The 72089-nt window shown below is 38.0% G+C and overlaps 1 pseudogene; it reads left to right on the top strand.

Annotated features, from left to right (window-relative positions):
- The first annotated feature begins 51005 nt into the window (after positions 1 to 51005).
- Positions 51006 to 54029, top strand: LOC147625260 (uncharacterized; annotated as a pseudogene).
- Positions 54030 to 72089: the final 18060 nt, after the last annotated feature.

The raw sequence follows: 72089 nt of genomic DNA, 5'->3' as shown, positions 1-72089 counted from the left end.
ACTCGGTAACAACAACTAGATCCACTACAGTCCATCAGTGTCAAATGTGCCACAAGACACTAGATGATAAAAAGGATAGTGAGGAATGTGCACCTCTTCTGAAGCCAGAAGACTTTGAGAAATGGATGCATATCCTTGCCACCCTGGACATACTTACTAGACGCACAAGAACAAGGTCTCCCTATGGTACATGGGTAGGAGATCACATAGCTATACATGCTTAGCACCACATACCTGCCTAATGTTGCCACTCAAGAACTTGAATAGGCCATTAAAATGAAACCATCAAGGGAAACACGCTCCCACAGGACTCGCAAGCCGGATGGATTCCCTGGGCCAGAATGATATATAAACCATAAAAATTATACTGAGACAATAGTGAGCATGTAAAAACCTTGGGAAGCCCATTGACCATGTATAGAGACCACATGGACCATGAAATAGAGAACATCATGATAAGGCCAACCATATAGCCACCCATTTTGACCATATGCAGATCACATGGACTATATAGAGCATATCAAGAGAAGACCAAGAATGTAAAGGTAAATACAACCCATTACACATATGTATGGACCATCCAAGGCCATGATCTATGGATGACACAACCTATCTCACACATATAAAGACCATGTACATGTCATATCTACTATACAAGCCACATTAAGGCAACACCGACCATGTACAGATCTTGGAAACTTGTTCCAAATATATGCAGATCACATAGAGCCCATTCCTTTATTGTTACAAGGGCACTTGGATGGTACAGACCACACAAAGATGACATCGAGCATGTAAAGATCTCAGATATCCCATTTTGACTATGTACAGAGACCACGTGGACCATGGAGAGCACACCTTGAGAAGACCAAGCATATAGAGCTCACATAGAGTCCATTCCAACCATATGTGGGATGACATGAACTACAGAGCACACAAAGATATATAGAGCTCACATAGAGACCATATGCAAATCAAATGGGCTGTATAAAGCACACCAAGACAACACTAAGTATGTAAATATGCTGGGTATTCCCTTTTGACCATACGATATACATACCATATGGACCGCCATCATGCAGGGCACATCATGAGAAGATCGAGCATATAGAGATCACATACAACCCATTCTAACTATGTACGAGATATATAGAGTATATAGACCACACCGAGACAACATCGAGTATGTAAAGACCTTTGTAACTTGTTTTGATCATGTAAAGACCTTTGAAACTTGTTTTGATCATGTAAAAAGACCACATGGACCATGAAACAAAGGACACCATGGGAAGAAGCATATAGAAACCCATTTTGACCATATGTAAATCACATGGACTATACAAACACACCACAGAGAAGACCATATGTATAGACCATATCAAGGACATCATGTGGATGATGCATGTATATCCATGTTGCACATGATAGCATGTATGTCCATGCCATGTTATATACTAACATAAACTCATTACATGTTAACATGGGACATATCAAACTGCCATATCATCAAATTAGTCCACATAGGCAAAATCCATGGAGCCAAAGCTCACAAAAAAAGGCTCGCTAAAAAAGGTCCTTAGACAAAACGAAGCATGTAAAGATCTCTTGCAACATGCTTTGGCTAAGTACACAATCCATATAAACCATACAAACCACATCAAATGCACTAAGTATGTAAAGACCTCAATAATTTTGTTTTGACCATGTATGGGGCATACGGACCATATAGACTACACCAACAGGACAACGAGCATGTAAATATCTTAATCATCCCATTCTGACCATATGTAGACCACATGGAACATGCAGAGCACACCATGAGAAGACCAAGCACACAATGATTACATAGACACCATTAAAACCTATATAGACCACATGGACTATACAAAGCACACCTAGAGATGACCAAATATTTGGATATCACATATACAGTCTTGATCATATACTTGTTTTATGGACCATGTAGACCACATGAGGACAACCTTGACCACATAAAGATTGTGTGTAGCCCATCGCCAGAGTGCACTATTTAGAAAACCATAGATACCAGACATGGGCTATACAAAACACACACACCAAGTATATGAAGATGACATGGAGGCCCATTCTGAATATGTACAAGACATATAACCAGTCTAAGCATACAAATATCACATAGATCCCATTCCAATTTTATGTAGAGCACAAGGATTGTATAGAGCACATTGAGATGACACTGACCATGTAAAGATCTTGGGCAGTCTATTCCGACTATATACATACCACATTGACCGCCATGTAGGGTACACTGTGAGAAGACTGAGCATATAGAGATCACAATTTTGACCATGTACGAGACATATAGACCATACAAAACACAACATGTAAAGACCTCAGGCAGCCTGTGTTGACCATGTATAGTGACCACATGGACCATGCAGTAAAGAAGATCATGGTAAGAAGCATATAGAAGCCTATTCCGACCATATGTGCATCACATGGACTATATAGAGCACAATGAGGGAAGAAGCATATAGAAACTTGTTCTGACCATATGTGCATCACATGGACTATATAGAGCACATTGAGGGAAGACCATATGTATGGCCGTATGGACCATCCACCTTCTTATTCTATGACATCATGCATCACCATCATGTGGATGATACATGTATGTCCATGGTGCACATGATAGCATGTATGTCCATGCCATGTTACATGCATGTTACATGGTGCACATGATAGCATGTATGTCCATGGTGCACATGATAGAGTGTATGTCCATGATGCACATGCATGTCTATGCCATATTACATGCTACACGATGAGGGTGGTATTTATAAGAATGCGGTAGTCGTTTGGGATTCTACCATAGCTACTAGATTCCCCACACAAGAGGGCCTTTTGCACAACAACAAACAATAAGGTTTGTTGGGCTATGCATCATCTTGTTACTCACAATAAGAGTAGTTTAGCCTTTAACATTGCACAACTCTGTCTCTATATACTCACTAGCACATGACTCTATCTCTACACATCTAACACACAAGCACAATAGGGCTATGTTAGTTCATAAATTGCACCAAAGCCGTAGCGTTTAAATCATCATCATTGCTTAGAGAGAGAGAAAGAGAGCAGCACAGCCTTAACATATGTGAGACAAAGGAGACATAGAGCCTTACCATCATGGAGCGTATGCCGTGGTTGCAAAGCTACCCGCTAGTAGAATTTATGGCCATCGCTTAGCGTGTGATGAAAAAAATGAACAAGATAACATGTTTGTTTTAACCTTAACCTTAGGGATTTTGATCCTTTCACACCCTTTCTTTTCACACCTTCTGCCCTTTTGTCCATAATTTTGGCCATTTTTCATTTTTGTTTGCTCGTACATGTATGTTGATGTGGCATCGATTTCCATCATTAGGGATTTTAATAGTGTGTTGAGATATTTGACTGAGACCAATGCTTTTGGTGCACCATGGAGACGTTTTAGGATGTGGATGACATTGCCACATGTTTACGGGCATGAGCTATTAGGAGTTCCGAGATGGTTGGACGATGCATGGTCATGATGTTGGGACAATGTCATAATTATTTGAGAGGGAGAGGGCGAGAGCCATAGGGAGTGAATACAGAAAAACATGACAACATCATATCCTCTACATGGAGGTTATTGCTTCAAACTGAAAATAAAACCAAGTTCATTCACGTACACCTTCCAAATATAGAAATGTCAAAACCATCAACGTTACTACTATGGGCCCTGCTTGTCCTTCGGGGTAAAGGCACAAAGTAAGCGAATGACATTCGTACCCTTCCGCACTTCCTCTAGCAAGACATGCTCAAACGATTCATGAATAAAACCATGGGCTTGCCATATCGCAATTAAGCCCACCACTTTGGCCTTCACTTGAGAAATAGCATCATCATTACCAAAAAGTGGAAAAGGATGTGAGACCTTTCCATGCTTGTGCACCGTCTATGGTCTTCTGCTTGACCTCCACATTGATGGCCTCCCTTTGGACACGCGTAGCAACAACCTCAATGCTAATATTTGATGAGGCCATCAGAAACAATACAAAGGAGGGTTTAGGGTGGTGTACTCTACTAACAAGGCTTTGCGGCAATGGTGATTAACAAAGTTCTTTGGAGCTTTTCTCTATATTTATAGTAGTGGGAGAGGTGTACTCTACTTTTGCAACAAACAAAATAGAAAACACATTTTGTCTTTTTTAACATCAATAATAAAGGCATCTTTCCTCGAATTTCTACACCACAATAATAAAGGCATCTTTCCTCGAATTTCTACACCACAATAATAAAGGCATCTTCTATACTTTTTTTGGGAAGAGCAAGTACGTATTGTATTTTTATTAATACATGCAATTTTAGATAAGGGGTTGTGTGTTTTGTGGAGCACCTTGACCCTATCTCTTCTCTCTCTAGCTTGCCATTCCCCTCTCATTTTTGTAAGATTTCAAACCGTTGAATGCTCATAACGTGAATACCATTTCATCAATACATGACCATGTTCTACAATACCATACCTGCTTGAAAATGCACAACCCATAGCAAGAGGGGGAAGAGGGAGGGAGGGGGGAAAAAGATATTGTACAATCAAACCCTCTACAATGAGGTTGCTTCCACAGAGGTTACAAAAGTCCCAAAATACTACATGTCAACTGATAATCCATGCATTCAATTGTCTAAATTAGGGTAGGTAATCCTAGGAGACAAGGCATTGTAAAGCTCAAGGTCCGATAGGATAGGTTGGTGGATGAACATATTCTCGCTTTGGCTCAAACCTAGCACACATAAATAAATGAAGTAGAAGTGCTTGCATTATGCAAGATACGGCTTCTTCTTGGATTCTCTATCAACAAAACCTGGACAAGTATAACATAGTTCGTCTTTCACATGCACATCATATCTTCCCACGTGTGCCATCATCCCCGTGTGATTCGATCTTGAAAACTTCATACTTGTGCTCCAATCTATGCACTTCTCTACCATCGTAGCTTTCATTTTCAAAGCTTCCTTTATTTTTTGTCGCTTCCTCTGATATCGACATGCAGTACTTGGCTCTTATGCCATTTTGTATGCCTGAGCCACCAGCCTCTCTGTTAGTAGTGGACCCAAGCAAGGTCACATGCAACGGAACGCCTCATGGGGGTAAGAGGTGTGGGAAACACATAGCCAGATTTGCAAAGGGTGTGCATGCACCATCTTTTAAAGGCTATCACAAGCACCCTAATGGTCTCATTAGACAATGGATGTGGTTTTGCCCTGACCACGTGCTTCATTGCTATATTGTGGACATCAACATAGACCCAAAGCCCAAACCACCACCACCCAAGATATGGCCAGCTGCTATAGGAACTAACTTCATAGACGAGGAGGTATATTCATTATGGGAAGGCGGATACTGGTGGGGCTACAAGGTACTTTAAAACTACAACTTCCAAAGAACCACCATAGCCAATGCATATCTTTCGGATTGGCCACATTGCTTCATTCACCTTGCACTCAATGACATTGCACTTTGTGACTTTCGCTGTACTTTCTGGAGTACTGCTTGTATCATGCTCCTTAAAAATATTCTTCCATGGCCTCCAAGCATACTTGTGATCTCGCACATGTGAGTTATAATCTGGTCGATGCATGGCCTCATCATCATCAATATTAATGATCATAATGGTCTCTTATGACGTGCACTTTCTTTGTCACCAAGTGAGAGGGGTAGGTGCCTTATGCATGGGTGTTTCTTCAGTTTCCTGATTAACTCTTTGGACCACTTGCGTTGGGCTTATAGAAAACCGTTCTTTTAGTTTCTCCAAGCTTGGTTCTCTCCCTATGTGCTTGCCTTGAGAGTAAGAGACTGCCTTAGTGCTTTGCGAAATTGCATTTGCCAGATCAATGCATCATAGAGAAATCTTGCGTCGTTATCCTTCGCATGTATGCTAACTTCCATTCTTGCTTTTTTGTTAGGTTTGTTCTTGGGGTATTTGGATAATCATTACTTCTCTCTATTGTTATCATGTGACTGAATCCCAATGTGCTATGCGCACCTCCCACTAGCTCAACCATGAGTCCATTACTAACATATTCCTATCCATCACATGTCCATTATGCCACCATTGACGTATTAGTTGAGCTTCCACTGCACCTTCACTATTAGGAGCCATGCACCACTTCTCGCACATTACTTTGTGCTCTCCTTGAGATGTAACACACACATACTTTGTTGTGTGGGAAACCATGCTCTGCTCCTAACGAAATAGGCAAGACCTCTCCTTATCTGTAAGGATGTTATTTTTCCTACCATTGAACACATGTCGAATTGCATTCCAGTTAGCCTAAGCCTTGGTTGTCTACCATGAAACCAAAGAAATCTACCTTTTCACAACCATGGTTTGCTATCAATTCATTAATGCATTCCCAAAACAGACATTGGGCCTCCATATCCTCCTCTTTTATTTCACATGTCGCAATTGTTAGAAGATCTTGCATGCTGTATGAAAACTCTAGTCATTTATGATGTAACACACTTGACCAGCTCTGACTACTTTTATACTCTACATTCGTAATATGCTACCTTGGATCATACACACGACAAGCCATGGTCACCCAATTTGATGTTCGTTGGGGTTGTGGTCGAATTGTACCCATGCAAGTCGTTAGAGCCGGTTCATCACATTCGATTCACCAAATCCAACGTTGAAGTGGGTCCAATGGTGGACATCTTAAAAACAAAGCACTTCTCACCTGAGGACCCTTGTCATTTATGATGTACACACTTGACCAGATCTGACTACTTTTATACTCTACATTCATAATATGCTACCTTGGATCATACATATGACAAGCCATGGTCACCCAATTTGATGTTCATCTGCATGTTGCAAGTTGCTAGAGCCAGTCCGTCGCATTTGATTCACCAAATCCAACCCTGAAGTGGGTCCAATGGTGGACATCTTGAAAACAAAGCACTTCTCACCTGAGGACCCTTGTTTCGGGAACCTGGTTCCATGGAAGTCGTAATTGCATTCTCGTTTCAGCTTTAGAAGTGCATCCAAGCCCAAAGCTCTCCTTTGAAGGCTCGTGCCGGGCTGTAGTGTGATGGAACTCCAAAACCTAAAAATCAAATTGTTCAAATTTCACACTTTACTTATCAAGATTTTAATAACTCTTTTATAAAAACATAATTGCCTAACCAAATTAGCCAGCCAGCTGTCTTCCACCAGTGGTCTCATGAATCTCCTCTACACTGTTAATGAACTCTTGTTCCCTAATGAAATGTGAGGAACCACCTTCTTACACTAGCACTACCATTACGATTTCTTTGGCCACACACATTCGTACCTTTCTTACCCCAACATTGTGATCTACTCTTAACACCCCGGAGACCATTCGCTTTTTCTTATTAGTTAGTGCCGTTGATGTGCCTACTCACGCCTGTACATTATGTTAATGGAAACCAATGTGTATCATTAATTGACTCATCGTCTCGTTCAGAGGGCATCACATAATAGATGTAGCAACACACATCGTCAATACTGAGCAGTAATGGCAAAGGAGCTTTCCAGATGATGCATTGTTGCACTCCTCTGCAGTTGGTCGGTGCCTTTAGCATGCTTCCAGTAAAATGTGATGTATTTGACATCCTGTGGTTCTTTAAATTGGGCAAAGTTCATTCACACACTTCAAACTACCTAGGCAATGGCTTCTATGACGACACACTCCAGGGAAGGCAATTGCGGCTTTGACCACCAATGGGGGATCATACTTGTGCTCCATGGAGTCCATTCTTGAACATGTTTCCATGGTTGGTGGGAACTCAAATGCAATATCACTGTAAGGTTCCCCCCCTTCCAAAATAGGGGAAACACTTAAGATAGTCCACTAAGTCTTAACTTGGAGAAAAATTTCTACTCATCGACACCTTGACCATGCAGAGATTCAAGGATACGATTCATAGGTAAGACCTAATTCTATCCCGCAGGGGGAGCGTGGTCTTCTAAAAATCAAATCACCCATAGGGTAATTGATCATAAATTTGGCAACTACTAGACTTGATTTCTAGAGGCAATGATTTTTTTTCTCATCTATGCAAGGCACAGCCCACTGGCCTAGTTTTCTAGAATAGAGTTGCCTAAGAACCTATTTATCTAGTGTAGGGCTTTCACTTAATCTGTTGGAAAGCTACCCGACTAATCGGGTCCACCCCATAGGATGGTGCCGTCGGGGCATTCCATCCTCCCACTTTCCACCCTACTCACGCATCCATTTGTTTTCTAATTAATCCTACCACACTGTTTAACATAAATAAACATGTTCCTTAATTAAGGCCCTTTTCACGAGGTTTGTTCAAACAGCCTTTTTTACCCAATATAATCATGCCAAAGACAAGATATATATATAAAAAGATTATACATGAATCAATTCCATACAAGCCAAACCAGCTCTCTTATTCTTATACTGTCGATGATTTAGAATTCGGCCTTCCAGCCTCTACATGTTGGGCAAAACCCTACGGGACCATACACCTCATCGTCGACCACCGCTGGGGCGGAGGACTCAAGCCAGCCTGTCGTCCTCTCAGGCATCATCGCTCGATCCTCCCACCCCTCTCAGAGAGATGTCTGTGCACTAGGGTGGTCTAATTCACCGCACTAGCCTGGGCCCTCAGAACTAGGCAGCATCACAATCACTCGCCTTAATCGGCAAACACCTTATAGAAATTTATCGTTTATCGTTGCCTTTGCTCGTTAACAAGAGCTTTAGAACTTGACATATGAGAATAGAGTCTTCTAATACCTTGTCTTATGATTAAAATCATCGAATCATCCCCAAGCTTTATCTCCTCTTACTCGTACTGTGACTCTTCTCTCTTTCTAAGGTCTATGGCAAAATAACCTTCTCTTACAGGGCTACGACATACTATTCTTTCTCTAAAAGAAAAGCTATGGAGTTTTGGTCTCTTCCTTCGAAAGATCATAGCAATCTAAGCTTCTTTTCTAAGATATTAGATAAGAATAAAGGGATATATACATCTCAAACTCTAGGATTACCTTGAGACTACTTGCTGCCTTCTCACAGTTTTCTCTGTGTAGAGACCCTGACAGAAACAGCAAATTGTTTCGGCCAAAACTCTCTGATAAAAACTCAGAATATGGTTGTATAACCAATCAAAAGAATGGGAAGGTATCTGGTCTACAAGCTAACGCGGGTAGAATAGGCAAAAACGTTTGTATATAGCCACAAACGCACCATCTTTAGAAACGCGTTGTTTTTCCATATTTTTAGTATGCATGGACTCTAAATATGTAAAATTACTCTAAATATGACCTCTTATCACCTAAATTTGAATTTCTATGTTTGGAGATACTTATCTCTTAATAGAACTATTCTTGTCTTCTTAATTCTTTTAGGATTTTTAGAGCTAATATTTTTATTCTAACCCTTTCCTAATGTTTCTAGCCTTATTGTCTCACTCTTCTCTAAGTACACTCTCTTTCCTTATTGAAATCTATATTAAAAGAGACACATACATACATGGCTTGGGAGGGACCTTACAATCTCCTCCACTTAAAAGATTCGAGATGTCCTCATCTCGCGAGCTGGGATAGTATCTAAGTAAATCCTCCTGTCTCTTTCAAAGTGGTGTCCCCACTAGAAATCTTCTTTTATCTAAACATTGTTTCGAGTCCCTTATTTCATGTGTTTGGCTTGTTTTGTTGTGCCTCCAAAACGTCTATTATTCTAAAGTTAATTAGCCTTATTATCCTAAGTTCATGCATCCATATACCTCTCATATCGAATTCCTTATTCTATACCCCCATGTAATATGGTACTTAACAAATTATCATGGAAAAATGTAAGGGAATCAATTCTTTACGCAATCTAACCTATGATAGCAATTTCATAATCTTAGTATCGTCTTTTAGAATACCTCTATTCATCATGCACATTACTTCACATGAATATTGTACCAATCATCTTCTATTTACTTATAGAAATACTTGTTGAATTCGATTATCTTTAACCCTGCTGTCCCTATTTCTTGACCTAATTTTTGCTCTAGCTCATGATTCCTTGAAGCCAGGGGTGGGCTTGACGTTCCTCTTGAATTAGGAGACCTCTTCTTGATTAACATGAAAGGACTCATGTCCTCTCGACACTTTCTATATAAAAAAACTTTATCACAGTCTCTGGCTATAATTATGGCTTCTGAAATAGAGGATAGGTTTACATTCTTGATGAGGTTATTCAAAGGTAGATTAAGCTTCCAAATGAATCGATGGAGAAGAGTTACCTCATCCATCTTTAGAGCAAATCGAAGAAGTTTAACAAAAGTTTGGTGGTATTCTTTTAGGGTCTTTCTTTCTTGGGTTAGCTCCAAAAATTCATTCATTTTATCCTCTCGAAATTCTGGAGGACAAAACCTTTCACGAAGGTATAATTTCATAGCATCTCATAAACTGATTCTAGTTCCAGTGGTGGTTAGATTGACAACAGTGCTTCCAACTAATTCGGCATTTCTTACGATTTTTAGACGAGCAAGGGTGAACTTGCTTCTTTCATTGTATCCACCATGAAAAGATCAAAACTATCAAATACTTATCATAGCGCCACATCTAAAGGCACTCTGGATTAATATATGTGAGATCTTCATTTTTTTGAGAATCACACATCTGGTGCCTTGGGATTGACACATCCAAAGATTATCAGGATTGACACATCTAAGATGATTAGTTTTCTGAAAATTACACATTTAGTATCTTGGGATTAACACATCTAAGAGCATGATCTGCTAGGAATTACACATCCGAGACCCATGTTTGTCTGAGATGGGTTTAAAATCTTGGATGATTGTCCTAGTGTAAAGCATCCAATGGATGGCATTCACACGTCAACTATTCAAACCTTAATGGAGTTATAATCTTAATAATTTATAATATGTGAACTAATGAGATATATCTTGAAAATTTCTCTAAACAAAGTTTCGGTCTATCCTTCTATTCAGTCTCTCACTAGTTTCTTAATTTGATCACCTTATAATTTTCCTCACAAAAGGTTTTCTCCCCAATCTTATTTCTCAAATTTATTGTACAAATATCTTGCGTGTGCACCCCCAAGATATAAGCACAATTTCATAGGATGATTATCTCAACATGTGAGGATATTCAAATCACTTCTATGGCTAGTAGAGATGATTAATTTGTCCTCATATGATAAACAATCACTTGTTTTAATCCCTTGACAGTTAACCTTTGAAAAACAAATCCTAGGAACTAAGATCGACTCTGATACCACTTGTAAGGTTTCCCCCCTTCCAAAATAGGGAAAACACTTAAGATAGTCCACTAAGTCTTAACTTGGAGAAAATTTCTTACTCATCGACACCTTGACCATGCAGAGATTCAAGGATACGATTCATAGGTAAGACCTAATTCTATCCCGCAGGGGGAGCGTGGTCTTCTAAAAATCAAATCACCCATAAGGTACTTGATCATAAATTTGGCAACTACTAGACTTGATTTCTAGAGGCAACGCTTTTTTTTCTCATCTATGTAAGGCACAGCCCCACTGGCCTAGTTTTCTAGAATAGAGTTGCCCAAGAACCTATTTATCTAGCGTAGGGTTTTCACTTAATCTGTTGGAAAGCTACCCGACTAATCGGGTCTACCCATCCATAGGATGGTGCTGTCGGGGCATTCCATCCTCCCACTTTCCACCCTACTCATGCATCAATTTGTTTTCTAATTAATCCTACCACATTGTTTAACATAAATAAACATGTTCCTTAATTAAGGCCCTTTTCACGAGGTTTGTTAAAACAGCCTTTTTTACCCAATACAATCATGCAAAAGACAAGATATATACATAAAAAGTTTATACATGAATCAATTCCATATAAGCCAAACCGGCTCTCTTATTCTTATACTACCGATGATCTAGAATTTGGCCTTCCAACCTCTACATGCTGGGCAAAACCCTACGGGACCATACACCTCATCGTCAGGCCGCTGGCGAGGACTCAAACTGGCCTGTCGCCCTCTCAGGCTCTATCGCTCGATCCTCTCGCCCCTCTCAGAGGGATGTCTGCGCACTAGGGTGGGCTAATTCACCGCACTAGCCTGGGCCCTCAGAACTAGGCAGCATCACAATCACTCACCTCAATTGACGAACCTCATTCTCCCAATGGTATGAGGGATACCATGGGCCAACTTTGGGCCTTACTAACATCTCTGCCGTCCGGCTATACAAGCACAAGAACGGAGCAGTGTCAAGGCAGGGAGAGTTGTACCTGTACCTTAATTTAACCAAGATAACAATCCATTTACTCACTAAACCATAGGACTAGAATCCATGTTACCTTCTTAAGAAAACAATCCTTTTCACAAAGATTTTTGCATTTCAACTTGAGATTACGATAAGACATTCTTTATTTAAGGCATATGCTATTGTTTAAAAGAATACAAACTTTAACTAGTAAATCAATCAAATAGATCACTATTAACAATTAATAGAGAAGCCGGGGCCATACCTCAACCCCTAAGAATGATATATAATTGAAAAACAAAATATGTATATACCTTATAGAAATTTGTCGTTTATCGTTGCCTTTGCTCGTTAACAAGAGCTTTAGAACTTGACATATGAGAATAGAGTCTTCTAATACCTTGTCTTACGATTGAAATCATCCAATCATCCCCAAGCTTTATCTCCTCTTACTCGTACTGTGACTCTTCTCTCTTTCTAAGGTCTATGGCAAAATAGCCTTCTCTTACAGGGCTACGGCATACTATTCTTTCTCTAAAAGAAAAGCTATGGAGTTTTGGTCTCTTCCTTCGAAAGACCATAGCAATCTAAGCTTCTTTTCTAAGATATTAGATAAGAATGAAGAGATATATACATCTCAAACTCTAGGATTACCTTGAGACTACTTGCTGCCTTCTCACAGTTTTCTCTGTGTAGAGACCCTGATAGAAACAACAAATTGTTTCGGCTAAAACTCTCTGATAAAAACTCAAAATATGGTTGTATAACCAGTCAAAAGAACAGGAAGGCATCTGGTCTACAAGCTAACGCGGGTAGAATAGGCAAAAACATTTGTATATAGCCACAAACGCACCATCTTTAGAAACGCGTTGTTTTTCCATATTTTTAGTATGCATGGACTCTAAATATGTAAAAGTACTCTAAATATGACCTCTTATCACCTAAATTCGAATTTCTATTTTTGGAGATACTTATCTCTTAATAGAACTATTCTTGTCTTCTTAATTCTTTTAGGATTTTTAGAGCTAATATTTTTATTCTAACACTTTCCTAATTTTTCTAGCCTTATTGTCTCACTCTTCTCTAAGTACACTCTCTTTCCTTATTGAAATCTATATTAAAAGAGACACATACATACATGGCTTAGGAGGGACCTTACAATCACCATTATATTGCCTAGGAATCTCCACAGCCTTGATAACCTCTTTGACATTCAAAAAAATCTTTGTTAATGTGTTTCCCTTCTTCATGCTCCAAAGGTATTCCAAAATGCGCTTACCATCTCCTCTTGCACAGTGGATGAGGTTGATGCACCGGTTTTGTTGTTATCTTGTAAGGGACTGCATAAATCTACCACATTAGACTTTGGGCATGCTATCTAAGATGGCTATTGTTTGTCGGTTTGAGTTTAATGAAGCATCAACTATTGCCGTGTAATTGGGTGAAAGAGAGTCCTCAAGGATATAGAACTCCTCCCCCTCATGATTAGAGGTTGCCTCTAGAGGGACATGCAACTCTCAGAACCCAATATTTAGTATTGCTTGTAATCCATTGAATGAGTAGGGAGCTACTTGTTCTTGTAAAAGAACTTTGCACTCACGAGAACTCGACCATTGCTGTGAGTCCCCCGCTCCCTTCGTGGTGCCCCCTCCGAGGGCGCTGGCGGCGGAAGCACCGTGAGCCTCTCGCGCAAGGACAAGGATCCACACCGAGGCCTCGCCCACGGACAAGAGACTAGTTCGGCAGTTCCTCCAAAACCGAACCTGAAAAAACTTCCCTTGCCTGGAAGGCACAGGCGATTCCGCCAGGAAAAATTATCTAACGGGAGAATTGATCTAGTCAAAGTCTTAGCTAATCAACTGATCCGATCGAACTCGAAAGTCACATGGTCAGATCAAGGAAGAGACTTGCACTTGGTCCATAGAATCATCGCTTTTTTTTCCTTTTTTGTGAGGCACAGCGCCGCTGATTCCCTCCCACAAAATAAGGTCTTCCTAGGACTTAATCTAATTAATGTAACTTAATCGTAACTATTTGTATCGCAGGAATCCCCTGATCTAGCCTATGGGTTAGCCAACCGCCCAATCACTGTATTGGTGGGATTCCTTTATAAAACTTTGGTTATGTTTTGCCCGGGTACCAAGAAAAAGAGTTCCTAGGTCCCCTAGCCAGTGCTTCAAGCAAAATTCAAGTAGTCACACTACTTACACACCCAATATGAAATTGCCATTTTGACAGATTCGACTGTCATTAAAACAATCTTTCAATGAAACATAGTATTACTGATCATAATCCTCCAAAATATCCAGTCCATTCTTTTACAAAAATTATCGTCAGGACTCTCCGTTGAAGACCAACTGGTCAACCAACGAGATCCAATATCAAAATCTAGTTCACAAAAATAATTTCCTTCTAGTTCATCCATATCTTCCTCGACGTACGCATGGGTGTCTTAGCAACCGCGAGCTCATGCATCACCTAGTCAGAACCCTCTAGGATCCTACTTAGGTGTCCTAGCACTTCACTCACTCAGGGACCGCTTCATCGGTCCTCGCCCATCATACCAGAAGCGCACCATTTTAACCATACCAAGGCTGGTCAAGATCTCGATAGGCTTTGCAGTGAGCGACATCCCTCGACAACTCCCCGCTAGTTATTGCAAATGAGTCTCTCCTTAGTTAATCACAAACCAAATGCTTCCTCTAGCATTCTGACGTAAAACAATCCTTTAAAAAAACAGATGTTCTATGCAAGTAGAATTCTCGGTTTGAGTTTGATTCACAAAACCCCTTTTTCCACAATCTGGATTTTCTTAATGAGAATCATTGATCTCTCATCAGGGTAATCTACCCGTCATTTGACTGAATTTCCAACTAGATTCTTGGTGATTTTGGTTAAGGGAAAACTACGCTAATTCAACGGTAGTCTATTCTTTGTGTCAAGATTTGGAATTGGTACGAGGTTTTTACTTGATTCAGATTCGAGAGATGGACAAGTAGTTTACTGGCCGCCATTCTCACAGTCGTGGTCTAACCAAAATTATTTGGTTTACTTCTAACTTTGATTCCTAAGGATTTTCTTCAGATAAAAATCTAATGAACTTCTAACCGTAAGGAAAGTTCTAACTTTATGAATTTCATTCCTTCCTAACCACAATAGATTAAGAAATAGTTCTATACGAGAATATCGGGATTTTATAAAAATACTCTTCTTCCACTAATCCAATTTTGGGCATATAACAATTTGTTGATTTGTCCACATAAATGTCAAAGAATATTCTTTCCACCAATTTAATTATTAACTTTAATATACCCTAATTTTCTAGGTGAAATTATGGTGAAAATTTCTCTTTTGTTATCAAAATTAATTTAAACCTTTTTCTACTTAAAATACCATGAAAATTCCTCTTTTTAATTAAATACAATATCCATTTTTTTGAATATGCCAAAAATTTATCTTTTTGCATTTAAATGATTGAATTTTGAATGTCATGGGAATTCCTCTTTTATCATTAAAAAATTCTTATGCATAAAATAAATTTATAAAAAATTTCTCTTTTTAAATTAAATAAAAATATCCATTATTTTGAATATGCCAAAAAATCCTCTTTTTGCATTTAAATGATTGAATTCTGAATGTCATGGGAGTTTCTCTTTTATCATTTAAAAATTCTTATTTAAATAATTATGCATAAATACAAAAAGTATTCTTTCATGAATATGGTCAAAATCATTCTTTTTACTTAAAATTTCTAAACCTAAAATATGGTAGGAGTTCCTCTTTTAGTATTATGCATAAAAATAAGATATGTATTTTTTTTTCTGAAAAATTTACCATAGCTTCGCTGCTATCACTGATAATTTTTAAATTTCTTAAAAGAATAAAAGCTTGTAATGAAAATATGATAGAAGTTATACTTTTAAGCTTAAATTTAAACTATGAATTTAAATCATAATTTTAACCATAACTATATACATAATTATGATTATCCCACTCGATTAAGCTAATTTCAACATTCCTCTTTTTCCAATTTGTTGGAATAATCTATTTCTCGTTTAAAATGAGTTAAAGTAGTTTTTAAACTACCATAAACAATCTAAAAGAAATAACCATTATTTTAATAGCATAAAATCATGAAAATATCATTTTCTTAATCTCTAGCTCATCAAGCCTAGAGTTTAGTTTTGAAATAAGAGATTACATTCTTTTGTTAAAGAATTAGCCATAGCGATGACTATTCTTTTTGATAGAGAGATTAACTTAAAGAAAGCATTACAAATAAGCATAAAGATTAACTTTCTCTTAATTAAACATTAAGACTCTTAGAAAAAGCTTGATTTGAATTAAAACAATCATTTAGAAAGCTTCTCAAGCTTGAGAGGGGTTGAGAAGAAGAAAGTCATTGAGGAAATTGAAAAAAAAACCATAAAATTTATCTTACCTCTAAGATTGGCTTGATTCTTTCTTTAGTAGTGAAGCCCCCAACCAATCAAGTGGTTAGCAAGAGAAGAGAACTCCAAGAGTTGTTGAAGAGAGAGAGAAGCTCCAAGCTCCCCACAAGAAGAGAAAAATTAAGGGATAATAGAAAATATGATGATTTTAATATAATACTGGCATGGTATAGCTCTCACAGATAAGAATACAAAGGAATGAGGGTTTATGTATAAGTGAGGGAGGCCTCTAACTAAGTCCAACTGGGTTCTAGAGCTTTCCAACTTCAGTTTGACTCAATTTGAACAAGATTTGGACCAGTTTGGCTCCCTTTTTGATCTAGTTTGTTCTTCCAGGAGAGAGGAGAGAGAAGAATATCACATTTTTTTGGATTAAAAAACTCAAGTAATCATGAAGAAAAAGGCATCTCCTTGATGTGGCATTCTCTCCTTTACTGAGGTGTCAAAAATGCATCATTTCCTCTAAATATCTCATTTTAACTAATATCTCTTAATTTTTAACTAATAAACCTTGTACTCAGTCTCAACTCTTCATCTTATGTGAGCATTTACTCATTTTTATGTATTTTCTTTTATTCTTTGGATTTATCTCATCCTAACACTTGGATTAATCTTATTGGCCATAGGAACCTTAATTGGACCATAATCCAAAAATTTCTGAAAATCTGGACCCTTAGGCTAAGGTCTTTACTACATATTTTTAATTGATTCCTAATGCACACTAGAGAATTTATTTTTAATTTATGTTTCAAGGAATTATATTTAGACATTAGGAGAATTTTTATATCTAAAAATATCTCAATATTGAATTATCTCTCTCTAGAATTTTTCTTCTCTCTAGGTAAAAACAAGGAAAAATAATATTTTCTTACATTCAGAAATAGGGAATGATTACATGGGATTGAGGTAAAAGCTTATTCATTATTTAGGCTGAGGAGGAATCTTACAATTGCTGAAACATAGATTCTTCTTAGAAGATGGGAAGGTGATTGTACAGCTCATTTTAAAGAAGAACAAAAAATAAGTACACAAGAACAAGAAAGAATGATAGAACAGGTACCAAGTACACATGAAATGAATGGTGATTAACACCCTTAAATAAGTTGATCGTTTCTATTTTAATCATTTTCAAGTAATTATTATTATTTTTAAAAAATATTAATTCAAAAAAATAAATTATGTGATTTATATATATGTATATTAAAAAATTAGCATCCCTACATTTGATGCCCCTAGTGTTCTTACTAAATCTGGTGAGTCAAATCAGAGTGAAACCATGTTAGCTTCATGTTAACTTTAAAATCTTTTCCATATCAATAACATCTCCACAAATGATCGCATCCATATAAATTTTGTGCACATTTTTGGTGCTACATTGACAAAATTTTAGCATTTTGGCTACAAATATACTCATTGTTATATGCTTTATTGTAAAATTCAATTGTAAAATGGCATGGGTGTTCCTCTCTCTTCCCTCTTCTCTCTTCTCTCTCTCTCTCTCTCTCTCTCTCTCTCTCTCTCTCTCTCTCGGCGCTACTTCCCATGAACGCGTAAAGGCTTTTCTCGTACCTGGAGGTAGGCCTTGATCCCAACATGGAGGATGACTCTCCCTCTTCCTCCCCCCCCCCCCCTCTCTCTCTCTCTCTCTCTCTTCCTCTCTCTCTCCCTCCCTCTCTCTCTCTCTCTCTCTCTCTCTCTCTCCCTCTCTCCCTCCTCTCCTCTCTCTCTCTCTCTCTCTCTCTCTCTCTCTCTCTCTCTCTCTCTCTCTCTCTCTCTCTCTCTCTCTCTCTCTCTCTCTCTCTCTCTCTCTCTCCATTGCTTACGTGGATAGCACATTACACGTGGTGCCAAATCATGGCAATCACGTGTAATGCCCGAGCTTGGGCACTACACGTGGCTACATCGCATGGCATGTGCATGCCACGCATGCGGCACATGCCATGCTGCACTTCCTATCGTTGTCTAATGGCTTTTAAAACCGTTAGACAATGATAGGAAGGGCACAATAGCCCTCCCCTTTAATGTGACCCCCTTCAATGTGCACTCGGCCTCATGCACCCCCCCTTTAACGCACCCTCTCCTTCACGCACCCCCCCTCCTCAATGCGCCCTCTTCCTCCACACGCTTGCAACCTTCAACACGGTGTTATTCCTAACATACTACCTTGCACACAAGAGAGAGGGAGAGAAGAAGAGAAACATGTAAGGGTCGAGTTCGGAGATGTGCACTTAGCCAACCCTAATAAGGGTTAACTCCTTGATGATGTGAAGCTGCTAGGGGCTCATTCCACCTCTACTTGTGTCACCTAAGTAGAGATTCAAGAGTTAGGTAGAGAGCAAGAAGGATGGAGCTACGGAAAGCTCAACATTCACTCCATGCTACATGTATGCAAGAGAGACCTTGGTAGAGAGCAAAGAGAGGGGAGAGGAGAGGAGAAGTTAGATCATCACCATCCCTACAAGCATACACAACAACAATTAAGTATGCAAGCATACATCCACAAGCTCATAAGAGAGAGAGAGAGAGAGAGAGAGAGAGAGAGAGAGAGAGAGAGAGGCAAAACTCAAATGAGACTAATGGGATTATCTCTTTTCATATTTCATAAAATGTCTTATCTATAAGAGCTCTTAGTTTACAATGGTCGGCTGCCCATTTACAATTGGGGGCCCAAAACTAGTCTTCCTAGCTCTATGTACATCTCTTTCCTATGACCAACATTACACAAGCCGTAAGCTCTGTCTCATAACCCATGTCTCTTTTATCATTAAGCACTTTGTGCGGTTACAAAAGATAAGTTACAATGAGTGTAGCCACACTTGAAAAGTAATGTTAACCAGAGTGGTTAACATACCTCCCTCCCTAATTCAAGTCCATCCTCGGAGCTGCGGATCTAGCGGTAGTAGATCGAATAGGTGCGGTAAAGTTGTGGCGTGACGTAGGAGTAGGGGGTGCTCGATGGAAGGCTCCATAGCTTATCCAGAATAATGTAGTCTCCATCATGTCCTCGAATGTCTAGAGACACCAAGCAGGCATTAGCATGATGCACTCGTAGTAGCCTAAAATTTGGTGTAGCGTTGGCCCTTTTTTGATGTCAAAGGTCAATCCGTGTCATGTGAATCAGATAGATGTGAATGAATGGATGGATGGGATGTGAAGCAGATAGATGTGATGAGATGTGAATAGATGTGATGAGATGTGATGTGAATAGACGTGATGAGATATCATGTGAAGCAGATAGATGTGAATGAATGGATGGATGGGATGTGATGTGAATAGATGTGATGAGATGTGAAGTGAATAGATGTGATGTGAATCAGATAGATGTGAATGAATGGATGAGATGTAATGTGATGTGAATCGGGATGTAAATGAATGATATGGGATGTGAATGGTTGATATGTGATGAAAATGGATGTGAATGTGTATGTGAAGAATGGATGTGAATGTGTATGTGAAGAATGGATGTGGATGTGTATGTGAAGAATGGATGTGGATGTATGTGAAAGAATGGATGTGGATGTGTATGTGAAGAATGGTAGTCGTACATGTGAACGATTGGATGGATGTGGATGAATGAGATGAGATGTGTATGAATGAGATATGATGTGGATAGATGTGATGTGATGTTATGTGGATAGAATGTATGTGATGGGATGGTGATGAGAATGAATGTGATGGATATGAATGAATGTGATGTGATGGATGTGAATGGATGGAGGTGATGTGGTGAAATGGATAGATGTGATGTGAATTGGGATGTGAATAAATGAGATGTGATGTCATGTTAATTGGGATGTGAATGAATTATAATGGGATGTGAATGGATGAGATGTGATGTGATGTGAATCGGGATGTGAATGAATGAGATGTGATGTGAAATGGATGTGATGTAAATTGGGATAGATGTGAATGGATGATATGTGATGTGAATGGATGTGATGTAAAATTGGGATAGATGTGAATGGATGATATGTGATGTGAATGAATGTGATGTGAAATGAAGATAGATGTCAATGAATGAGATGTGAGGTGAAATGGATGTGATGTGAAGTGATGTGGATCGGGGTAGATATGAATGGATGAGATGTGAATGAATGCAATGTGATGAGATGTGGATATGGGTAGATGCGAGTGGATGAGGATAAATGAGGAAAGATGTGATGAGATGAAAATGATGTGATTGGATGAGAATGGGAATACATATGAAATGGATGTGGATTAAATAATGTGGATTGATGTGGAACAATGTGGAAAGACAAGAGTTTGTTATAGAAACTCTATTTATGACCTGTTTTTAAATGACTGTTTTATGTCAAGAATGTTGGGAAGCATTTTGATCATCTTGTGAATGAGGTGTGGTGGAGACCCTAACCGATAAAGTTGCAACAGCTGACGGAGAGTCAATGGAAGACGTCTCGCGTAGCAAGGACGGCCGAGGTCTTGACCAACCTTGGTTCGATTTAAATGGTGAGCTTCCGGTAGTACGGTGGATGAGGGACCAAGGAAGCGGCCTATGAGTGAAGCGCTAGGTGACCCTACGAAGGATCCTAGAGGGTGCTGACCATACGGTGCTCGAGCTCTAAGTCGCCAAAGATACCCACACGTGCGTCGGGGAAGATATTTGGACAAGGAGTAAGAGTTGTTTTCTGAATTCGGGCATGGATCTGGTTGATTGACCTTGCTGGTCCTCAAACGGATGGAGTCCATGGCTCTTTTATATGGATCTGTTGGTTGATCTTGCTGATCTTTAACGGAGATTCCATTTTGATTTTTATAAGTGAAAATATTATCGGTTACTATGAGCTAGGAACTATCGAAAAGGCCCCTGAGTGGACAGGTGGTGAGCGTTTTGGTTGCCAATGATGCCATAGGTACACTGATGAAGGAAAAATTGAAAATTAGAATTCAACCAAATTTTTTGGAGGATTATGATCAGTGATACTATAGTTTCATCATAAGATTGTTTTAAAGACAGCTGAATCTGTGAAAAAGGCAATTTCATATTGGGTGTGTAAGTGGTGTGACTAGTTTTAAGTTTGCATGAATATCCAGCTAGGGGGCTTGGGAACTCTTTTCCATGGTACCCGGGATAAAACCTAACCAAATTCTTAAATGGGATCGCATCACTACAGTGGTTGTGGTTGGCTAACCCACGGGATGGTGGATGGGGTTAGGCTGGACTGATGGATCCCTAAAATGAGACTCAATTCTGTTATGGTACGATAGATGAAGTAAATCTCGGATAAAAATTGTTCTATGGAAAGAATCAACGGCTGTGCCTCTCAATGAGGAAAAAAGCGTTGGTCTCTATGATCCAAGTGCAAATCTTTTCCTTGATCTGACTATGTTACTTAGGGGTTCGGTCAGATCAATTTAGTTAGTTAAGGCTCTTGACTACGTTAGAGTAAATATATCGGAGGAATCGCCTGTGCTTTTTGGGTGAGGGAAGTTTTTTCGGGTTCGGTTTTGGAAGAACCAAGGGATTAGTCTCTTGTCCGGATATACGTGGGTGAGGCCCCGAGTGAGGGACCCTGCCTCACGCAAGAAGTGCTACTTCCGCTGGTAGCACCCCAGAATTTGTTGCGCTAAGGGGACAGGGATCTTTCTGGTATTAGAGTGAATTGGCTTAAGTGGATCAATCGAGAAGCCAAAAATGTCAAAAATTTATGAAGTAACAGTAAAAAGTTAGAAATGTGTGATGAAATTCATACAAATTGATATTCAGACTGAAATTCATAAATTAGTAATTGGGTCTTCAGATGGAAGTACCGCAATTGCATGGAATCCCTGACTTGCTTGAGGCCTAGACATGATGGTATTTACCTTATAATTCCAAGGACCGTGACTACTTGTATATACCGACGGTATAACTGCAGCTCTTTACTGGTAGTATATACGAGTAAATCTAAGACCTTGAAATTATAAGCAAAAATGCTATCCAGATGATGAATTCAAATGTGGTTGATATGATTTTAAAACTCTGGTTGAGAACTGATGAGTTGATTTGGATTCTAATTGAAAAATGATGATTCCTGAATTTTGGTTGAAAAGCGATAAGCTGAGAAAAACCACAATGAGGATGAATGGGACGAGTCCCTGTGATGATGTTCATAATTGGAATGACGATAAAGACTTCAACAAATCACTATGAGATTAGTGGATTGTGCTGACAGATTGCTACTATTAACACTTGACCCAGTGGATCAAGTTAAGGGATGACAAATTAAAAATCTATATAATTGAAATTCCCATGGAGGACTGTTTAGATGAAAATTTCTGTCTAATGGACCATTATTGTGTTAAAGATATGAATGATATGATCTGAATAAATTGTTATCTGCTGATGATGAGTTCTATATAAGGGATCTTTATCCCAGGATTCTGTTGGGTTGACGAGACTATAAGGAACCCCAGAATCAATTGGATCTTAAGGGAAAGAGTTGTCCTCTAGTTTGCGAGATGAGGACATCTCGCATTTTTTAAGTGGGGTAGGATGTAAGATTTCTCCCTCCAGCTTTTGAGGTGTATAGGTGTAAGAACCTTCCCTTCTGATCTTATAATTATTCCCCTCTCTGAAATAAAAGAAAGGTCCTGTTTTACCCTGTTTTTTGGCCTAGAGAGAGAAAATGTCTAGAGGGAGGTAATTCAAAATTGAGATATTTTTGGATATAAAAATTCTCCTAGTGTCTGAAATAGTTTCCCCTGAAACAGAAATTCAAAAAGAACTTTCCAATGTGCAAGTAGAATTAATTGAAAATAGGTATAAAGGGCCTTAGCCTAAGGGTCCAGATTTTTAAATTTTTTTTAGATTATGGTCCAATTAAGGTTCCTATGGGCCAATAGGATCAATCCAAGTGTAGGGAGGAGATAAATTGAAGAATAAAAGAAAAAACCCCCAAAATTAGTAAATGCTCACATAAGATGAAGAGTGGACTAAGGACCAAAGAAAAGAATTAAAAAACTGAATTTTGACACCTCAGTGTGGGAATCTCCCCTCATGAAGTAGGCACCTTTTTCTCATCATTACCCCTAATTTTTAATCAATAAAATGAGATATTTTCATCTCTCCTCTCTCCTATTTCAAAACTAGATCCAAAAAGTAAGCTGAACTGACCCAAAAATAGTCAAAAATTAACCAAACTGATTTGGAAAATTCTAGAATCAGTTTGCTTGGTTAGAGGCTCACTTTTTCCTATAAATAGAAGCCTCCCCCTTTATAAAAGCTTAATGGTGTTTATGCACTGTTACTCTACTCTTGTCCTGAGCCATCTACATTGAATTTTTTAATAATTCAATTGTTTTTGGCCTAATCCTCTCCAAAAAGAATTGGTGGCCACTATTGCTTCGAAGAACAATAGTAGAACCCTGAATCCCTCAAGCCAAAGGAGAGCTTACAAGCTCCAGGTAAGCTAATTTTCTTACTTTGTTTACGAATTTAAATGAAAAATCTATGGTTTTCTTGATTTTTATGTTTTGCAAATGATTGAATTAAATTCAAATGCTATGTCTTTGATAAAAAGGCCACCCCCTTCTCTTCTTTACATTCTAACCTTTCTCAATCCTAGAAAGATTAACTAAGTGATTAATTAAACTCTTCTTATTGTTTACTCTCTTGAATTTAGAAAATTGTGTAGATTAGAGTTCTATAATTCTAAATTGGGTAAATTAAGTTAAATAAAGAAAGATAAAAATGAGAAATGGTCAGCCATACAAAGGAAGTTATGGCAAAATTTTCCATAATTTTGTGAAAAAGAAAGTTTATTTTTATGTTATTCCAAAAGTGTAATTCCCACCATTTTTGTATCTAAAAGAAATATTCTAATTACTCCATGTACATATTCACCTATGAATATGCATGGATATCACTGATATTAATTATTAAATTTGATTTCTATGCATGGAAAGATGCGTAAAGGAATTTTTTTTAATTATAAAAGTGTTATTCTTATTAAATTTGATTTCTATGCATAGAAAGATGCATAAAGGAAATTTTTTAATTATAAAAGTGTTATTCTTATTAAATTTGATTTCTATGCATAGAAAGATGCATAAAGGAAATTTTTTTATTATAAAAGTGTTATTCTTATTAAATTTGATTTCTATGCATAGAAAGATGCATAAAGGAAATTTTTTTATTATAAAAGTGTTATTCTTATTAAATTTGATTTCTATGCATAGAAAGATGCATAAAGGAATTTTTATTATTATAAAAGTGTTATTCTTATTAAATTTGATTTCTATGCATAGAAAGATGCCTAAAGAAAATTTTTTATTATAAAAGTGTTATTCTTATTAAAATTGATTTCTATGCATAGAAAGATGCATAAAGGAAAATTTTTTATTATAAAAGTGTTATTCTTATTAAAATTGATTTCTATGCATAAAGGAATTTTTTTAATTATGAAAGTGTTATTCGTATTAAATTTGATTTTTATGCATAGAAAGATGCTTAAAGGAAATTTTTTATTATAAAAGCATTATTCTTATAAAAATTAATTTTTATGCATAGATGCATAAAGAAATTCTTTTTATTTTATGTTATTTCTATTAAATTTGATTCTATGCATAAATAGATGCATAAAAGGATTTTTATTTTATATAAAAGTGTTATTCCCATTGAAGTTGATTTTTATGCATAAATAGATGCATAAAGAATTATTATTACAAAATTAAAAATCTCTTAAATTCTATGTTTAAATTCTATGAGTATTTGATAAATGAATAATTAAATACTCTAAGAGAGAAATTTCTATCGTTTTATATTCACACGGATTGTAAGAAGAAAATTCAAGAAATCTATCGAGATCAAAATATTCAAATAAATGATTAATTTATTCCTCATTGGAATTCGTATCTAATTTAGAAATCAGTTAAGTGAATATTCAAAGAAAGAAATTCAGTAAAATAGTAACTGAATCATTAAACCTTTTCGAGAAAGATAGTTGAGGAAAAATCTTATCCGACTCGAACCTGGAATCAGATTATGACCAAGACCAAACTCTTTCGTCAGTTTCGAGGAAAGAAGGTGGACAGTTTAGAAAAATACACTCAAAACTCTGTCAAATCTGAAACTAAGTTTGAGACCCTTCGAATTGATCTGTGGATCAAGGTTATAGAATTAGAGGAATTCTGGTATGAAATTCAGAATTCCGATCAAGAAGTTTTGGGGATACTGATTCAAGAAATACTCCTTGTATTCAAAAGAAAATCAAACTGAAAACTTGTATAGAAACCCTATTTTCTTAAAGGACTATCCTACGCCAGAATGGATGGATGGGATGTGATGTGAATAGATGTGATGAGATGCACATGATGTGAATAGATGTGATAAGATGTCATGTGAATCAGATAGATGTGAATGAATGGATGGATGGGATGTGATGTGAATAGATGTGATCAGATGTCATGTGAATCAGATAGATGTGAATGAATGGATGGATGGGATGTGATGTGAATAGATGTGATGAGATGTCATGTGAAGCAGATAGATGTGAATGAATGGATGGATGGGATGTGATGTGAATAGATGTGATGAGATGTGATGTGAATAGATGTGATGAGATGTGATGTGAATCAGATAGATGTGAATGAATGGATGAGATGTAATGTGATGTGAATCGGGATGTAAATGAATGATATGGGATGTGAATGGATGATATGTGATGAAAATGGATGTGAATGTGTATGTGAAGAATGGATGTGAATGTGTATGTGAAAGAATGGATGTGAATGTGTATGTGAAGAATGGATGTGGATATGTATGTGAAAGAATGGATGTGGATGTATGTGAAAGAATGGATGTGGATGTGTATGTGAAGAATGGATGTGGATGTGTATGTCAAGAATGGATGTGGATGTATGTGAAAGAATGGATGTGGATGTGTAGAATGGATGTGGATGTGTATGTGAAGAATGGATATGAATGTGTAGGTGAAGAATCGATGTGGATGTGTATGTGAAGAATGGATGTGGATGTGTATGTGAAAGAATGGATGTGGATGTGTATGTGAAAGAATGTGATGTGATGTGACATGAATATATGTGGATGTGAAGTGATTGATATGAATGTATGGATAAATGTGGGTAGTCGTACTACATGTGAACGATTGGATGGATGTGGATGAATGAGATGAGATGTGTATGAATGAGATATGATGTGGATAAATGTGATGTGATGTTATGTGGATAGAATGTATGTGATGGGATGGTGATGAGAATGAATGTGATGGATATGAATGAATGTGATGTGATGGATGTGAATGGATGGAGGTGATGTGATGTGAAATGGATAGATGTGAGTGAATGAGATGGGATGTGAATCGGGATGTGAATGAATGAGATGTGATGTCATGTGAATCGGGATGTGAATGAATGATATGGGATGTGAATGGATGAGATGTGAATCGGGATGTGAATGAATGATATGGGATGTGAATGGATGAGATGTGATGTGATGTGAATCGGGATGTGAATGAATGAGATGTGATGTGAAATGGATGTGAATGGATGATATGTGAAATGGATGTGATGTAAATTGGGATAGATGTGAATGGATGATATGTGATGTGAATGAATGTGATGTGATGTGATGTGAAACGGGATAGATGTCAATGAATGAGATGTGAGGTGAAATGGATGTGATGTGGATCGAGGTAGATATGAATGGATGAGATGTGAATGAATGTGATGTGATGATGTGGATATGGGTAGATGCGAGTGGATGAGATCTGATGAGGATAAATGAGGAAAGATCTGATGAGGATAAATGAGGAAAGATGTGATGAGATGAAAATGATGTGATTGGATGAGAATGGGAATACATATGAAATGGATGGGGATTGATTTGGAACAATGTGGAAAGACGAGAGTTCGTTATAGAAACTGTATTTATGACCTGTTTTTAAATGACTGTTTTATGTCAAGAATGCTGGGGAAGCATTTTGATTGTCTTGTGAATGAGGTCATGGAGACCTAATTGATAAAGTTGCAACAATTGACGGAGGACGTCTCGCGTAGCAAGGTCGCGGGCCGAGGTCTTGACGAGCCTCGGTTCGATTTAAATGGTGAGCTTCTGGTTTGGTGGATGAGGGACCAAGGAAGCAGCCTATGAGTGAAGCGCTAGGTGACCTACAAAGGATCCTAGAGGGTGTTGACCATACGGTGCTCGGGCTCCGGGTCACCGAAAATACCCACATGTGCATCGGGGAAGATATTTGGATCAAGGAGTAAGAGTTGTTTTCTGAATTCGGGCATAGATCTGGTTGATTGACCTTGCTGGTCCTCAACGGATGAGTCCATGGCTCTTTTATATGGATCTGTTGGTTGTGGTTGATCTTGCTGATCTTCAATGGAGATTCCATTTTGATTTTTATAAGTGAAAATATTGCTGGTTACTATGAGCTAGGAACTATTGAAAAGGCCCCTGAGTGGACAGGTGTGAGCGTTTTGGTTGCCAATGATGCCATAGGTACACCGATGAAGGAAAAATTGGAAATTAGGATTCAATCGGATTTTTTGGAGGATTATGATCAGTGATACTATAGTTTCATTATAAGATTGTTTTAAGGAAAGCTGAATCTGTGAAAAAGGCAATTTCATATTGGGTGTGTAAGTGGTGTGACTAGTTTTAAGTTTGCATGAATATGCGCGGCTAGGGGGCCTGGGAACTCTTTTCCCTGGTACCCGGGATAAAACCTAACCAAATTCTTAAATGGATCCCATCACTACAGTGGCAGGGGACTGGATGGGGTTAGGTTAGACTGATGGATCCCTAAAATGAGACTCAATTTTGTTATGGTACGATAGATGAAGTAAATCCCGGATAAAAATTGTTCTATGGAAAAGAATCAACAGTTGTGCCTCTCAATGAGGAAAAAAGCGTTGGTCTCTATGATCCAAGTGCAAGTCTTTTCCTTGATCTAACTATGGGACTTACGGGTTCGGTCAGATCAGTTCAATTAGTTAAGGCTCTTGACTACGTTAGAGTATATATATCGAAGGAATCGCCCGTGCTTTTCGGGCGAGGGAAGTTTTTTCGGGTTCGGTTTTGGAAGAACCGAGGGATTAGTCTCTTCTCCGGATATATGTGGGTGAGGCCCCGAGTGAGGGACCCTGCCCCGTGCAAGAAGTGCTACTTCCGCTACTAGCACTCCCCAGAATTTGTTACGCTGAGGGGACAGGGATCTTGGTACATAACCCAAGAGACCTGTCTAGTCTCTTTGGACTAGACCTCACTCTTCTTGTAAAATCCTTGGCTAATAACTTTGGATTAGAAATCCTTTCTCACAGGGAAGGCAATGGCTACTGAAAGATGGATCATGCTCACACAAACCACTTAGTGGATCCAGAAACTTGTTCTTGAATATGGTAAAGTTCAACTTGTTCACCATTGGTGTGCAAATTAGTGCATCTACTACTACATTAAATTTACCTCTTTGGTAACGAAGTTAAAGGTCAAACTCTTGTAGGATCTCCACCCACCTAGCTTTTCTACCTTTTAAATCATTTTGACTTAAAATCCATTTCAAGCTTTCATGGTCCGTACGGACCTCAAAAGTAGCACCATATAAATAATGTCACCACTTTTTAAGAGCATGAACTACTACAAGTAACTCTCGCTCATAGGTTGAGTAGTTACGATGGGCACGGTCAAGCTTTTTACTTTCAAATGCAATTGGGAATCCCCCTTGCATTAAACTGCCCTAATGGTTCCCCACTAGCGTTTGTTTCTTCTATGTCTACGACAAATAGCTCATTAGGATCCACTATACTCAAGGTAGGTGCAGATGTGTGATTGCAACCTTGAGTTTCTAAAAAATACTTCGTTGTGGATCCTTGACATCAAATAGTTTTCCCTTAGGTCTCAGTTGATCATCTGAGACTACTTTGTTTGCAAATTCTCCCAACGGATAGTTTTTCCTTAGGTCTCAACTAATTTGTCAACGAGATTGTGATCTTCATGTAGTTCTTTATATACTATTGGTAAAACCCCAACAAACTTCAAAAAATTCATAGTTTTTCTAAATTTTTTTTGGCTATGGCCATTTGAGAATAGCATCCACTTTCTCAGGATCCATTTACTTTCCCTCACTGGGATATTATATGGCCTAGATAACGAATTTCCTTATCAACAAAGAATTTGCATTTACTTTCCTTTGCAAATAACCTATTCTTTCTAAGTAATTTGTGTTGAGATTCAAGCTCGATGTCAGTGTGAGCCAGCTATGCTATGTGCTGGCATGTTAGGTAGGAACATGTGTGAGACATAAATGACCGCGTGTCCAGCTGGTCATAGTGTATGGACATTAGCTAGGGTTAGTAGAGTGTGGACACAACTCATAGTGTGTTGTGTGGATTATGGATTATGGCATTGTGCATTGTGTGATAGTGGAGCTGGCTTCCCTCTATGGTTAGGGTTTGTAATATACATTAAGGAGATCAATTACTCATTGGTTGCTTGTTATATTTCACAATTACTTTAGCAATTGGTTGCTATACACTTTGGAGAAGAGGGCTATGTGATTGGATTGATGAATTATGCTTAATTGAGCTGGGAATGAGCTGATGTTTAAACAGGCTGTCCACTGGTTGCAGAGAAACAGAGCAATTTTAATTGAGCAATTAATCTTTGGTCTTAAACAATTGGACAAATTCCTCTTACATGGATGGACACTATTGCTAAGCTAATGAATGCCTGGTTGCTCAATTTGGACAAATATTGAAGAAATTAGAGCCATTTTACTACTGGTTTTTCTAGTTTTTCCCAAAACAGAGAAAGGGGTTTTCAAAAATTGATATGTACACATGTCAGATGGTGTTGATACTCTACATTGAGGTTGTTTAGGTGTCAATGCAAGTTGTCCATACTTGATTGCACCACTACATTGTAATTTGGAGCCGTGGAAGCGCATCAAAACAGGGTATCTCAGACTGCGTGAGCCAGTTCATCTTGGATGCATACAGGTTGATTTTCTACATCAAATTTGAAGATTTGTGGCTACATTGGAGTATCTGGAACACTCATTGGAGTGTGGTTGAGCTGAGGAAGGCTCATTTATAGATTTGGAAGTGTACGCAAGGTGTTTTTCATTGAGCAACATGTCGGATAATCCAGTACAGATTGTTGGTGAAAAGCTAGATAGGAAGAACTTCCAGGCCTGGAAGTACAGGATAAAAAGTTTCTTGAAAGGAAAAGGATTTTAGAATCTCATTACAGGTGCTGAGCCCGAGCCTGAGCTATCTCGACAATCTACACAGCACAGCAGCTTATTGCTCATAAGCAATGGTCAGAGAGAGCATTCAAAGTGCTGCATTATCTGTCTATATGTATTTCTGATGCTATGCTCATACACATACAGGATGCTGAGAATCCCAAAGATGCATGGGATACTTTGGTTAAGATGTTTGATATAGACACGAGTGCTCGCAAGTCTTAGTTGCGACAGCAGATACACAATGTGAAAAGGAATAAAAGGAGCATACATGATTATGTGCAAGAAATCAAGAAGTTTGTAGATGCATTGGCCAAATAAATGCCCCCATGCCTGATGATGATTTGGTGGATATTACCTTGCGTGTTCTTGGCAAGGAATATAAATCTTTTGATACATCTATCTCAGTGAGGAGTACAGGTTTACCAGACTTTGATGAGTTGGTTTCACTCTTGCTGGTTGAGGAAATCAAACTCAATGATTCATTTCTGGATGTATCTACTAGCCATGATGATAATGGCAGAAATTAGGCTTTCTATTCTCAGAGAGGCTTTAGAGGTAGGGGGAGATTCACATCACGTGGACGTGGTGGTAATGGTCGTGGATGGCAAGACAGGTCATCACAACAGAATTTTCAGCCTTCGTATGGTGCTAGAGGTGGTCGTGGATATGCACCTCCAAGAGGCAGAGGTAACCCCCGTGGTAGAGGACGTTGGCAAGGCCAACAGACATCTATGCAAGATGTAGAATGCCATTATTGTGGGAAGTTTGGACATATGGCGAGAGATTGTTTCCGCAAACAGAATGATTTGAGAGGGGGTAGAGCCCAACGTGGTGGTCATTATGGTGGAAATTATGCACAACATGGTGGTGGAAATTATGCATCAAGTAGCAATGATGGCACTGCAAATCATTTGTTTGCCATGAAGCATGTTGTGGGATCAATGATGACAAATGATGAGAATGATGATACTTGGATTCTGGAGCATCAAACCATATGACATGTCATGGTGAATGGTTTGAGCATATGAAGCCTATGGATGTGAAAGGCTATGTGGAAACAGGTGATGATATCCAGCATGTCATTACACATGTTGGAAGTGTACCATTGGTCATGCACAATGGTCAAACAAAGTCTATGTCTGATGTATTGTATGTGCCTTCTATCACAAAGAGCTTGGCCTCAGTTGGTCAAATGGTGGAACAGGGATTACAGGTTCGTTTCAACGAGCATGGTTGCTTCGTTGTTTGAGGACTTCAAACATGGATGTAGAGTCATTGCTAAAGGAAAGAAAGAAGGCAGATTGTTTAAGCTGGATGCTGGAATTCCTGAGCTAAAATCAGCCATGTTCTCTAAGAGTAGAAATGTGGTACAAGACATTGATATGTGGCATAAGAGGATTGGACATGTCAATATACAGAGATTAAAGAACATGCAGACAAGAGGCATTGTCAGTGGATTGCCTAGATTCAAATATGATGGGAATATGTATGTTTGTGAAGCCTGTCAGTTTGGAAAGCAAGCAAGGTTGAGGTTTCCTAGAGAAGGAAATATGAGTAGCAGGCCACTTGAGATCGTACATAGTGATGTATGGGGTCCTGCACAAAACCCATCTATCAAAGGCAGTTTATACTATGTGACATTTATAGATGATTTCAGCAGGATGACATGGATATACTTTCTCAGAGAGAAGAGTGAAGTGTTGGAAAAGTTCATGGATTTCAAAGCTTTTGCAGAAAAGCAATATGGCTGTTGGATTAAATGTTTGAGAACAGATGGAGGTGGTGAATACACCTCAAAAGCTTTTGAGCATTTCTTGAGGAAGCATGGAATGAGAAGACACTTGACTTGCAGGTATACACCTCAGCAGAATGGTGTGGCTGAGAGAAAGAATAGAGTCATATGTGAAGTGGCAAGGGCAATGCTCAATGAAAAGAGCATGCCAGATTACTATTGGGCAGAAGCATGTGCTACTGCAGTGTATATACTGAACAAAACACCTACAGCAGCAGCCATTCATGGAAGCACACCAGAGATGCGACTTACAGGTTACAGGCCAGACATTGGACATCTCAAAGTTTTTGGATGCATAGCTTATGTACATGTGCCTGATGAAAGAAGAAGGAAGTTGGATCCTAAGGTAGAAAATTGTGTATTTGTTGGATATGCACAGGATCGAAAGGCATACAAATGTTATAATCCACAAACTAGACAAGTTGTCATCTCACGAGATGTGGTGTTTGATGAGCTTGCTAGTTGATACAAAGCAAAAGATGAGGGAGTCATTGAGTCACTTGAGGCTGATGTGCCTGTGAACTTGCCACAAGCAGGTTCTAGTTCTACTACTATGTCTGGGCCAGCACAGCAGCAGCAGAGGCTGAGAGTAGCAGTGTACGTCCATGGTCAGGACGTTTGAGACATGAGAGTGTGAGCACTGGGAGTAGTGCTATGGATAAAGGCAAAAAGAAAGTCGAAGGAATTGGAATCTCACAGGTTATGAGTCATCTAGTTCAGAGAGTTTGGATGAGGAGCTTGGCATACCTGTTTTACGCACACCTGGTGCTAGGCAGGATAGATATGTGCCACCACATGCTAGAGTTACAGGTGTACAGAGTGACCTGCATGCATTGCGGAGATCCCAGAGAGTCAGATATCCAGTTGACAGATTGACATATCGAGATTTTGCTATGCACTATGCATATATGACATCTATGGTGAAGCATGTGGAACCTACATGCTATACAGAAGCTGTTGGAAAGCATGTATGGGAGAAAGCAATGGATGTTGAGATGGACGCATTGGTTCATAATGACACATGGGACTTGGTTGCATTACCAAAGGACAAGAATGTTATTGGATGTAAATGGGTTTACAAAGTGAAGTGCAAATCTGATGGTTCTATTGAAAGACATAAAGCAAGATTGGTAGCAAAGGGTTATGCACAAACCCAAGGTTTGGACTATGATGAAACCTTTAGTCCAGTGGCTAAGATGGGCACAGTGAGAGCAGTCATTGCTATGGCTGCAGCTAATGGCTGGGAAATGCATCAAATGGATGTCAAGAATGCATTTCTAAATGGCGATCTACAAGAGGAAGTGTATATGGCACAGCCAGAAGGGTATGTACACCCAAGATATCCCACTCACGTATGCAGATTGAAAAAGGCATTGTATGGTTTGAAGCAAGCACCTCGTGCTTGGAGTGATAAGATGTCCAGATATCTTATCTCTCTTGGTTTTCAGATTTCTACAGCAGATTCTTCACTCTATGTAAAGAAGGCAGAGCATGGGATTGTTTTACTCGTCATCTATGTGGATGACTTGATTATCACAGGTGGTCATGGTGCAGATGTGATGCATGTCAAGAAAGCTTTGAGTGGGCAATTAACCACATTTGAATGCAGTGAGACACATTATGAGATATTAGGTGTTGCACAGTGCGAGGGTACCGATTTAGGTGTCGCACGGATGGTGGATTGAGTCATGGTGTGTGGACAGATCTCACAATATTTTGTGGCTGTATTATGGCGATTGATATTATTTTGACATCAGTGTGATGTGTGTGTGTGTACGTGTCAATTTATTATACAGTGTGCGTACGAGCACTAGCTGATTTATTTTGTAATGTGCATATGTGCACAAGTTAGATTATTATATTAGAAAAATAGTGCAAATCTTAGAAGGTTTGAGGACAAAGGCTAATTGAGGACAAAGGCTAATTAAATGGCAAAGTCCAAATATGGATGTATACTTTATTTTTGGCTGAAAGCCTACTTTTGGAATATATATCAAATACCCATGCGAGAAGAAGCCACTCACGTTGGGGGGGGAAGATTGCACCCAGTCTTGTGTTGCCTTGTGTTGATGGTGATGTATTTCTTTCTCTTACTCTATGTTTTGATATGTGCTTTAATTTTTAATTTAATTCAAGTAGTTGTTTTGATATTTGATATAATTTTTATGAGTCTTTTGATTATTCTCTTCAAGAAAATTAAAGGTCCGGTTGCAGTGGTATTAGAGCTTTGGTGTAATTTAATTTTCTTGAAGGCGGTCAAAAGAGGTGAAAGAGACAAAAACAGAGGTGATTTTGGTAATTTTCTTGAATTTTAATTGAAGAAGAACACGTTTAAGGATTTTAGTTTATGTATGGATGAAATTAAGCTTGTTTTTGACCATTGGGTAATCAATCTCCATCAATCTATTGCCCAAAAGGTAAAACTAGGTGGAAAACCATTAGTGGGTTTCCCAAAACCATGAAACCACCTTCCTCTTCACTAATCCTCTTCCTAATCTATCTGTACGGATTGAAAGAGCAAGCAGAGGAGCATGGAGAGCCATAATCAGAATTGCTAAACCTTCCCTTTGCTCAGTTTCTACAATAGAGGGCTGAGAATTGTTCAAGTTGTTTTCACAAAAATTACTTTGGTTTTTATTTTCTTTTTCCTCCTCTGCGTTGCGCTGGGCGCAAGCTTTTATATATATATATATATATATATATATATATATATATATATATATAAATTCCAATTAATCTTTTCCAATCTCTCTCTCTCTCCCTCCTCCGTGCCCGGCGGGCGGCAGCGGCAGCGCGGCAGTGGGCAGCGGCTTCCCTCTCTCCATCACTCCGACGGCCAGCATGCGAATTCAGGGATGAGCTGATTTTTCTTTCTTTCTTTCTCCATCCGGTCGGCGGCGCCCATGGCTACGAATTCAGGGATGAGCTGATTTTTCTTTCTTTCTTTCTCCATCCAGTCGACGGCGCCCATGGCTACGAATTCAGGTTGGAAGGAGGAGTTTTCAGACCTCAAATTAGCTAATTAGCTTTGATTATTTCAAAGCTTAAATTAGCTAAAAGCTTTATGAGCTTAAAACGTTTACTTTTATTTTTATATTTTGATGCGGTGGGCGACTTTTTCTCCAACTTTTGGCATTGGCCAAAGTTACAAGTTTTATAATAAAGCTTTCATAAGCTTTTTAATAAGCTTAATAAGTTTAATATTAAAAGCTTTATGAAATAAAGCTTAGTATAAAGTTTTGATTTTTTTAAAAGGAGACCATATCTATAAATATATGACCTTTTCTCTAAATTTGGGTTAGTTGAGTTGACAGTTTCGAGAAATGCTTGAAAAAGCTTTTATTATAAAGCTTTGTAAAGTTTTTCAAATAAGCTTTCAAATAAGCTTAAAGCTTTACAAATGAAATTAGTAAAATATTTTACAAAAGAAAAATATTTTTTGACTATTCCCATCATATTTTATGGAAAAAAATCTCATGTACATATAGTTAGTTTGGGATTTCTTCTACAGATTTTTAGAATTTGCCTCAAGAGAAATTTTGAGAGTTGTCAAATTCTTGTGAATAATGTTGTTTTCTAAATTCTCATGAAGTGCGAATAATATAAACAGCTTCTTAGTGAAGATATCATTAAAAGGTTGCTTTAACTTACGGCTAGTTTTCTAATTTTAAAGAGTACATGGATTATTTCTTGAAAAATTATGCATTTGTGTATTGAGCTAACTTGGCAGGATTCACATCTAGTTCGACGTTCCATATGAGATAAGAAATCCTATCTTTTCTCTTGTTTTTAATTTTTCCTATTCCTTTTAATTGTCAAGAAATGGGTGAATATCCGCACCATCGTACTATTCAGGAACAGCTTGACGCCAAAGAGGTTAACGCACTCGACACACTAACCAAAGGTGGAGGTATGTGTTAAAAATTATTTATTGTACACAATTTCTTGTTTGCTTTTTTATCTGTTTTCTGAATATTCTTTATTTCTAGACCTAGTTAGAAAACTTTAGCTCCTGAAAAGAATTTTAGATATCGTGACCTAACTAGAGAGATCAAGTATAAGATTAAGACCAATTTGAAGATTCAAGAACCAAGCAAGTTTCTCCAGTCTTTGATTCAAGTTATCAATTGCTTTACCATCGAATTTAGTGATGATCAGAAAAGAAAAGAAGTAGCTCTCAAGTAACTAGAAACCAAGTTTAAATTGTATACCAATCACAATTACGAAGTTTATAACAATTCAAGTAAAGTTTTATCTAAATTTTCTAGTTTAAGATCTATCCAAGTACAAGATTCTTTCTAGACCAAGAATTGCTCTAAGTCAAAGATATATTCACCCATAAGATTTAAACCCCTTAAGAACAAGATTTATTCAAGAATTATAATTATGATTAATTAAAGACTGATCTCTCAATTTTCGTCTATTCAAGTATTTTTAATCTAAGCCAAGAATTCATTACTAGTATATCAAGTTCTTGCTATCAACTAGGGTGGAAGATATCTATCTTTCTTCAAGTTCTGATTTCAAGTTTAAGATTAAGCTTAAGATCAAGATCCCCTTTACATTTCATTGTTTACAAGTATCATTTACAAATTCAAGAATTATATACCTATTCAAAGATTATAATTTTTGAATTTAGTTAGACAAGTACAAGATTAAGATCAAAGACAAATCTCAAGAATTCATCAAGATTAAGATCAAAAACAAATCCCGAGAATTTAGTGAGACAATTACAAGAATAAGATCAAGAACAAATTCCCAGAATTCATCAAGATATTGACAGTAATGTAAGTGATTATTTTTCAATCTTAAGTTGATAAGAATTTTCATTATTTATTTTTGGAATAAGACTTGTAGACTAATTTTGAGGATAGAGAAAAGTTATGTCGGAATGAAAGTTTCAGAGGAAATTAGCTACTCCGTCTCAAATTTCTGTTCTTAAGGTAGTGTCGTGTGGAATTAATCTATGGTTTGGGACATTAGATTGGTTTTACATACCTACCTCAGACGTATCTATGTCTTCTATCTTTCACCAACGCGAGTGTTTGTATGTGGAAGGTACCTATGTGGTATGGGACACTTAGATCCTTTTCACATGCGTTCACTTGTTTGGTTTTATTTTCAAAAATTGTTTGATGTGATGATCTTGTCCTCCACTTGTACCATGAAGCCATCCACTCATTGATTGCGCAACTAAGGACAGTTGATTCCCACAATAGGGAGGACTGTTATGACCCATGTTATTTGAATAATAATCATGGTCATTTAAATTTGTATATATTTTTTATGATGCCTATTTCTCATCATGAACACGTTAGGATTGATTGATGTGATGTCAATTGATTGTTACTACTGACGTGGTTTATGTTTATGAGTTTAGGTGATGAGGTGTGCAAGGGTACCGATTTAGGTGTTGCACAATACGAGGGTACCGATTTAGGTGTCGCACGGATGGTGGATTGAGTCATGGTGTGTGGATAGATCTCACAATATTTTGTGGCTGTATTATGGCGATTGATATTATTTTGACATCAATGTGATGTGTGTGTGTGTACGTGTCAATTTATTGTACAGTGTGCGTACGAGCACTAGTTGATTTATTTTGTAATGTGCATATGTGCACAAGTTAGATTATTATATTAGAAAAATAGTGCAAATCTTAGAAGGTTTGAGGACAAAGGCTAATTGAGGACAAAGGCTAATTAAATGGCAAAGTCCAAATATGAATGTATACTTTATTTTTGGCTGAAAGCCTACTTTTGGAATATATTACAAATACCCACGCGAGAAGAAGCCACTCACGTTGGGGGGGGAAGATTGCACCCAGTCTTGTGTTGCCTTGTGTTGATGGTGATGTATTTCTTTCTCTTACTCTATGTTTTGATATGTGCTTTAATTTTTAATTTAATTCAAGTAGTTGTTTTGATATTTGATATAATTTTTATGAGTCTTTTGATTATTCTCTTCAAGAAAATTAAAGGTCCGGTTGCATGCACACATCCAAGATAAAATTGTTGTTCAGATTCAGATCGAAGGTCACTTCTTTAGCACAATGCTTGAGCACATGTCAGTGAACTATGTGTTTAGGCTCACCAATGAGTTCAAGGATATTGTTATTCAATTGTTGCTTTGCTTTTTTGACACTATAAGGGCCGACAGTGGAATTACCCTTTTGTTTTGCAACACGGACTTAAAACTTGCATCCATTTGTTTGTAGATCATTGCATAGGATCCTCTACTTGAACCAAATTTGTCACAAATACCTTATAATAAATGCATTCTTCACATCTGGCAACAATCATACATGCATGAGATCATCACTAATTGTTCTGAACTTTGAATGAGAAAGTGTGGACTTCACCATCTGTCTTGAGAAGACTTTTGAGAGTGCTCCATTATCTTGTTTATGGTTCTTCAGCTTATTAGTCTCCGCATATACACGACATTTGTAGTTTCCACTATTTTTTGACAATTCCATAAGTGGTCTTTGTTCTCTTACTCATTCACGTGCATCCAAATTAGAGGTGGGCCCATGTTTTATTGTCTTCTCTAATACTCCTTCTAATTTGTTATTCTTGGCCTCTAGATCCTTTGATTTTTGATCCAATTCATGGTTTTGCAAATGTTGAGCATGAATAACTTCTACCAACTCATTGTATTCATTCTCTGTGTTAGATAGTCAAGCATTTAACTGCTTGATCTGAGCTTCCTTCATCATCAGCATCCTTTGTGATGATATCCAAATGCTTTGCACCTGACTAGCAAGCCTTGTTGTGTAACCAAGCAAGCCAGGATTGCCCTCACAAACATATATGATCGAATAATTTAGGCCTAAAAATTTAGGTGGTTGTTGGGTCAAGGGATCAGGTGGGTAAATTGATCCTTCCACCCATATATCAATATGCTTTCTCCCTAATTTCTTGGCTTGTTACATTACATAAGGGTTGACCTTAGAAGCCTCTGTTCTCTTATAGAGAGGAGCATACTCCTCATCCAGGTCCACATGTATACATCGCTTCTTACAATTATCTATGATGTTCTACAGACCACAAAACAATACTAAAATTGCAACTAACTCCTTTCTTTTGCAAAAATATACGGTGCAGTAAAACATTATCATTAATTTCAGATACTTGCATTTCAAATAACATAAAAATTAATGCAATACCTCTATTCAGCATTGTAGCAACACTTCTTGATGCCCTTCTTGATGCAATAACACTTCTTGTACCAAAATAATCGAGTATAAAAAATCATTGAAGGCAAATATGACTTTTTGGTTCCACTTGAAGGCACCAGAAAGCCAAATCTCTCTCCATTGTTGTCCATGCATAAATAGTATGTGAGGAAAGAGGAGATTCAGGTGAAAGCTTAGAGGCTTCCTTGAGAGATTGAAGATTTGAATGGAGAAAAATTCAAATGGAGAAGAGTGGCTATTGAATTAGGAAAACTCACCCAATGACAACCACCATAACTTCATGAAAATGCATTAGAATAGAACTTAAGCATGTTTAATTGCACTAAAAAAATAACTTTTCATAATATTAAGTTCACTTCCAAAGATATATTCGAATTCTTTTTAAAAATACCACTATTTCCAATTAACATCTTCTAATTCCATATTGTACTTATGTCAAAAATATAGTTGCATAGTTACTACATAGTCAGAAATATCCTTGTACTTGTTTTCCTACTTTATAGAGTACTAGCTTTTCACATTTATGAATTTCCACTCATAGTGGTTGCATAGTTACTACATAGTCAGAAATATCCTCGTACTTGTTTTCCTACTTTATAGAGTACTAGCTTTTCACATTTATGAATTTCCACTCATAGTGGTTGAAGTTACGTAGAATTTAAGAACATTTGAATAAAATAAGCATGTAATATCTTTAGAAAATATGAAAAAAGGTGAATTTTGATGCGAAAAGAAGAGAGAGAAACACAATATAATAATATTATTTTAACAATTTTTTGGGATTCCAAGAGGAGAGAGAAAGCCCTTAAATGGCCCATTTGGAGCCCAAATTTCTCCTAATGTTAGAACTTCTTAATATTACTGCCAGGAGTAATTTACCTAGCACTAGTCCATCATATAGATTATTTTATGATTCATTTCTTTAGTTTAATAACATTGCGAGCTAAACTCTTTCAATGGTTCAAGGCTTGTTATCTGGACCTTAAAATTCAACTCCGAGCATTTGAGTCTCAAAATCCCTATTTTGTTCAAAAACTATAGGAAAGGTACATGTGTTGTTGTATTGCACACATGCAGATGTTTTTCTCAAAGATTTGTTCAATCAGATACGCCTTCATAGTTTTTCTCTCTATGAAGCAATTTGCAAATGTAGCTGTGCAGAGAGTAGATATATACACGTATAGATGCAACATGTAGGTGCACATCTTTCAAGCATACATATACAAGAGTGTTACCGCACTTTGGGAATAAGTCCTATGCCCAAAAACTATCGACGCTACCTACCACAATTTAAAATGTATCATGGATACTTGGGATTCTTGTGGTTCAAAGGGCTTGGTAGCATGTCCATGTGAGCTTAGTGACAACAGAAAAAGGACTTCCATGAAACTATATGAAGTTATGGTGGAGAGACAAGAAGTGAAAAAATGGCAAGAAGAAAAAAATAAAGGACCTAACATTCAAGAAGATGTAATACAATGACCTACTTGAGCTACTTTAGTTGTTGAAAACTCACCTTCAAAAATTCATTGTGCACAACTTTGTCTATAGATAGTAGGTTGAACAATTCAAAGGGTGTATTCTAAGGTTTCCTCAAGGTGTGGTGGGGTTAGTGGTGGACTTCACTGAAAGTTATTAATTCAAGGAGCAAAACGAGATTCAATCCATGTGCAGGTATTCTAGCCAAGTCACAATATTTGTCCACACATTACATATTGTCGTATGGGAAGCAAGGTCAATAAGATAGTTCACTTCTTCATTTTAGATGATAAAAACATGGCACACTCTTTGTGCAGCATTGTTTCATGTTGCATCACTAGTGGTTGAGAATAAAGGCTTCACCCTCAAGAGGCTTTGGGTTTGGTAAGATGGGGCTTTCTTTGAGTTTAAGGCCAAGTGACCCTTCTATATCATTGCAAGATATGCTGGGATCACACACTTTCACATGACTTGAAATTGCTTTGGCTATGGCAAATGTGAGCACAATGGGGTGGAGGCAGTTGTGAAGAGAGCTTTGACACATGAGTAGCTGAAGGTCAACAAAGCTACATTTTACAATGTACATCAGACCTGGTAGCTTTTCTTAGAGCTAACATTTCTCATGGATCTCTTGCGTAATACCCATCCAAGCGTAGGGAGATTTCATGTGTAGGGAGATTTCATGGATCTCTTGCGTAATACCCATCCAAGTGTAGGGAGATTTCATGTGTCTTCTGGGAGATCAAGGAAGGATATGTGGATAGGGAGAGAAATTGGGACTATGAAGCTATCCCCAAGTTACGCTCCCTACATTATGTTCATGGTTATTCACCACATTGACAACAACCTTGCACTAGTATCGCGATAAATATTATGCTATTGTGGGATAGGGAGAGTGATAAAATTATGAAGCCCTAATCAAAGGCTATGGAAGCTAACCCTAATCACACTAATTCAGTTAATCTAATCCTATGGAGGATGAAGCCTAATTAACAACATAATGATAATCCTAAAATGACTTAATCCAGCTTGACTCAAGCACAATTAGGTTACAAGATGGAAACTTGTACTCATAAATCTAAGGCTTGAGAGCTGCTTGTTTTCATTGCTTGGAAATGACCCTTTTTATATTAGGAGAGTACATCTCTTATAAATATGCTCATGTGGGATAATGTCCAAGTGTGATGTAGCTGCATGCTCCTGATCCTAGTCCTCTACTCATACCTTGCCCTCAATGGCACCACAAATTTGAACACCCCCCTTGGTGCCATGATGTATAGACTACTGCAAGGTTGTTGGATGTGAATTACAAAAGATCCATCACTTCTCCTTAGTGCAACAAGCTACTCAAGGTGATCAAGTGTGTTAATACAAGATGTCATCACCCCCCTGGTACATAAATTGCTACTCTTAGGTGGTCATGTGTGATAAGAAAACACAATACAAAGCACTAGGTCTACTCATCAACGACCTTTTACAATCATAAGCTAAGGTGGTGAGGCTTGTCGACGAGGTGGTGAGGCTTGTCGATAAGTGTGGTAATACAAGATGTCATCACCCCCTAGTACATTGCTACTCTCAGGTGGTCATGTGTGATAAGAAAACACAATACAAAGCACTAGGTCTACTCATCAACAACCTTTTACAATCATGAGCTAAGGTGGTGAGGCTTGTCGATTTAGAAGAGACGTTCCTTGGAGATCTTCTCTTTGCTTAATGAAGCCTCCACGTAGTTTTCCTCCTGGTTCTTCAATCTACATTCTTCTTCCTTGTGCCCGAGCTTGTTGCAGTGTCCACATTTAGGCTTGTGTTTAAGCCTGCATTCACTTTTAAAGTGCCCTTTCCTTCCACAGTGGTAGCATTCTTTTATACCATTGGTGGTGTAGAAAGAGTGTTCCCTTGATGTACTTTGTATCCCAGGCTAACCCATGGGGCGGTAGGCTAGAATCAATAGAGTTTTAATAATGAAATTGATTAATAGGAATACGCTTAGAACTCGAGTAGTTAAATAAAAACCTGAAGACTTCTCAAATGAATAGATCAACGGCTGTGCCTGATTCAGTTAGGAAAAAAGCGTTAATTTCTTCAAGTTAAGTCTGTAATAGTTTTCCTTCTATCTGGTTTAATCAAGTGAAGGTTAGTTTAGTCTCTTAACCCCGTTAGAAAATTCGTTAAGGAAATCAAAAAGGTGGAATCGTCCCCATTTTTCGAGCAAGGAAAATTTTCCCGGTTTCGGTTTTGGAATGACCACCAGATTAGTCTCGTGTCCGGACATTCGAGGACGAGGCCCCGAGTGGGAAACCCTGCCCCGCGCAAGAAGAAACTACTTCCGCTGCTAGCAACCGGGAATCCGATGCGCGGAGGAGGGGGTAGTGGGATCTCACAGCTGGTATCAGAGCGCTGTTGTAAACTTATGAAACAACAGTAGAAATTGCCTAAAATTTTAAAGTAAATCTGCGAAAAAAATGTTTTCACTTGCTAAGAATATGTTTTGAATGAATTCATAAATTGAAAACTCAAAAATTAAATTGGATTTTTAGATGGATACCCCAAATCTGTCTAGCATTCCTAGACTTTCCCAAAGCCAGGATATGATTGCCTTTGCCTTCGAAAATCTCATCAACTCTGCTCTATAACCCGAGAAAGTAGAGTGAGGCTCACTCGTCACTTTGAGGATCTATACTTTCCTGATCCAGTAGAGCGACATCAGCACATGTGGTTCTCTGGAGGGCGATATATTAACGTTAATACCAATCAACTTCAAAGACTCAGGCAGAATATCTCTCTAGCCATGATCTTGATAAGGCTAGGAGTTGTTCATTATGTCCAACTCTTTAATCATTCGCCCTGAAATTTTAGAAATTCTTGCCGATTTTTTAGACTTCTAAGCCGTTTTATTCCTAGAAGTAGAATTACAGCACCCTTATCAGTGATGGATCGTGTATATCGCATGTCTCCATCGCAATATCGCCTTTTTATGCGTACGACGCGATTGAGGCAGTGACTTTTGGAGTCGAGACGCTCGATGTATATATCAAAAACTTTTGATAATAAATGACGTTTTGCAAAAGATTCCAAATTATTTTCATGGTTGTGAATATTGGTTAATAAAATTATCAGAGTGAATCTTGTTTTTAAGAATTATGATGGAATAATTATTGTTTAAGAAATAAATCTCAAAAAAAAAAATAAAAAAAATTAAATAGTTATAAATCTAATGACGAAGTTAAGTTGACAAAAATCTCGTTTTGTCAGAATCATGAGGCGCGCGGCCCGTGCTAGGCAGCCAGATCCTCTACCGATGATGAAGAGTTAGATCCAAACGTTCGTAAAGCCTTGCACCGATCCCAACCTGGTCCATTCAAGGGAGAAGGAGAAACAGTGGAAAAATGGATTGAGACAATGGAAGAGTGCTTTGATGTAACTGGTTATAGTGAGAGGAGCAAGATGGCTCTTGCCAGATTAAGAATTATGGAAATGGCGAGGGTCGCATGGAGGAACCATTGCGAGACAAACCGTCTTGATCAAAATACCCAGACCTAGTCAGATCTTAAAGCTTACCTCAGAAAGAGGTTCTGTCCTCCGGGCTTCCTAGAAACCAAAATGAATGAGTTCTTGGAGTTGAAGCAGGATAGCCAAAAAATTGAAGAATACCATCAGGCATTTTGCCCTTCTCCTCAAATATTCTCCACTTTTGGATGAAGAGCAGCTGATGGCCAGATTCATTCGAGGAATGAATGAGCCATTAGACACTTTAGTGAAAAATGCCAAACCAATCTCAATGGCGGAAGCTGTCAGAATGGCAAAGGACTTTGCCAAGGCATTTGTTGTCAAGGTCCCGCCAAAGCCTACACCCTCAAACTTTAAAAGGTTCCATACCCCCCGGGAAGTACTTCAAACTTTCCACCCCCAAAGAGGCAGCAAGGCCCCAATCAGAATCAAGATGCTGGTAGATTCAGAAATGAAGGAAGACCCTTTCCTCAGAACACTTTCCCCCACCTTTTTCAAGGACTCAGAGGGATGAGCTTAGAAGTGAGAATAGATGTTTTGGATGTCAAGGTTTTGGTCACTAGCTTAAAGACTGCTCGACTTCTGCCATGTCAAGAGAGGACAGGGAAGTCAAGGACCTAGAATGTAGAGACTAGCCCCCTCCTATCAGTCAAATCAGGGTCCGTCTCGTCAAAATCAAGGCAATCCCAGGAGGAATCCAGCTCAGCCATCTGCCTCTATATAGAGTAATCTCAGAATGCCCTCCCATAACTGGGGTAACCAAAGAGAGAGAGTTTCGTCCCAGTCTGCAGGCCAGAGCAGTTACAATAGCAGAAGTAGTGGAAGAGGAAAGAGGCCAGATTTATGCCGCAATTGGAAACCGAGGGCCAAATCGTCAATTCTCTGTTATCCATACTCCAGCTGAGTATAAGGGTAAGTCATTTAAACTTTTGATTGATTCAGGCAGTACTCATTCATTCATTTCCCTTGGATGCTTGTGTAAGCTAGTCTTAGAACAGAAATCAAGGAAACCTATGCAAGTTGAATTGGCCAGTGGTGGGAAGATCCTTTTCACTCACCATGAGACAAATCGTATTCACTTTAATCTAGATGGGAATATAACTGATTGTCAGTTCAGAGTCCTACCTTTGGGAGTTTTCGACGGGATCCTTGGAATGGATTGGCTCCACAAAAATCAAGCCGACATTCACTGTCATAATGGAACCATTTCCTTCCGTGACCTTCACGGAAACAAAGTTCAAGGAACCGAAATTTCAGGATCCCCAATTCTGCAATTAGTAAAAGCTTCAAAATTACTGAAAGGACTTAGAAAGAAGCAGCTCATTTATGTTGTCAAAATGAATCAAGTAGACACAAAGTTAAAGGCTAAAGAACCAGAATGGTTAAGTGAGTATGATGATTTATTCCTAGCAGAGCTAAAAGAGATGCCTCCAATTCGGGAAGTAGATCATGTGATAGAATTGACCCCTGGAGCTCAGCCCCAGTAGCCCAGCGCACATACAAGATGCCAGTCCCTCAAGCCATTGAACTCAAGGAACAGCTTAGGCAACTGTTAGAATAAGGGTTTGTAAGGCCAGTAGATGCAGTCAATCTGCAAAGATTTAAGAGCTACCCAAGATAGACAGAAGCAGTATGCAGATAAGAAGAGGTCAGACAGAAAGCTCGAAGAAGCAGATATGGTCTTCATTCGAGTACGCCCCAAAAGAAGTTCTCTATCTCTTGGAAAGTACAAGAAGTTATCCCCCAGATACTGTGGGCCATAATTGATTACAAAGAAAGTAGGTGACTTAGCCTATGAACTTCTTCTGCCTCCTCATCTCAAAGTACATAATGTATTTCATGTCAGTCTACTTAAGAAGTATGTACCGAGCCCGAATCATGTGCTTAATGATGAACTCTTAACTTCTTCAACCCAAGGACTGATGGAACTCCAACCCCTGAAGAAATCCTTGATGTTCGAGAAAAGGTTCTCAGGAACAGAATTCTAAGAGAATTATTAGTCAAATGGAAGTTCTATCCTTTTGAAGACGCCACCTGGGAGAAGGAAGCCAATCTGATGCGAGATTACCCCTAGTTTGCAAGATGAGGACATCTCACGTTTTTCAAGTGGGAGAGAATGTAAGATTCCTCCCCAGCCCTCAAGATGTCCAGTTTCTTCCCCCTGTAATCAATCCCCTTTTCAGAATAATAAAAGATCTTGTTTCTACCTATTTTGGAGAATAAATTTCCCCGAAACAGAAGTTTAAAAAGAATTTCCTAAGGTGCATTAGAAAAAAATTATAATCTGCTTAAAAGACCTTAGCCTAAGGATCCAGATTTTCTGAAAATTTTGGATTAAGATTTTGAGGGACCAATAAGATTAATCCAAATGTAGAGAGGAGATAAATTGAAGAAATAAAGAAAAACCCCCCAAAAATGAGTAAATACTCACATAAGAAGAAGAGTGGACTAAGGACCAAAGGAAACATAAGAGTGGACTAAGGACCAAAGGAAACATTAAAAAAATGAATTTTTGACACCTCAGAGTGGGGATTCCCCCTCATGAAGGAGGCACCTTTTTTCTCATCATTGCTTCCCAATTTTAAATCAATTAAGTGAGATATTTCATCTCTCCTCTCTCCTATTTCAAGTCTAGTTCCAAAAAGTAAGCTGAACTGACCCAAAAATGGTCAAAAATTGACCAAACTAATTTGAAAAATTTTAGAATCAGTTTGCTTGGTTTGAGGATCACTTTTTCCTATAAATAGAAGCCTCCCCCTTTGTAAAAGCTTAATAGTGTTTATGCACTGTTACTCTACTCCTTCCCAGAGCCAAATACATTGAATTCACTAGATAATTCAATTATTTTTGACTAAATCCTCTCCAAAAGAATTGGTGGCCACTCTTGATCAAAACAAGAGTAGAACTCTCAATCCCTCAAGCCAAAGGAAAGCTCACAAAACTCCATGTAAGCAAAAAAAATCTACTTTTTAATTTTTAATCTATGGTTTTCTGATTTCTTTGCTTTTTTAGTTGATTAAAGTGAATCTTGATAATATGCCTTGATGAAAAGGCCACCCCCTTCTCTTCCTTAAGAATTTAGCCTTTCTTTATCCTAAAATGAGTAATAAATAAAGTGATTTAAACTTTTCTTATTGTTTACTCTTTAGAAAGTGAAAATTGAGTAGATTAGAGTACTTTACTTCAAATTGGGATTAATTTTAAATTGATATTAGAATGTTAAAAATTGAAAAATGGTCAGCCATACGAAGGAGGTTATGGCAAAATTTTCTTGAATTTTATGGAAAATAAGATTTATTTTTATGTTATTCTAAAAGAGTAATCCCCACCGTTTGTGCATTCTAAAAGAAATATTTTTATTTACTCCATGTACATATTCACGTATGAATATGCATGGATATCATTGATATTAATTATTGAAATTAATTTCTATGCATAGAAAGATGCATATTGGAAATCTTTTATTCTATGCATAGAAAGATGCATATTGAAAAAAACAAAAAGGAAGAACGTGGCTTACCTCCTCTCGTAGCAACCTTGTAACAGTGCAAGGAAGAAAGTAGATTCTTAAAGGAAGAGAGTTTCTCTCTTTCTTCTTCATGAACCCTTTCTTTTTTGGTGCTTTTTGGATTCTAGAATCCACTACTTCTATCAAGTTGGATTCTAGAATCCACTTGCTGTGTCAAGCTAGATTCTAGAATCCACTTCTTCTATCACGTTGGATTCCAGAATCCACTCCTTGTGGCAAGTTGGATTCTAGAATCCACTTTTTGTGTCAAGTTGGATTCCAGAATCCACTTCCTCAAGGAGGTTGGATTCTAGAATCCAATTTTCTCTTGAGTTGGATTCTGGAATCCAGATTTTCACAAAATAGGATTCTGGAATCCACTTTTTCTCACAAGCTGAGAAGGATCACCAGAATTTACTCAAAATAAAGATTTTAAAAAATAACTTGCACATCATGTTTTATTTTTTACAAAAGAAATAAGATTTTAACAATGATACGTATTTTTCTCAAAACTTTGGTTTCCATCTCACAAAGAAAAATTTACAAGTTTGATTTTTTTACAGAAGTACAAAAAGGATTCTGGAATCCATATTTTTTTCCACTTAAGATTTGGACCGTTATTTTCTGCTCCAAAATTTCCAAAAAAAAAAGAATTTAGAAAAGACGATCATTTTTTTAGTTTAAAATTTCAAGTAACCGATATAATTTTTAAAAATTTTAAAAAAATCAAAATTTTTAAGTGAAAAAAATGTATTGATTTTTAAATTTGTAGTTGAAAAATATTTTGTACTTTTTATTCATTTTAGGATTTTGAGGCAATGTAATAAATAAAAATAAATACAATATTACTACTAAAAATTTAAATTTCAAAAAGACACGCTTACCTTGAAGTAGAGTTTGCACAAAAAAAGACACGATCATAGAGAAGATAGTCGAGCACTCCAAAGCTCCAAACACAACTTGTGTATGTGAAAAATGAACCTCTCCCTCCCCTTTTAAAGCCTCATGGTTTCTAAATTTAGAATTATTTAATTAATTAATATTAAAATTATTTTCTATTGAACAAAGAATAACCCTACTAAGGCACCCCTTCATAAGTCCAAGTTAATTCATTTTGATTGTCCTTCTATGATCATTGATAACCCTTTTACCCTAAGTAGTCCTAGCAATTCACAACCCGTTTGACCTTCTATCTCGCTGTTAACACCTTCTGTAAACACAAATAATGAAGAAACTCCTTGTTCTAGATGGTGCTCAAGAAGAGTTTCTTTTGATGTGGTTGAACAAGAACCACAACAACTTAATGGGAATGTAGCCGTTAATGAGAGAGACCATGAGCAACAATGACCTCGAAGGGCAAGAGGTGAGAGAAAGCAGTGTCTTCTTTCAAGTCTAGCGATTCGAGAGACATGTAGAGTTTTTTGTTGTGCTAGAAATTGTTTGAGGAGCTTAGGATTTCATAAAATCCAACTAAAGCGTAGAAATTGTTTTGGTTTAGGGAGAGGTCCACAAAATTTGTTCTTAAGGTCTTGTGTGCGACGCTCCACCGTGTCAACTAAGTTTGCGATCTCACATGTTCGAGTTTGTAGAGTAGGTTTCTTAAAGGTATTTTGTATAAGCAGTCTGAGAATTAAAAAAATCTGATCAAATGTGGCCCAAGAAAGTTTTTCTTTAACATTAAGCACACATGAAACCCCCCAATATTGTTTCCTAAAGCAATGGTTGGGAAACTTCATCACCTTCAATGGAGAAGTACTAACTAACTCAAACTTCACACACCTCCATGACAATTTCACTAAAAGAGAGGTATACAATTTATATATGGAGTCACAAAAAGAAACTCTAAACCCCACTCTCTCACTTCCCTCTTTCTTGTTGAGAATATGGAGACAAGATTTCTCTCACGTCAAAATTCCCAAGAAGAGCAGGATGGGTGTTTGCCAAATATGTGCGGAGTTAAAAGCAAAGTGAGACACATCAAAGACTACAGAAGAAAAATGTAAGTTAAGTTTGAATTTCTAGATATTTTGAAGTGGCTATGTTGGTTATTTTGAATTAAATTTTTATATTGAAAAAATATTGAATCTCTTTTGCAGTGCCCATTCTACATGCCTTGAAGATCCACAGGGAGCAGCAGAGCACAGAGCACCAAAAATTAGCAAAGCACAAGAAAAAGTGTTTAGAGAAGAAGGAGAAATATTTAAGCCTTATTATTGATGGTATGGATCAAAAGAAAACCATGTTGCCTCATTTTATGCGTCCTCCTAAGAATCTCAAGCAGGAAAATTTTATCTAACTCCATGTTGTAGGAGCCTTAGTTTTCAATGGTGTCATGTCATCAAGGATCTTTGTTAATTTTCCTAACATTCACAACGATCCTAATTTGACAATCACCATCATTCAAAACATCACTGGAGAATGGCAAGGCAAACGACCACCCATTCTCTACTTACAACTGGATAACGCTAGCAGAGAAAACAAAAACCAAGTTCTCCTTGTGTACTTGAATATGCTGGTACAAAAGAAGATATTCAAGAAAGTCAAGCTTGGGTTTTTGTTGGTGGGACACACACATGACCAGATTGATCAGATGTTTAGTAGGTTCTCAATCAAATTGGCAAAGAAAAGTGCATTTGACCTTCCACAGATTTGCACATTGTTAGAGGATTCATATGTTCCCAAGCCCTCCATCAAAATTATGGAAGAAACATATGATTTTAGATGCTTTGCAACCAATGAGGCCTCTAACATGCCATCATTTTCACAGCTCAATGATCATAGTTTTCAACATCAATTTAGAATTAAGCAAGTGGAGGAACATACTCTAATGTGGTCCAAAAAATACTCAAACTCTAAAGATTGGTTGCTAGAAGAGGGTTTGAAGTTCTTACTATTTGTTCCTTGTCATGAAATTAAACGAGAAAAGTACATGCTGCTCTCTACAACGAGCGAGACACAAAAAACTGAGAAAGAAAATTGCTCTGTTGATTTCTTGTAATGTTTGAACGAGATCAAGGAGATAATACATGCTGCACATGTGTTTTTGCCAACGAGCTCTCTGGCATGGTGGGAGAGTTTTTTTGCAAAGTAAGAGAAGCTAGTTGAAGAGTTCAGGGATGACACACTTCAGCTACAACATGCATTTGTGTGGCATGAGAGTGGCCTTAATGAAAGGAGGGAAATGTATGTTGGCCCCAGGAAGAGCAGAAAGCGTCGACAACAAGAGAAAGAAATGTGGGAAGGAAATGTAAATGAGCTAAGTGAGGGCACAATGATTGCGGTTCTTTCTACCAACAATGAAAATGGTAATCCATTTTGGCTCACAAAAGCCACAAGGTTTTCAAAGAGCATGATGTATTGAATGTTGTGGAAGTGCATTCGTATCGGAGAAATGGAGAAGATCCATTGAAAGGCAAATACGATCTTGAGATACTGAAACAAAGTAAAAAGGGGAAGAAAATAGGAAGTTGTCGCCATGTGGACACGCTCAATCTAGAGGATGTAGAAATCCTCACGCAAGACAACCATAGAGATATTGAAGCAAAAGGTCAAATATCTCTCTTAGTTGTGCAAGGAGAAGTATTTGTTTTCTGTAATTATTGTAATGTTTTTTGTTCTCAAATTTTCATGGAATGTGATGGGTTTGGTTTGGTCCAAATTAAGTCATTTTTTGAGAGTTCTCTTGATTCAAGTGAGCAAATGCATTCTAAAATGTCTAAAAAAGAGAGCAATATTTATTAATTTTTTAATTTCCACCTACATAAAAAGTGATTTATTTTAAAAAGTAGCCCTTTTTGATGTTTCTTTATGCAAAATGGACTTGAGTGAATGTTTGCACGATTTTGTGAACATTTTTCATGACTCGTTTGTTAACCATATCTTAAAACTCTAAAAGTGCATAAACACTTCGCTTTTCTCTTTCATGACGTATACCCACACCTTCCTAGTGTAATCATCAATGAAAGATACATAATAGTGGCATTATTTGATTGATGTCATCTTTGTTGGTCCTCCCCAAATGTCAGAATAAACACATATAATGGTCTTTTACTTATATTCTTATCATGTGAAAATACATGCTTACACTATTTTCCCAATTAGTATGCCTCACATACTTTATGCATTCTATCCAACTTCGGCAAACGTGTGACAATACTTTGGGCTTGTATATTTTTCAGGCCACACTGAATATTGACATGACTAATGTGTTTATGCCAAATGTCAATGCATTCAATCACACTTATATTGTATTCAATCACACTTATACTATAATGCTCCTTACATTATAAGCTTGAGGATTTGTAAGACTAGTACTTTGATTCTCCACCCAACCATATCCCAAATAGACCCTAAACTCATGGTTATATAGGCCTGAGTGGTACATGACCTTCCAAATTCATCCCCTTGACCTTTCATTGGCTAAACATTGCCTTTTCATTCACCAATGCCTCTTTAACTACCCCTAGAAGGAGGCGCCCTCCTCTGTATCCCTTGGGCTTCCATTGTGCACCATTTACTTTAACTTTAATGCTATTAACCATTACTTAGGTATTTTCTATTTGAAATCCCTTGAACCTTGTTGAGAAATGTGGTGCCATGGAGCACAAGAAAGGTAGAGAGTGAGTCATATGAACAAGAGAAGAAGCATGCACATTAGATAAAGGAATAGACTAAGGGTCTAATATCACAGGTTGATTTGTGTAGTCACTTGTAAAAGGTGAAGTCAATGGTCGAAAGAGGTGATACATGGAAAGCACAAGGTTGCACATGTAGTGTGAGCATTAATGAACACATGGTTGGCACTAGGGTGCACAAAAAACATGGATTGGAGTCCTTCCCAAGACTATAAATACAGGTGTATGGAACTTGATTATTGAAATGAGACTTTATGACATTTTGTGAGTATACTATTTTGTTGTGAATAATTTGTTTACGTTCTTCATCATCTCATTAGCCTCATTAATCATGTCTACAATTACTTGCTATGAGCCTCCCTAGATCCATGATTTGTAACATGGTATTAGAGCTTAGTCGGGGGCTAGCTCATCAGTAACGTAATCAAGAACATTAGGTTTTCTTTAGGGAGTTAGCATTTTCTATCTTTTGAATAGTTTGATTGAATAGTTTGATTAGGGTTTATAGAGATCTTTCTTCTCTCACCTTCACCAAGCTTCTCTTAGTGTGCATTATAATTGAGAGAGAGAATTGCATTTTCTTTGTTTCTTAGAGTAAGAGAAAGAGGATCATTGAGTTCATTAAGAGTGTCATTAGCCTACATTTCATCCTTTGCAACTCAGAAAAGGAGCACCCGGCTAGGCAAAAGGAGTCCATCAGAATCGTATAAGCAAGCAACGCATCCTCCTTTGTAGAGGAAACTTCACAATATATATATATATATAGAGAGAGAGAGAGAGAGTTTTCCCTCAGTACGGCGCGCACAACAGAATCCACATCAGCAAAGGAAGGAGCTAATGCGCAAACAGCAGCAGCAGCAGCAACGTTAGCAGTCGCCGTCAGCAGCAGCGAAGCTGAGGAGAGGAGAGCACGGCTCAATGCGTTAGAGCAGTACATAGAGCAGAAGATGTTGCCGCCATCCCCCATAGCAGAGAAATGAATCACCATGTCGTCGTCGTCAAGAAGTAGAAGCTGCAGCCCATAACACCGTCTCCATCGTCCACGCGTAAGAGATAAGCGTGTTCTCCATCGTCCACAAAAATGTGGAGATAAGGTTGTTGAAGAAGCAAAAAAAAAAAAGCCCTTGTGTATAAGGACCTCTCACAAGCACCCGTTCACATGTATGTTTTTTTTCTTTAAGGGGCTATGTAAAGAGTTGTTCACATGGGCAGCCACACTTTTGTTTTCTCAGGTTTTTGCATTACATAGTATGCTTCACCAAAGCGTTTCTTGAGCAAGATCTCCAATTGGGTGACATTCAATTTTTTCCATCAATTTTTTCATTCAATATGAGTAGGCATATAGTCTCTTAAGTGTGAAAATTTTGTAAGCAGCCAAATGAGTATTGTAAGATCCCTATCCCCACCGCGCAACGAATTTAGGGGTGCTAGCAGCGGAAGTAGCACTTCTTGCACGGCGGGGCAGGGTCTCACACTCGGGGCCTCGTCCCACGGATATCCGGACAAGAGACTAATCCATCGGTTCTTCCAAAACCGAACCCAGAAAAACTTCCTTTTCCCAGAAAGCACGGACGATTCCTCCAGGATAAACTTTTTTCTAACATAGTCAAAAGCCTTAACTGATTGAACTGATCTGACCGAACCCCCATAGTCAGATCAGGAAAAAGATTGTACTTGGATCATAGAGACCAACGCTTTTTTCCTCATTGAGAGGCACAGCCATTGACTCTTTTCCATAGAATAATTTTTACCCGGGATTTATTTCATCTATCGTACCATAACAGAATTAAGTCTCAATTTAGGGATCCATCAGTCCAGTCTAACCCCATTCAATCCAGTCTAATCCCATCCAGTCCCGTGGGTTAGCCAACCGCCCAACCAACCACTGTAGTGATGGGATCCAATTAAGAATTTGGTTAGGTTTTATCCCGGTTACCAGGGAAAAGAGTTCCCAGGCCCCCTAGCCGGATATTCATGCAAACTTAAAACTAGTTACACCACTTATACACCCAATATGAAATTGTCTTTTTCACAGAATCAGCTATCTTTAAAAAATAATCGTTTAATGAAACCATTGTGTCACTGATCATAATCCTCAAAATCTCCGGTTGAATCCTTATTTCCAATCATTTCTTCATCGGTGTATCTATGGCATTATTGGCAACCAGAACGCTCACCACCTATCCACTCAGGGACCTTTTCGATAGTTCCTAGCTCATATTATCAGATTAGGTCTCCACTACCTCATTCACAAGATGGTCAAAATGCTTCTCCAGCATTCTTGACATAAAACAGTCATTTAAAAACAATTCAAAAATACAGTTTCTATAACGAACTCTCATCTTTCCACATTGCTCCACATCAAACCACATTAATTAATTCCACAACCATTTCATAAGTATTCCTATTCTCATCCAATCACATCATTTTCATCTCATCACATCTTTCCTCAATTTATCCTCATCAGATCTCATCCACTCGTATCTACCCATATCCACATCTCATCACATCACATTCATTCACATCTCATCCATTCAGACCACATCACATTCACTCACATCTCATCCATTCAGACCACATCACATTCACTCATATCACATCTTATTCATTTTACCTCACATCTCATTCATTCACATCTATCCCGATTCACATCCCATCACATATCCATCACATTCACTTTCATTCATATCCATCACATTCATTATCATCACCATTATATCACATCACTTCTATCCACTTCATATCTCATCCATACACATCTCATCTCATTCATCCACATCCATCCAATCATTTACATGTACGACTACTCGCATCTATCCATACATTCATATCTATCACTTCACATCCACATATATTCATGTCACATCTCATCTCTTTACATCACATCACATTCTTTCATATACACATCTATATCCATTCTTTTACATACATCCACATCCATTCTTTCACATACTCATTCATATCCATTCTTCACAACATACTCATTCACATCCATTCTTCACATACACATCCTTATCCATTCTTTCACATACTCATTCACATTCATTCTTCACATACACATTCACTCACATCTCATATCATTCATTTACATTCTGATTCACATGACATCACATCTCATCCATTCATTCACATGTATCTCATTCACATCACATCTCATCACATCTATTCACCTAACATCTCATCACCTCTATTCACATCACATCCATCCATCCATTCATTCCCATCTATCTGATTCACATCACACCTCATCACATCTATTCACCTCACATTCTCGTCATCTCTATTCACATCACATCCATCCATTCATTCATTCTCATCATCTCTATTCACATCACATCCATCCATCCATTCATTCATTCTCACTCATTTTTGGGGGATTTTCTTTTATTCTTCAATTTATCTCCTCCCTACATTTGGATTAATCTTATTAGTCCATAGGAACCTTAATCTAAAATTTTCAAAAAATCTGGACCCTCAGGATAAGATCCTTTTTTACCTATTTTCAATTAATTCCAATTGCACATTGGAAAGTTCTTTTTGAATTTCTGTTTCAGGGGAAATCATTTTAAACACTAGGAGGATTTTTATATCCAAAAATATCTCAATTTTGAATTACCTCCCTCTAGACATTTTCTCTCTCTAGGCCAAAACAGGATAATATAGGATCTTTCTTTTATTTCAGATAAGGGAATAATTATAAGATCAAAAGGGGAGGTTCTTACACCTGTACACCTCAAAAGCTGGAGGGAGGAATCTTACAAGCATGCTAGTGAAAAAGAAATATACAACCCTTTTAAAAACGTTGCAACCAAATGAGTATGCAAGTATATAATAAGAACAAGAAGTGGAATCAACGTCATAGAAACCTAAATGCTACCACGACATCAACATCAACATGAGCAACAAAGAAGCTACCAACTGCTACTCATTTCTTAAACAAAAATTTATTGTAAAGAAAAAATCCTACTTCCTACAAAAAGTGCTTACTCTTAGAATTTCTTAACTACCCTCTAGTACCAATGATGTAGCCAAGGTAGAAGAAATAGCTAAATTTTGTAACCTTACTCTTAGAGATGACCTCTAGGCCTCAAATATAGGCCAAGTCACCATCAAGGGAGGAAAGTGCTAAAGTAGCATATGAGCCAAAGTTGCTCCTACAAACCCAACAAATGGCAATAAAAGTCCATACACACATCTAGAACACAAACAAGATCAATAATTAATACTCCTTGCCTATCTTACGTCCTGACAATATTCTCATGTGCATGCTTTTGTTGCAAACGAGCAAAGAACGTATGTGCCTAACAATTAGAATCCAGTAGGGCATCCATTCAAGCCATAAGCTTATATCTCACATATTGATTCTCGTGCAATGTTGCAACCTGATGGGACAACCAATCAATCTCTCTCTCTCTCTCTCTCTCTCTCTCTCTCTCACACACACACACACACACACACACACACACACACACACACAAGCTACATCCACAATGCACCAAATCCAGTCACAAAATAATGCACCAAGTCGAACTTGGTCCAGCTCAATGAATACCAAAACTAGCTAAGAAAGCCACAAATTGTTGTGAGAGCCCACAATGAGCTCTCTCTCTCTCTCCTTATCACCTCTATAGTTGCATGTGTGTGGTGATACACACACAAGAAGATGGAAGTATTGATTTTTACACACACATAGGCTAGACACAAAGTTTTCTATACCCACGTCGACACTCGCCACTTCGTCTGTTATAGCTCACCCAAACCTCCCTTGCTACACATCCAACAAGAGATTACGTGCAACTGTCGTGATGATATTTTCAATGGTCGAGCTCGTAACCCGTGAGGTCCCCAAGGTCTATAACTCCTTGAGAAGTAATTCCACCATGTCTCTCGTGAGTGTTGTCACACCGTCGCATTGCACTACGTGTACTCGTCCCTCCTCTCACCTCACCTCACTCACACACTCTCACTAGCATGCATTGGAGAGAGAAATTAGCAAGAGGATTAGCAAAAGCAAGACTCTATTGCACAATGGGAGTGTTTTTTGTATTATGAGAGATTTTCACTTATATACATGGCCATAAGTGTTCACACTCACTTAAACTATGGCCGGCCGGAAACTTTAGCCTCATAAGAGACCTTATGCTATCACAATGACTCATCTCATAATATATCCATGAAGTAAATCACTTGGGACTTCATCCTAACTTACTACCATACACTCTTGAAGTAAATTGCCATAAGTATTCCATAGGACCATTACGGGCGCCCGTCCAAGTTATAGATTTGGACACCATTGCTTCATATGTTGAATGTATGACCTTTTGGTGTATCTACCTTGACTCCTTGATATAAGATAATGGTAGTAGCTCTTGTTAACCCTAGGAATGGGTTAACATTCCCTCCTTCTTGATGCCGATCGCGTCCTCGTGATCGCATTGAAGACCTTTATGTGGGGCAATTTGGCAAGCTTTGTTGATGGCTTTTGATGTTGAGTGCCATTCAATGGTCATTGTTTCTCTAGAAGGAATAAGAAAGGCTAGTTAGTAAATGAAAAGGTTAGAGATTAGCGAGAATTCCTATTAGGTGGGGGTGGTGGGGTTTGCGAATGATTGTATTTTTTTTCTTTTTGTGAGCTTTTTTTATTTTTTTAATATTTTTTGCTCACTTTGTTTTTTGGGATTTGTGTTAGTTGGGAAACTAAGAGATGTTAATGATGGGGGAGAAGAAAAGAAAGGATCCGGTAGACAAAATCATCAGAACGAGATTGTGATTCTCAGTTCCTCATCTGATTAATTGAAGTGGCATTCATCATTTGAATAAATTGGCATTTGATGAAGTCCTTTTTTGTGGCAGGATTCTTGTCAAATGTTGTTGAGGGGAGGACATGTTCCTGCATGCTTCTTTCCATGTTCTTTTTGTGCTTTTATATATATTTAAGTGCTCTTATGAAGAAGAGATATATAAAGTACAAGAATTGAGTCACTTATTAAGCTGCTCTTGTTGAAGTAGCCGTTTGTTGTTGGCGAGGCTTGAAAGAATTACGTCAACTTACAAGGCTTAGATAGATATATTCACGAAGGATTAGATATCATTGTGTTGATAAGTCTTATCTTAGTTTGGAGAGGTTTTCAATTTGAAAGAAAATTCTAGGCAATGGGTTGTACCATTGACCAAGCTTTCGCCCACCATGGCCCCCCTATCCAGAGATGTACCTGGAAGGTTGTCAATGATAAGGTTTTGGTGCAAATGTTCTCCAGTGCATGAGTATGGATATGTACTCATGGAGCAGCTGTTACATTAACCTAGCCAAAAAAAATAATAGTAAGCCATAAGCTAAACAAAAATGTATTAGCTAGTAAAGAGAGTTTCTTGTGATATTTTACCATTTTGAGGTAGGCAATACTGTGACTTCCTTTTTTTTCCTTTTTTTTGGTTACCACCTTGCGAGCAATAGGTTCTTGTGTCTACTCTCCTTTTTGAGAGAATAGGTTCTTATGTCTACCACGTAGCTTCTGCACTCATGCTTCTCATCCAGAGGGGTGACAAGAGCGTTGTTAGTTTGCTTTGATGCACTCATAAATCTCTGCTCAGACATGAGAGTTGATTCTTGAATTTGTGTCTCAATTGTTATCGAGGCGATAGGTACAGCTTTTGGTTGGTTACCACTGTTGGAGTTGACTGAACAAGTAAGCTCTTGCGTGTGTTATATGCACGAGAGGGGTTGAGTGGCTTGCTTGGTTTTGCGCCCATTCTTGTCAAACTTTAGGTGAAGTTGTTGGGGTTGAAGGTGTTTCTGAAGCTTTCCTTCCTTTGCTCGATCTTGGCAACCATATGATGGGGTTACCATCATATTACCCTTATTCTTGAAGGACGTTCACAAGCACCCATCGTTGCTAAACATTATGAATTGGTGTCTAATGCCTTTGGTACTTAGGTTTCTTTCTTTGTGTAGGCTTGGGTGACTTCTTAATGTGCTTGGGAATCCAAGCTTTGGTATTACCTTGGTAGTACCCTTGAGTTTTCAGTAACCTTTTTGGTGCCCACACTTGTTGAGTTGATGGAGTTCTTTGAGGAACTCACATAGGCTTTTAAGGACAATATTGTGGTGTACTTTTATTCCTCTTTGGCCTCTGAGTGTTGCGGTGAGGAAGAGACTTTGATGATCGAGGGACCCAAATTGGATTGACATCTTCATAGTATCCTTGAGCTACAAGTAGTTGCTTTTCCACAAACATTTTGATACCATTAAGATACCTTGATTTTGGTTATCTTGGTGGGGTTTTCTTTTTGGATGAAGTGGAAGGTTTTGGGCCCTCCTTCACATTGGTTGGCATTAAGGTTGTGGTTTTGAGACTCATGGGCATTGTTGATGCGATGAGTCTGGAGTCTCTTGTGTAGTGGTTATCTCAATGATGAGGCTTTTAAGCATGCAGTCGTATCCTTTGGTGAGGTTTGTCAATGAAGAGTTGTTGGCTTCGGGGATTTTCCTTTGAGTCCCTGTTTTGAGGTAAACGGTTGCACTTGGGAAACTTTTTTAGGAATAGTTGTTGATTGCGAGGTTTTGGCATTGAACTCCATTGGTGAGGATGGAGTGGAAGGGGTAGATGCATTGTCAGTGATGCAAATGAGAGGTCTTTATGGAGAGGGGCTTCCGAGAAAGAGACTTGTAACTTTTTACGTTTAGCATCATAGAAATCCATTAGGACTGGATCCTCTTCCTGGTAGTATGTTATTGTCAACTTTATGTCCTTGACCATCATGATGACCCTATCGCTCTAGCAAAGCACAGTGGTGCTTGGGCAACAATAGTCCATGTATGCCCCAAGATCAAATCTTCTTCCAACACATACTCAACCACAAAAAACTTGCAAGTAAGGGGCTTAGTGTCAATATACATTGTATGTTCAAAGTACCCCAAACATGGCATGTTCAAGTCTTGTGTAAATGGAATTCTTTCAAGATGAGCCATGAGTGTTGGTTGACCTAACAAATCCCATAACTCGAGGGTCATGAGATTTTTCTCTCGCTGTTATTGTGGATAAAGTTGTGCTTGAATTATGGTGAGTTTAGTGGAAAGTTCTAATCCAACCATAATTATTGGGATATTCTCAATAAGATATGTTGGAAGTTCCAACTCCTCCAAGGTCTCTTCCTCCCATAATAGCAATTGCACAATGCCTATAGGAGTGTTCAAGGTGGCTGTTTATATGGATTCATCAATTGAATACAACGAGTCACGTATCCAAGTTCCACCAAGGATGACATCATACTTAAGGGGATCTGAGGTAACATGGAATTTAAATTCCACATTTACACTGATAGTTTGTGTAGCATAGCTAAAGTAACCTGGAACTTCAATGTTTTGTCTATTGGCACCTCTTGCAAGACCGTTGTCTTTAGGGATGATTTGAGTTTGTCCCAATGACACCCAAGTGTCTATTGTCATGACATTATGACTAGCTCGAGGGCTAATCAATGCGCATTTGCACTTAATATCATTGCCCATAGGGAAATCTAACCATACCATGATAGAATCTTCAAGTGGAACCATGGATGTTTTAGTTTTTGTTTCAGCTTCAGATCCCGTTTCGGTCTCATATTCCCATTCACTTTCATCCTCTTCTTGGCTTTCAGCTTTTTCAAGAGTACCCAATGTGTACAATGGCACACTCAGTCCTCTTACAACTTTGATTAAGGTATGTTTGGATACTTGTGAATCTTTACAGTCCTGTTCTATGTAGCTCTTGATGTCTTGGTACAACTCATGTGTTTGGCCTTTACAGCTGCAAGTGCTAAAGCTATGCTAGCATCACCATGAGAGAAGAGCACTCCTCCAAATGAGGATCTCAGAGACTGCTTTAATTTCATTAGGGATTCATCAAATTCCTCACGTGCTTTTTCAACCGCATCATTCGGCAGCCTACCTCTAATGACTCTTCTGTAGAGAGTACGTCTTCCTCTTAAAAGGGGAAGCGATACTCCTCCAGTTTTTGGATTTTGTTTGCTTTTATAGTTTTGGCATTATGAGATTCAATCACAACCGATGATCCTATCTGACACTCAACAATGCTAAGAATGCTCTCCTAAAGCTTGCTTTTTGTGTTCCCAATATGTCATGTGATCATGATTTTCAAGTCGGGGTAGTTGGGCGGGTTCTAGTCTCTTGATTGGTCTGAAAAGGTGCACTAAGTGACGAATCAAAACTTGTTTCATCCTCACTAAATGACGTACTAGGACTTGTATCATCTTCTGACTTTCCTTGGATCGTCAGGGTCTCATTATGATTGCCCATGTGATGAGAACGATTTTTCTTTCTTGCTTTTATGTTCTTTGTCTTACCCGTGGGTTTTGTGGTTTAAGTGGTAGCCGGTTTTGATAGTTTGTTGTCTCTTATTTTTATTGGGCTTAGAAGGTTTTGTTTCCTCTTTTGGTTTCTTCTTTAAAACATGCTCTTCTACCCATTTCGAAGTGTTTTCTTTTGCATTATTTTTTACTATTTCTCATGCCTTAGCCTGTAAGTGTGTAAGCATTTTCAAGGGTACCATGGATAATTACTCATTTTGCACACTCAAGATGTTAAGGGTTGTATTTTGTGAGACAGGTTGCATTGAAGCAACTCGCCTTGCAAAATCTTGGAATATGTGATCGATACCACATCATTCACATATGAGTTGCAAAGTGTCAGTGATGAATGTGGGCATGGAAGTATACCAAACTATGCATTCTACCACTTTGTGCAGTCCAGACAATAGAAACACTGAAGTGTTTGCTAAACTGCTTCTTGAGCAGTTTCAACCCTTTGAACTGTGTTTGGTTGGGGCACGGGAGATTGAGTTTTTGAGGTAATTGTAGGTGCATTGGGACATTGTGGTGTGTCATGACCAAAGGTTTGCAATATATGCAGTACAGAAAAATAGACGCATTGTATGCACAATGGGGGCTGGGATGGACGTAGCAATGGCAATGAACACAAGCCATTTCGCCAGTCACTCTGAGAGGCATTAAGGATGTTTGGTTTTGAGGGGACTCATCCTCTCTTGGAGATTCTGGTTCAAAGCGTTTAAGCAAGGCTGCATAGAATTCAGGGAATGACAATTCTGAAATCAATTTTTCTTTAGCCATTGCTTAACTTGGTTTAAATGAGGAACATCTCATATCATGATCATCCTCCATCATGTTGTTATCTAAACGTATTGCTTCTTTGCAACATTGATCGAATGTTTTCAGATTGGATACAATGATCAAGTTGTGTAAGTTGTTATTCTTTAAGCCCATCATGAAACATCTCTTTAATTGAGTATCATTTAGTTTCTCCCATGGCTCACATTGTGAGTCTGAGATTTTTATCCGAAGGATAAAATCTCGAATGGTTTTGTTTTGTTTACGCTGAATTGAATAGTTCTTTTGCTGCACTCCACTGATCACCTTATCTTGAAAAGTCATAGATAAAGGTTGTTTTCAAGGTCTTGAAGTTCGTCTTGATTGTCGACATCAATGTGATAAACCATCGACTAACCTTTCCCACTAAGCAAAGGTTAAACACATGTACCTTGGTGGGGCAGTTTGGATTTCCAAAGGCTTCACATCTTTGTTCAAACATTTGTATGAATTGAACAGGATCAATCGTTCCATCGTATTTACCCATGATTTTGGAAATCTGTACGGCCTTGTTTTTGTATGCATCACTAAGGCTGCGTGTGAGTTCTGATATGGGTAAAAACTCACTTAGGCCTTGGGCAACCCCCCTTCCTAGATTAGTCAATATGTCCAAGGTGTGGGTATCTAGGGTTGTAAAGGGTTGGTACCTAGCATGTCTAAAGACTTAGGACTTATGATAGTGCTAGGCAAGGGGCCAAATCTTGGAGGGATTGATGTGACAGGGAGTGTAAAACTCAATGGCACGCTTGTTGTAGGCATGGCAAATGGTATTGGGAGATGCATTTGGGGCATACATCTCAATGGCTCAAAGATGTCAGCCATTGGGTTCAGTCTGGATGTGAGCCCACGTAATCCCTCTATCATTACCATATCTTGGCGTTGTCAATAACTCCTTAATGAGCAAGCACAGGTGTTTTTTTTTTGCTTTTTAGGTTATAGCCTCAGGAGGCCTAGCGTACCCTTCATTGGGTCAAACGAGTGTTCATTTGCCCTAATTAGCTTAGGCACTACACGCACGTGAATGACAGAGATATTTTTTCAAAAAAAGTGCAATGCTAGTAGCATCCCAGATGGAAGAGAAGGTCTCAAAACCTATTTTCGATCAGTCTCAAGATGAAATTTTTTTCCAAAAAGATTTTCCCTGTTTTGCAGCCCGTTTTTGAATGTGTTCCAAAAGGAATTCGAAAAAACCCTATATGAGAGAGTTGTAGTATTTTTAGAGTACTATAACTTTGTCTCTTTGATTTTTTTGTGATTTTGTCATTTAGGCACTCAAAAAGTAGCCCGAAATGATTTGCAATCGTTTTTGGGCTGTTTTGGGTGACTTTTAGTGCTTGAAGGGCTGTTTTTTGCCTCGATTTTTGGGTCAAATTTTGAGGCTACTGGTTGAAAACCAAAATCATGGATTTTGCCCTTGGATGCTCAAGAACAATTTCGAAGAGCTCGATGTCAGCTTTGAGCACAAGAGCACGTTCATCGGATACACGATCTAGGAGATATGAGCCTTCAAATAGGGTTGTTTTCCATACTTTTTTTTTGTTTGCTGATGGACCCTCCATGACGTGAACCAGCAGGGTTTCACGATGTGAAATGGACTTCAGGCAAAAAATTAAAAAAAAAACCATTTGGGCATGAGACACTAAGGCGTTACGTTAGATTTGTTTTTTAATTTATCGCGGCTATTTCACATTGTGAAACAGGTACGATTCACGGCATGAACTGGGTGGTTCACAGATTTTATTTTATTTTATTTATTGAGTGTGAAACGCTTAAGGTGTGAGACCTTAATGCATGAAACGTCAGATTATAATTTTTTTGGCTGACGAACCTTCCTTTACAACACGAGTCGTGAACTAGGTGGTTCACGAAATTTTTCATTTTTTTAAGAGTCTAGAGGAAAATTCAAATTTCTTTGTTTGGGGGGAATATTTTTTAAATTTTAAATTAGGGAGATATGGGCATTTTTCCAAAAAGGCATGTAAGATTCCTCCTCAGCCTGAATAATGAATAAGCTTTACTTCAATCTCCTGTAATCATTCCCTGTTTCTAAATGCAAAAAATATTATTTTTCCTTGTTTTTGCCTAGAGAGATAAAAATTTCTAGAGAGAGGTAATTCAATATTGAGATATTTTAATTCTACAAATATCAAAAACATATTTCCCTGAAATAGAAGTTCAAAATAAATTCTCCAAGGCGCATTAGGAATCAATTAAAAATAATTTAAGACCTTAGCCGAAGGGTCAAGATTTTCAGAAATTTCTGGATTATGGTCCAATTAAGGTTCCTATGGGCCAATAGGATTAATCCAAGTGTTGGGATGAGATAAATCTAATGAATAAAAGAAAATACCCAAAAAAGAGTAAATGCTCACATAAGATGAAGAGTTGACTGAGTACAAGGTTTATTAGTTAAAAATTAAGAGATATTACTAAAAAATGAGATATTTTGGAGGAATGATGAATTTTTGACACCTTGGTAAGGAGAGGGGGACCTTTGAGGTAGGATCCTCCTTCACATGTGCGGGAGGGTTTTTAACTCAAAAATATTAAGATATTTTTATCTCTCCTCTCTCCTGGATCAAACTGGATCAAAATGGGAGCTAAACTGGTCCAAATCTTGTCTAAATTCAGCCAAAACTGGTCCAAATCTTGTCAAAATTCAGCCAAAACTGGATCAAAATGGGAGCTAAACTGGTCCAAATCTTGTCTAAATTCAGCCAAACTGAAGTTGGAAAATTCTAGAACCTAGTTGGACTCAGTTAGTGGCCTCCCTCACCTATAAATAGACCCTCACCTATAAATAGACCCTCATTCTTTTGTATTCTCATATGTGAACTATACTAATGCCAGTATTACATTAACATACTCATATTTTCTATTATCCCTTAAAAATCCTCTACTTCTGGAGAGATTGGAGCTTCTCTCTATCCTTGGAGCTTTCTTCTCAACATACTAAACTAATTGATTGGTTGGGGGCTTCCTTCTGAGATAAAGAAGCAAGCCAAATCTAGAGGTAAGAAGTAATTTCATGGTTTTCATTAATATTCTCAAAAGATTTCACTTCTCAACCCCTCTCAAGCTTGAGAAGTTTCAAATTAATTGTTTTCAATGCAAATCAAGCTTTCTATAAGAATTCTAATGATTAATCACAAAAAAAGTTAATATTTATGCTTAATTTTAGGATGCTTTTTATGTATATCTCTCTCTCCCAAAAGAATAGTCATTCCTATGACTAATTCTTTATTCAAATGGATGCTTCTCATTGATAAATTCTCAATTCAAAAATCAAACTCTATGCTAGTTAAGCTAGAAGTTAAGAAAATGGCTTTTTTATGCATTTATGCGAATAAAATTATGGTAAACTTATGATTTAATTCCATAAATTGGATTTAAGTCTAAAGATAGTTATTCTATCATAATTGTATTACAAAGTTTTATTCTTTCTACAAATATTAAAAATTATCAGTAATATCAGCGAAGCTATGGTAAAAATTATAAAAATTAATACATAACTCATTTTTATGCATAATGTGAAAAGAGGACTTCCTACCGTATTCTAGGATTAGTCATCCGCTAAAAGAATGATTTTCATCACATTCATGGAAAACTAATTTTTGGTATTTATGCATAAATAATTAATTAAAGAAAATATAAAATTTGGTATTTCTATTTTTATGCAAAAAGAGAAATTTCCATGATAATAGAGATCCATGTAATTAAATGTAAAAAGAAAAAATTTGATATATTAAAATAATGAATATTTTTATTTCAGGAGAAATTTCAGATAAATGTATTTTATCCATGAGAAAACTTAAATGATCAAAGAGGAATTCCCATGACATTTGGAATTCAATCATTTAAATGAAAAAAGTGGAATTATTGGCATAATTGAATTAATGGATATTTTTATTTAAATTTAAAGAGAAATTTTAGATAAATTTATTTTTATGCATGAGAAAATTTAAATGATAAAAGAGGAATTCCCATGACATTTGGAATTCAATCATTTAAATGGTAGAAGTGGAATTCTTGGCATATTTGAATTAATGGATATTTTTATTTAATTAAAAAAAGAATTTTAGATAAATTTATTTTATGATAAAAGAGGAATTCCCATGACAATTGGAATCCAATCATTAAATGAGAAAAAGAGGAATTTTAAGCTTGTTCAAAAAAATGGATATTTGTATTTAGTTAAAAGAAGAATTTTTATGGTATTTAAGTAGAGAAAGATTTCAATCACTTTTTGGTGACAAAAGGGGAATTTTCACCAAAATTCCACCTAGAGAATTAGAGTTGATAAATTAAAGTGGTAGAAAGAATATCTTTAGATATTTATGTTAGATTAAATGGAAGAAGAGTATTTTCATAAAAATTCAATATTCTCAAAGATTAATCCTTTCACTAATCTTTCTCTTTTAGACTAATTCAAGGACTCTAATTAACCACTAATCACTCATTAATTCACACCATTGAGCACATCATTGGATAGAGCATAAAATTGCTAAGCTATGTGCATCAACTAATGTGTAAATTAATATATAATTAGATATTAATTAAACTCTTAATTTTAGTCTCTTCTCTTTATGCAAAATTAACTAATGTGTATCAACTAATGTGTAAATTAATATATAATTAGATATTAATTAAACTCTTAATTTTAGTCTCTTCTCTTTATGCAAAATTAAGCAAAAGAGAGAAAAATTCATCTAATTAATGAAGAAATTGATGTAATTAGGTGTTTTGATGCATCTAGATGCTCTCAAAACACTCAAAAACACTAATGTCGACCTCTTACATGATCAATTTTGACCCCAAAAAACACATTTTCTAATTTTTTTTACCTCTTGAACTAGATTAATCACCCTTAATGACAAAAACCAATCAATTAAGGAAGATTAGTCAATTTCAAGAGTTTTTGAAAAAAAAATGATTAAACTACTCCTAATACTTGCTAACACTCTAATGTATACAAATCAAACAAAAATTAATGATTTCAGCTCTATGTTTAACTCTAATTAAAAAGAGCTAAAAATCTCCAAAAACTGCATTCTATTACAATTTTTGGATTCAATGGAAGCAAAAAAAGCCTAATACACTCCATGTGTAAGCCCTAGGAACATTAAAAACCAAATTAACAACAACCAAAACAATGATTTAACTTAAAAATTAAACAAAAAATCATTCTTTATAAAACAAAACAGAGTTATTTTACACCAAATCACACACAAAGCTCCATCAAAACCAAATATTTTTCATGGGAAACCACTAATCAAGACAATGGGCAATGGGTAATGGTTAATGCGTAGATTAGAGAAAAACAATGGAAAAAGCCAAGGAATGATTCCCCAGCGGCGCCAAAAATGTTATGGCTCACCCAAACCTCCCTTGCTACACATCCAACAAGAGATCACCTGGTAAACCGCAACTGTCATGAGGATCTTTCTAATGGCCGGGCTCGTAACCCTTGAGGGCCCCAATCTCTACAACTCCTTGAGAAACAATTCCACCGTCTCCCGCGCGACCGTTGTCACACTGCCGTGTTGCACTACGTGTACTCGTCCCTCCTCTCACCTCACGTCACTCACACACACTAACTAGCATGCATTAGAGAGAGAGATTAGCAAGAGGATTAGTAAGATCAAGACTCTATTTCACAATGGGAGTTTTTGTATTATGAGAGATTTTCACTAATATACATGGCCATAAGTGTTCACACTCACTTAAATTGGCTGACAGGGCACTTTAGGCTCATAAGAGGCCTAATGCTATTACAATGACTCATCTCATAATATATCCATGAATTATATCACTTGGGACTTCATTCTAACTTACTACCACACACTCTTGAAGCGAAAATTGCCGTAAGTATTCCATAGGACCATTACGGGCGCCCGTCCAAGTTGTAGATTTGGACACCATTGCTTTATATCTTGAATGTATGACCTTTTAGTGTATCTACCTTGACTCTTTGATATAAGATAATGGTAGTAGCTCTTGTTAACCCTAGGAATGGGTTAACATCGTCATAGCTAGAGGTTTCCGTGTGTGCATAGGGGCAAACAGCAAGCATCCAACAGCAAGCATCCATTTGGTGTCATTTTTCACGCTCTTACCCCTTGTGTGTGCCTACGGGGGTACGAGCAAGCTCGAGGTGATTTTAGAAAAGTCTGAAGCACCATCAGCTTTGAGGTTCCATAAATGGCAATGCACCATGCCATCCGCTTTGAGCTTCCATCCGCTTTGAGCTTCCATCGGTCAACACACTCTGGGAGATATTGGGTAGTTGGTTTCATTTGTGCATTTCGTAAAGTTTTTTTCATTTAAATTTTTCATAGTTTTTATAATTTTTATTGTTCTTTGAGCGAGGGGGTACCATACCTATCTCCTCAGAGGGTTCAAGGGGGTATTTCTCAAGTATTATCACCTATTTTCAACCTTACATAGGCCAAGTTTGCCCACATGTGGCAAGCTATTTGTTAGATTATCATAACACCACTATGGGCTTTACCTAAGAGCCCTATAGTCTATGCACATCCGCATAGATCCGTCTTTCTTCTTTACTAGAAGAATAGGTGATGCCCACGGACTTGAACTAGGCCGAATGAAGCCTTTGTTCAAATATTCCGTCAATTGTTTTTCCACCTCCTGTGCCTTGGAGTGGCTTAATCTATATGCAGGTTTGCTTATAGGTTTTGATCCTGGCATAACTTCGATGCCATGGTCTACTTCTCTAGATGGTGGTAAGCCATCTGGCAAATCATTAGGAAAAACATCCTGCAATTCCTCTAATAAATTCATTAAAGTATCTACATACTTTTTCTTTAATGTCTCTTTCACCTTGGATTTTTTCTTGTTTGAATCACATGCATGCCAAACAGGGTTTTCAAACAATGGGTCTCGTCCAAGGCTATTTTGTTTTCCTTGCAAACATCATTTACAGTTTCATCTACGGAAACAGAATTTAAAAGAGGGTAACAAGCATATACCTCTGCTATCTGGTCTTTGCGGACCGCTGTGCACAGCTCCATGGAGGAAATAAGTGGTGTGGCGAGGACAGTACGGTCGCCTTGTAGGGTAATGACTCTACCTCCATGCTCAAAACGTAGCGTATTATGTAGGTAATTCCGAGCTAGACTAGGGCCCAAGCCATACAGCCACTCCCTACCTAGATATACGTCTGCTCTGGCTAAGTGCATGACCTGAAAGTCAAGCAGAGCCTCATAGTCCTGCATAGATAATGGAATCCCCAATATTACGGTATTCCATACCATTTTGTCATACCCGTTGGCTAGGCCAACAGTATACTCATGATCGCTCTGGGTCTCAGTCAACCCCAACTTCTTGACTAACGAGTAGTTCAAGAAGTTGTGGCTAGCACCATCATCGATAAAAACTGTGACTCTACGGCCACCTATGGTGCCATACATGCGCACCATGTCATGTGGTACAGTAGGCTGCCACATCGCTGGTGTCACTGAACAAGCGTGATGTTCATCACAATGACACACTGACACCTCTCTGAACTCTACAAAACTGAGAGGGAGTCTCTGCACTGTATGCAACTGCCTAAAGGATTTACCATCTCTTTTGGGCTTGTTGCCACTTGTGCTGGCTTTAGGCTTTGGACACTCAGCCTTCATGTGCCCTACATCATTGCAATTAAAGCAGTGATTTTCCTTTCGCGCTTTAATATACTGCTCTTTCTTTTGGATTTCGCTGTCTCTTTTCTTCCTGGATGGTCGCTATTTTTTAGCCAATGACCACCCTGTCCTTCCTGGTCCATCCTATCCCCCTGCTTATCACTGCGGAACCCCTGACCTCCTATTCTCACTACCCTCGGCCCTGCTAGAACCACCACGCACACTATGGCGCTTGATGTCATCAAATATCTATGCATACTTAATTGCCTCTACTAAGTCTTTAGGCTGTAAGGGCTCTACATACTCAAGGTAATCATCTTTGAGGCCTCTTTTAAAGCCTCGCAATGTCTGGAATGCATCGATCCCCTAGTACTATCTCCCTATAGTCTGAGATGTATTGAGTCAGGGATTTGTTCTCTATCGAGCACTTGTCCCATAACTCCCAGCTTCTCTCCGCCTCATTAACAGACACAAACTCTTTTCGAAACATCGTTTCAAACTCCGTCCAAGTGGCAGGACGAGTTGTCAAACTCATCCACCACTTGTACGCTTTGCCGGTTAATGAGAGGCTAGCCTCTATGGGCTGTATCCGGCTAGGCTGTTGTCGCAGCGCGTGCAAATCTGACCACTTCACTAGAAACATGTTGACTGAGTCCTGGTTTCTCTCCTTCTCCTCGCCACCAAAACTAGGCGGCTTCAAGTCTTTCAATAACGACGAAGCTGTCTCTACGGACGGCCCCGCAGGTGCATCGGCATGTACTCCTGTAACCACTGGCGAGGCTACGCTCACCCGTGCCGTAGGAGCTCGGCTACCACGAGGAGTCGGGGACTACTAGCCGAGGCGGCTGTCAGTGCATCTAACCGTGTGGAGATGCTCTATAGCATCATGACTAAGTCAGCCTGGACTTTACCCATATTGTTCAGTTTTGCATTAAGATATTTAAAAAGTCCACTAGAGAGCTCCGTCTCTGTCAGGATGTCGGCAGGGTCCAATAGGTCATAATCGTCGTCATATTCCAAGAGGTCCTCCTCGGTCCCCTCGACGACGTCGGTGTTCATGTCATCTAGCTCATCGGCCAGAAAGGGGTCATCTGCTATTGCGGCCTACGGGCTCACTGGGTCCTAAGGCGGGGTCAACAGACGAGGAGGGCTTTGGCGGATCACGCATGATCGACGAGCGCACTCCTGACCGAACATGGGCGTATACGGCCTGACAATTCGGTCGGGGTCAAACCCGCG

This window comes from Cibotium barometz, chromosome 24 (assembly GCF_041138505.1).
Source record: "Cibotium barometz isolate CiBa-2024 chromosome 24, ASM4113850v1, whole genome shotgun sequence".
NCBI lineage: Eukaryota > Viridiplantae > Streptophyta > Polypodiopsida > Cyatheales > Cibotiaceae > Cibotium > Cibotium barometz.
This window is presented reverse-complemented; position numbering and strand designations above follow the sequence as displayed.